General features: G+C 40.9%; 1 long non-coding RNA gene across 2 annotated transcripts; it reads right to left on the minus strand.

The window, feature by feature from the left end:
• Positions 1-14,383: 14,383 nt before the first annotated feature.
• Positions 14,384-60,142, minus strand: LOC129058917 (uncharacterized). 2 transcript variants are annotated; one of them, XR_008524360.2, is made up of 5 exons: positions 58,386-60,142; positions 51,035-51,155; positions 40,693-40,790; positions 15,582-15,664; positions 14,384-14,735 (listed from the first exon to the last, which is right to left on the minus strand). It is a non-coding gene; the product is annotated as an uncharacterized LOC129058917 (long non-coding RNA). The 2 variants fall into 2 exon arrangements; XR_010139605.1 differs by lacking the exon at positions 51,035-51,155.
• Positions 60,143-60,948: the final 806 nt, after the last annotated feature.

Consider the following 60,948-nt stretch of genomic DNA (forward strand, 5'->3'; position numbering starts at 1 on the left):
CGCAGACAGAACGCTTCTAGGGAGGAGCTGGTCATTACGTCCTGGAATCAGGTTTCCTGTGCTACATGTTTTGTGACATTAAACAAGTCACTTCCTTTCATCTGTATTTGAGATGGGCTCAACATCCAAATTAAGTAAAGAGTGACAATTTATAATTTAAAATGGAAGCAATGTGTTTAGCTCTTGAAAGGAAAAGGGATTTGGGAGGTAAAGGGGTCTTTTATGGTCACAGCAGCACTAATTTTGTTGCATTTTGAGTCATTTTGTAAATTGGCTAAGGCAATGGTTAAGCAGTTGGTCTCGTGCCAGATAATTATTCCACCTTGGAAACTTATGAGATGCTAGACAAAATAGACACTTTCAAAATTTCTTGGCTCAAATACATATTAGCTGCACAAACTTAGGCAAATGAACCTCAAAGTCTGAATCTCTTCATCTGAAATGTGATCTTTTAGATCTTCTATGCCTGAGAATTATATGGAGCCTAATGCAGTGCTTGGTATATATAAAGTTCACAAGAGAAGCTACTCCCATTTCAGTTCCCTGTGCAACTGAATTCTTTCTCTTCTGACTGGTATGAGGAAAGACATGCTCCTGATGACACTTCTCAACGTGCTGTGTGATGTTAACAAAATCAGCAACCTCTATGAACCTCATTTTCCTTCTCCATAATGAGGTGGTAGATCTGGGCAATCTCTGGGATTTCTCTAGGTTGTGCTATGTTTTTATTCTCCCCAGAAAAGTATTGTCTCCCATGGTGAGATCCTAAGCAGTTTCTATTTTTTCTTATTTTTATTCTTGTCTCTCCACATGTGAGGTATAGCAGTAGTTTTCCACTGCCTGTGGCCATGATGCTGCCTCTTTTGTCTAAAAGGCATAAGAAGGGACCATACTGTCATCTCCTCTTCACCATACAACCATGTAGGAATTCAGCTGAAATTGTGGGAGAGGGGCCTGGACTCTGGCTCTCATTTCAGTCAATCTTTAGTCCTAGGGTACACTGGGGGATAAGAAAGAAATTATATTACTAGCAAACAAAATGCAGCAGGCCACACACCCACCATTTCATTCACTATGACAATCATGACAAGCCTTTATTATCTGCAGACTGTCTGGGACCACAGATCAGATCTGCAACTTTCTAGCTGTGCAACCTCGAGCAGTTTGCTTAACCTCTCTGTGCCTCAGTATACTAGTCTGTAAAACAGGCATCATAAGAGAACTTGCCTCATACCGTTGTTATAAATATTATAAACTTTAATCAATGTAAAGTGTTTCCAGTAGCTCATGGCCCATAATAAATGTTCTCATTGTGTTCACTATTCTTTTTGACATTTTTTAGTTGTTCTGTGCCAGAGATTTTGCTGTGGATTAGGCATCAACTATAAAGGTTACAGCCCCTGATCCCAAAGAACTTGCAGCTTCACATGACAGACTTTCATGTGGCTCATGTCAGTCCGTGATCAGTCTGCCTGTCAGTTCTAGAGTTCTCGACATGGTCAAGCACTCTGCTTGCTGCCCAGGACACAGAGACAGAAACATCATGGTCCTGACTATATGGAGTCAGGGGAGTCCAGGGGAGAGCCATCTGGAGTTAGGCTGTCTTGATTGAATCTAAAGTGCCAGTTGCTAATAGCGTACCTTGAGTAAATTACTTACTGTCTGTGCTCTTCCATGTTCTCATCTGCAAATGGCACTAACCTTAGACCAATGGCACTAATCTTACTGGGTTGTTGTGAGCCTTGGATGAGATACTATGCATGAAGACCTGGCACAGGACACAACACAAGTGGACAGGCTGGCAGCTCCTGCCATGACAGAATAGACCCAAGGTGCCATTGAAGCACATAAAGAGAGGCAACCAACTCAGATAGGAGTGAGAAGAGGCATCAAGGATGCTTTCCAGAGGAGTAGATCCATGGAGTGACTGTTAAAGAACAAGCAATGCTGACTAGTTACAGCACTGGAGACTATTCTGGTGGAAGAAAACATGAGACTCAGAAAAGGTAGTGCAGACGCAGTTCTCTGCAGAGTTTTCTCACCACAGGCATACCTGCAAGATAAAACAGCTCTCCTGCCTAGTTCAGGTCAAAGGAAGTTGAATCTTAAAGTTTCAAATCTGGATGTGGAGTTAATTGCCCACAAGAGATCAATGTAGCTCCAAAGTCAGAGCCAAATCCCCTAGATTTGTTTATGACACAAAAACATAGAGGTGAGGATGGAAGATTTGTCCCTAGAGTGTCACCATCCCTTGCCACCTGCATTTGATGTGAAATTTGACATGAAATAGAGACCTATCTTGGCAGAGCTAGTCTCGAGTGGTCCAAAGTGGAGCTAGACCATACCCTCCATTCTGCTTCTCAGAAGAACAAAATTAGCACAGCTAGGACACACAGTATGAGGAAGGTCAGCACATTCTCCATCTAAGAAATCAGCAGATTTTAAATTTCTGGCAGCCTCTCTCCAAGCCCAGGAGAATCATAAGAACAGACTGCAACACTGAAATCTATTACATTTTGCATACATCCACTGTCGGTGTAAAGTCTGCTGTTCAACAAAGCTTAGGATATCTTTGAAAAGAGAAAGCAAACATTTTCTGCAACAAATTACCCCAGGAAACAAGACAACGCCCAGACTCCTAGCCTCTGCACCTTTAAACTAGAAGTTATGTGTATCTGGAAATATTTTACATCTCCCCACTTTGGGCAAGGCAATCAAGGATGCCAATGAAGACACAAGCCTGTGTCCTCCACAGGCTTACAGGATAAATTCAAGAAAACATGAAGAGGAAGATGAAAAAAGGACCAAAAGAATGCCTTGCTGCTGCTCTTTTTCTCAGCTTTAATTATGCCCCTGCTTTATATAAAAAGATACTATGATTTTGCAACTGCACAATAATTTTGTTTAGTTTGTTTGAGCATGAATCTGTACATCTCCCTGCTTCTTTGGTAAATTCAGCTGCAGGGTGTGAGGTAACCCAGGAAAATGGAAAGGTAGCAACTGCATCCATTGGCGTTAGCTCTGTACAGATGAAAACTATCAGTCCCTATCACATATAAATTTTAAAGAAAACTTTAGGATGTATACAGTGTTTACCCAAAGGCTAGTCTCTATCATGGCAGACTTTGCTAACTTCTCTCATCCACCACCTAATTTGTAAATGTTGGGATGACCCTACGCTCAGTCCTGGGTGCTCTTTTCTACTTTGTTTACCTTCTTTCTCCAGGTAAAATTATCCATCTCCATGCCTTCAACAGCTACCTGCATTTCATTTCCATATTAGTCACTGAGGGTTAGGATACAGTGCAATAACAAACAACCCCCCCAAACCACAGGGGCTTATCACAACAAAGGCTTATTTTTCACACAAATTGTGCTGGGTGTCTGAATGGCTCTCTGAGTCAGCTATCCTCTATGGGATGGTTCAACATTTCTCTTCTGTGTCAGAATGAGCTTCCATCATTGCTGTGATAGGAGAAAACTAGCTGGTTGAATCTCGCATGGGGAGTTAATTGATTTGCCTGGAAGCAACATGCATCACTTCCAATCACATGTGACTGTCCAAATCAAATCACAGGGTTCTACGTCATGCCTACCTTCACATCCTCACATCAGTCATCTGTTTCTGACTCCTCCCAAAGGGTCCCTTCCCACCCTGGGGATGTCCCAAAGCTGGGTTGACTGTTGCTGTAATTGACCCCAGTGATTCAAAAGTCCCCATTCTCCCTCCCTCGGTCCCTTGTTACATTGATTTTGAGCTTTGCCACATGATTTGCTTTGGCTGCAGAACAACAGAAAACGGGTTACAAGCAGATACCTGCTCACTGGGGCTTACTGGCTCTTGCTGCTCTTTGGAACCCTGACAAAACCATGAGAACAAGCATAGTAGAGGATGAGACAATGCAAACAGAGATAATGCATCCCATTTGGGGACCTTTACACTAAGTGTCCTGTCAACCACTAGGCATAAATGGAGCCACCCTACACCCTCCTGTGCCAGCAAAATGCCAGCTGACCACAAAGATTGGCCAAGATATCCTTGAGCAGAAAACCATTCAGCTAACCCTAAGAACTGTGAGGAATAATCTATGTTTGTCATTTATAGGTGTTTTGTTACTCAGCAAAAGCTAACCAATTGCATAATAACAGTTCTGTTGAGACGTTTTTCTTCTCTTAGCTCTTTACCCCATTGTCTTCCTTTTTATCCTTCAGGCTTTGGGTGAAATGTCAATATTTTTAGACTCTACTTATGAGAGCTTCCTTTTCACAAAATCCTCAGCAATTATACTTGGCTTATAGCTTCTGAATATGTTGGAGCTCTCACATGGTGTTCATTAAAACCTTCACATTGGTCTGTGTGACAATATCTATTATACTCATTGTACTGTTTACCTCCATTCCTTTTATGTAATAAATTCACTGTCATTCTTAGATTTTTACATTATGGCTTTACATTTTGCCACGTCAACAAATCTTCCTAAGATATTCAATTTGATTTAATAAAAATTACTGAGTATCTACCACATGACAGGCTAGGCACTGAGTATTTACAGATGAGCAGACCACAGTTCCTGTACTTGACAATCTACAGTCATAGAGCAAACAAGTGAGTAAGTGGAATGCAGAAAACAGGAGGCATATAATAGCAGAAGCATGAAGAGCAGTGACCTAGCAGAGAGACAGGAGAGGCTCGGGTGAGGGAAGGGGAAAGCAAAGCAGGATCCATTGAACAAGGCTTCCCAGAGGAAGGACAGAGCTGCATTTTAAAGGATGAGGGATTCACAAAGCAGGGAGAGGGCATTCCAGGCTGAGGAAAAAAGCATAAGTAAATCAAAGAAGCAAAGAACACAGGGATTGGGTAACAAGGTCAAGGGTAGACCACAGGCAGTTGTGTGTTACTGGCAGGGAACATGGAATAGGGAGTGGTAAGGAATGAGACAGGCTGAGGAGGCAGGGGGCCAGGGGATAGCAGACAGTGCAGCCATCTTAAGCAACCCAGATGCTTCTCCTATCCTTTTCCATCTCTTTTTATTGGCCTTAAAATGGTGGATCATCAGTATCTCACCCATCTCCACTCAACCTCTCCACCTTCTGGCATGAAGGTTTTCCAGGCTGGCTTTAGAATAACAATTTCCTGCTTCCTGAAGCTGTTCTTTCTCTTTCTTCTCAACTCCACCAGCTGCCCTTCCCTATCCTACCCACCCCCTCACCAGCATATCACACATAGACACAACGTTTTCTCTTCCATTACTGATTTCATCAATGACTCTCCTTTTCCCCTTCTCCCCTTATTGCAGGCCATATCACACATTGAATGACTTGCAGAGGAGAGAAGACATTCCAGGCAGAGGCCAACATGTGACCAAAAGCGAAAACCACTGACAAGGGCAGGAAGGAGGTTGGAGCCAGAGGTGATCCCAACAGAAATTTATTATCTGGGCTTGAGTCAAAGGTTTATATCCAGGGAGTAGTGGGTGTTTGGCGAGTTGTGAGTAGGAAAAGGAGGCTGCAGGTAGGCATGGTGGGTCTTGTATAACAGGCTGAGGAGTTTGTATTTCCAACCTGAAAGCAAGAGGGAGCCCCTGCAGACTTTTCACCAGATGATTCTGCATTATACTGAGCAACCTGGAGATGGGCCATACATCGCACTAACATAAACTGCATTACCCCAGGATACAGAAACTGTTACCAGGACCTTGTTACCAGAACAAGCACAGGATGAAAGAATCCAGAAAGAACATGCCAGTGCTTTGGGAGTTCTAGGTGGGAAGATCACTTGAGGCCAGGAGTTTGAGACCAGCATGGTCAACATAGCAAGACTGTCTCTACAAAAATAAAAATAATTATCCAGTCATGACAGCAGGCACCAGCAGCCATAGCTACTCGAGAGGGTGAGGCAGGAGGATCGCTGAGCCCAAGAGTTCAAGGTTACGGTGAGCTCTGATTGCAACACTGCATCCCAGCCCGGGCGACAGAGCGAGACCCTGTCTCTTTAAAAATAAGTTTTAAAAAGGGAAAGTGTGATTATATAAGAAAGAGTGGTCATGCTCTGATTATGTGTCAACTGTCCTGTGTTCTATGTAAAATAATGTGATAGGCTCTTTATGTATGTTCTCTCATTTAACCTAATTAATCCCCACAATAGCCATGTGAGTTAGAAATTATTATCCCCACTGTTCAGTCAAGAACTGAAGCTCTGAGAGATTTAATGCCTTGAGGAAGTTCACATAGCTGGTGAGTGATGAAACTGACAACCAGGTCCATCCCCAGTCTACAACACTTGGCTGCGCAGTTACTGTATGGCTGTTGTTCGTAATCAACACCCACACAGTAACAGTAATAGTAATGGGAAAAGCTTAAACTGACAACCTGGCCCTTTAAGGGGCTCCACACAGTCCTAATTTAGTGAAGCTCTTCCTCCCATATCTGTTAAGATAGAAATCTGTACTTGGTTAGCATTCCATCTGCAATTTCATGTCAAAATGAATTTTATTCCTGCACACTCTTCTTTTAAATTCCAATCTCTATTTCTATCATTAGTTTTCAGTTTTAAAGTGACCACAGAGACCTCCTTGGCCAAAGCCTTCTCTCCCCTTTTGCACTTTGGTTATTATGATTTACTGGTTGGGGCCTCCCTGATGAAGGCGAGTGGACAGACAACCCTCTTTTCTTGAAGGAGTCCATTAAAACCCTTCAAAAAACTGCATTGAGCCAAATGCAGTTATGTCCTTTCCCTGATACTCTCTCTCCCTCACACCTGCAACCACTTTCCCATTCCATCTGAGAAGGTTTGTCCTTCAGGAGTCCTGTGTCTTCTCCCCCATCCATCTCAAAGCAGTCCAGAGCTTTGGCCTCCAGCTTGGATTTCCCCACCCCACTCTAAACAGCTTTCTTACTTTGCTCTACTGACCCAGATCTGTCAATCACTTTACAGCCATGAATATCCAAACCCTCCATTTCTTTCAAGTCCAGCTGTCACTATTTCCTCTCACACCTGGATCTTTATCATTTCTTCTCAATTTCTCCTGGCAACTCATCAACACTTCATATGTTATCACTCAAGGAGTCAGGCAAAACAATGGTCCCCAAGGTTTCCACACTCCAATCCCCAATACTTAAGAATATGGAACTTTACATCGTAAAAGAGACTTTGCAGATGTGATTAAATTAAGGACCTTGAGATGGGAAGATGGATGATCCTGGATTTTCTGGATTGGCCCAATGTAATCACAAGGGTCCTTGGGAGTGATACAATGCAAAAACTCAAACAGTCGCAGCTGGCTTTGAAGATGGAGAAAAGAAACTGTTAGCTAAGGAAGGGAGATGACCTCAAGAATCTAGATAGGCAAGAAAATGAACGCCAAACCCCAAGCTTCCAGAATGAAATGCAGTTCTGCCAACACCTTGATTTTAGCCAAGTGGGACTTGTGTTGAACCATTAAACTGTAAAATATAGAATAACAAATTTATGTTGTTTAAGCCACTAAGTTTGTGAGAATTTGTTGAAGCAGCCATAGAAAACCAACACATTCCCTCAGTGAGTCCTCCCAGAGATTAAAATGGAACTTAGATTAACTGAACTTACTCCAGATATGGGAACTGGGAGTCTTGTTCGATTCACTGAAAGTTGACAAGAGAACACTTTTTGCTAGAATTCTTTCTGGAAACTTTCCTGAAACCATGGTTTCTTCATCTCAGCGAGCTGAGTGCTCTCTACCTTCTTGCTACCCAGGATGGTCCATGGACCCAGCAGCCGTAGCAGCATGCAGTAGCTCATTAGGAAACAAGAAATGACAAGAAGCCGGCTGACTTAGAACCTTAGAACCGGCCTGTTAAGCAGAGCTACAGATGATTCGGAAGCACATTCAAGTTTGAGATGTACAGTGCTCCAATTTGGAAGCACATTTAAGTTTGAGATGTACAGTGCTCCAATTCGGAAGCACATTCAAGTTTGAGATGTATGGTGCTCCAATTCGGAAGCACTTTCAAGTTTGAGATGTACAGTGCTCCACATCTAAAAATGATACCAAAAGTAGTTGCACTGGCTGATTACTTTCCTGCAGTTAGTATCTGTTTACACTGGTAGCAGAATTTCTCAAGCCAAGAGCTAGACAACAACTTGAAGATTATCTCATCCAATGGCATTCAAACATGTTCGCCAGAAATTTGTTTTTTTAATCATCTCAGAAGCACAGTATATAGCAAAAACATGAAAGTGGAGCTTCTCAATTAGGAAAATGATGTGGGACCCCAGAGCCCTACCTTGCCTCATCCCTCTACCATCAGTTCTAGAGTTAACTCTGAGGCATCTCTTTGAAACCTGAGGAGTCTGCCTTACAGTTTGAAAATCATCGATTTTAAACTAAATCCCTCTCAACAAGTGTGGGAAAACTAAGACTTGGTGAGAATAAGGAACTTGCCTGGGTTCACAGATACAATTATGAAGTTGGCAAAGTGAAACCTTCTCAACATGATAGATTTGTTAGTAAGCTCACCAGCTTTTGCACAACCATAAGTTTTTTCTCTTTCAAAATAGTCTCTCTAGGAGGCTGAACATCCCTACTAAGGAACGATTCTGCCATCCCTCAAAGCTTTATTAGAAATCTTCTGTGGCTACCTTCCCCAAAGTTCCACTACTTCTGCCTAGTCTGCATATTAACAGAGGGGATTGGAACTTGGTGGGAGAAGGGAGCACTTTGGTCTTTGGAAATAATGAAAGTGAGTCACTGTATTAGTCTGTTTTCACACGGCTATAAAGATAGAAGCTGAAACTGGGTAATTTACAAGAAAAAAGGCTTAATTGACTCAGTTTCACATGGCTGGGGAGGCCTCAGGAAACTTACAATCATGGTGGAAGGTGAATGGGAAGCAGGTACCTTCTTTACATGATGGCAGGAGAGAGAGAGAGTGCAGAGGAAACTGCCATTTTTAAAACCATCAGATCTCATAAGAGCTTCCTCACTATCATGAGAACAGCATGAAGGAAACTGCCCCATGATCTAATCATACCAGGTCTCTCCCTCTATACATGGGGATTACAATTTGAGATGAGATTTGGGTGGGGACACAGACCCAAACCATATCATTCTGCCCCGACTCCTCCCAAATCTCAAGTCCTATTCACATTCAAAATCAATCATGTCTTCCCAACAGTCCTCCAAAATCTTAACTCATTGTAGCATTAACCCAAAAGTCCAAGTCCAAAGTCTCATCTGAGACAAGGTAAGTCCCTTTCACCTATGAGCCCATAGAATCAAAAACAAGTTAGTTACTTCCAAGATAGAATGGGGATACAGGCATTGGGTGAATGTGTTCCCATTACAAATGGGAGAAATTGGCCAAAACAAAGGAGCCACAGGCCCCATGCAAGTCCAAAACCTGGCAGAAAAGTCATTAAACCTTAAAGTTCCAAAATGATCTCTTTTGACTCTATGTTGTACATTCAGGACACACTGATACAAGGAGTAGGATCCCAAGAAGTTGGGCAGCTCCACTTCTGTGGCTCGGCAGGGTACAGCTCCTGTGGCTGCTTTAATGCACTCATGTTGAGTGCCTGCAGTTTTTCCAAGTGTACAGCGCTAGCTGTTGGTGGATCTAGCATTCTGGGGTCTGGAGGACAGTGGCCTCTTCTCACAGCTCCACTAAGCAGTGCTCCCGTGGGGACTGTGTGTGAGGGCTTCCACCCCATATTTCCCCACTGCACTGCCCTAGTAGAGGTTCTCCCTGAGTTCTCCACCCCTGCAGCAGACTTCTGCCTAGACATTCAGGCATTTCCATACACACTCTGAAATCCAGGCAGAGGATGCCAACCCTCAACTCTTGTCTTCTGTGCACTTGCAGGCCCAACACCACATAAAAGTTGCCAAGGTTTTTGGCTTGCACCCTCTGAAGGAATGGCCCGAGCTGTACCCTGTCCCTTTTTAGCCATGGCTGGAGTTGGAGTGTCTGGGATGCAGGGTACAAAGTCCCCAGGCTGCAGGGAACAGGGGGGCCCTGGGCCTGGCCCATGAAAACATTTTCCCTCCTAAGCCTCTGTGCCTGTGATGGCAGGGGCTGCTGTGAAGATCTCTGACATGCCCTGGAGATATTTTCCCTACTGTCTTGGAGACTAACATTCAGCTTCTCATTACTTATGCAAATTTCTTCAGCTGACTTGAATTTCTCCCCAGAAAATGAGTTTTTCTTTTCTACTTCATGGTCAGGCTGCAGTTTTTTCAAACCTTTATGCTCTGCTTCCCTTTTACACATAAGCTCCAATTTCAAATCATCTCTTCATGAATGCATACAACTGAACACTTTCAGAGTAAGCAAGATCACATCTTGAGTGCTCTGCTGCTTAGAAATTTCCTCTGCCAGATATCCTAAATCATCTCTCTCAAGTTCAAATTCTACAGATCTCTAGGGCAGGACCAAAACGCTGCCAGTCTCTATGTTAAACTATAGGTGAGTGACCTTTACTCAGGTTCCCAATAAGTTCCTCTTCTCCATCTAAGACTACCTCAGCCTGGAATTCGATGTCCATATCACTATCAGCATTTTGGTCAAAACCTTTCAACAAGTCTCTAGGAAGTTCCAAACTTTCCCACATTTTCCTGTCTTCTTCTGAGCCCTCCAAACTCTACCAGCCTCTGTCTGTTACCAAGTTCCAAAGTTACCTCCACATTTTCAGGTTATCTTTAAAGCAGTGCCCCACTTCTCGTACCAGTTCTGTGTATTAGTCTATTTTCACACTGCTGTAAAGATACTACCTGAGACTGGGTAATTTATAAACAAAGGAGGCTTAATTGACTCACAGTTTTGCATGGCTGGGGAGGCCTCAGGAAACTTATAATCAGGCAGAAGGTGAAGGGGCAGCAGGCACTTTCTTCACATGGTATCAGGAGAGAGAGATAACGCACAGGGGAAACTGCCATTTTAAAACCATTAGCATCAGATCTCATGAGAACTTCCACACTATCAAGAGAACAGCATGGGGGAAACCACTCCCGTGATCCAATCACCTCCCATTGGGCCCCTCCCACAACATGTGGGGATTACAATTTGAGATGAAATTTGGGTAAGGACACAGAGCAAAACCATATCAGTCACAGCTAAATCTGGTGAATTCACCAGATGATATGGTTTGGCTGTGTCCCCACCAAACTTCAACTTGAATTGTATCTTCCAGAATTCCCATGAGTTGTGGGATGGACCTAGGTAATTGAATCATGGAGGCCATTCTTTCCTGTGCTATTCTTGTAATAGTGAATAAGTCTCATGATTTCTGAGGGGTTTTTCAGGTGTTTCTGCTTTTGCTCCTTCTTCTTATTTTCTCTTGCTGCTGCCATCTAAGAAATGCCTTTCGCCTCCCACCATGATTCTGAGGACTTCCCAGTCATGTGGAACTGTAAGTCCAATTAAACCTATTTTCCTTCCCAGTCTCAGGTATGTCTTGATTAACAGTGTGAAAAGAGACTAATACAATAAATCAGTACCAGTAGAGTGGGGCGTTGCTGGAAAGATACCCAAAAATGTGGAAGTAACTTCGGAATTGAGTAACAGGCAGAGACTGGAACAGTTTGAAGGGCTCAGAAGAAGACAGGAAAATGTGGGAAAGTTTGGAACTCTCTAGAGACTTGTTGAATGGCTTTGCGCATAATGCTAATGGCAATATGACAATATAATCCAGGCTGAGATGGTCTCAGAAGGAGATAAAGAACTTGTTGCGAACTGGAGCAAAGATGACTCTTGTTATGTTTTAGCAAAGAGACTGGCAGCATTTTGCCCCTGCCCTAGAGATTTGTGAAACTTTGAACTTGAGAAAGATGATTTAGGGTGTCTGGTGGAAGAAATTTCTAAGCAGCAAAGCATTCAAAAGATGACTTGGGTGCTGTTAAAAGTATTCGATTTTAAAAGGAAAACAGAGCATAAAGGTTCAGAAAATCTATGGCCTGATGATGCAGCAGAAAAGAAAACCCATTTTTTTGAAGAGAAATTTAAGCCAGCTGCAGAAATTTGCATAAGTAGCAAGAAGCCTAATGTTAATCCCCAAGACCATGGGGAAAATGTCTCTGGGCCATGTCAGAGGTCTTCATGGCAGACCCTCCCATCACAGGCCCAGAAGCCTGGGGGGAAAAAGTGGTTTTGTGGGCCAGACCCAAGGTCCCCATGCTGTGTGCAGCCTAGGGACTTGGTGCCCTGTGCCCCAGCTGCCCCAGCCATGGCTCAAAGGGCCAAGATAGATCTCAGGCTGTGTCTTCAGAGGGTGGAAGCCCCAAGCCTTGGCAGCTTCCACGTGGTGTTGAGCCTTCAGGTGCCCAGAAGTCAAGAGTTGAGGTTTGGGAACTTCCATCTAGATTTCAGAAGATGTGTGGAAATGCCTGGCTGTCCAGGCAAAAGTTTGCTGCAGGGGTGGGGCCCTCAGGGAGAACCTCTGCTAAGGCAGTGCAGAAGGGAAATGTGGGATCAGAGACCCCACACGGAGTTCCTACTGGGGTGCTGCTTAGTGGAGCTGTGAGAAGAGGGCCACCGTCCTCCAGACCCCAGAACAGTAGATCCACCAACAGCTTCCACCACGCACATGGAAATGCCACAGACATTTCACACCAGCCCATGAAAGCAGCCAGGAAGGAGGCTGTACCCTACAAAGGCAGAAGTTGGAGCTGCCCAAGACTATGGGAACCCACCTCTTGCATCAGTGTGGCCTGGATGTGAGACCTGGAGTAAAAGGAGATCATTTTGGAGTTTTAAAATTTGACTGCCCCACTGGATTTCATACTTGCATGGGGCCTGTAACCCCTTTGTTTTGGTCAATTTCTCCCATTTGGAATGGCTGTATTTACCTAATACCTGCATCCCCATTGTATCTAGGAAGTAACTAGCTTGCTTTTGATTTTACAGGCTCTCAGGTGGAAGGGACTTGCCTTGTCTCAGATGAGACTTTGCACTGTGGACTTTTGGGTTAATGCTCAAATGAGTTAAGACTTTGAGGGACTGTTGGGAAGGCATGAATGGTTTTGAAATATGAGGACATGAGATTTGGAGGGGCCAGGGGCAGAATGATATGGTTTGGCTGTGTCCCCACCCAAATCTCAACTTGAATTGTATCTCCTAGAATTCCCATGTATTGTGGGAGGGACCCACGGGGAGGTAATTAAATCATGGGGACTGGTCTTTCCTGTGCTATTCTCATGATAGTGAATAAGCCTCACGAGGTCTGATGGGTTTATCAAGGATTTCTGCTTTTGCTTCTTCTCATTTTCTCTTGCTGCCACCATTTAAGAAGTGCCTTTCACCTCCCACCATGATTCTGAGGCCTCCCAAGCCATGTGGAACTGTAAGTCCAATTAAACTTCGTTCTCTTCCCAGTCTCAGGTATGTCTTCATCAGCAGCATCAAAACAGACTAATACACAAGATTATTAGGGAACATACACTCTATTCTTTTAGACATTGTGTATGACCAAAGTCTCCTGAGACTAATTGATTAGTGATGAGTACACTGACAGGAGGGAGGTAACCTTTATTGAGCACCTACTGTAGGCCACAGTTCCCAAGGATATGTTTGCCTACTTTGTTCCATTTGATCTTGACAGTAACCCATTGAGGGAGGGTCTGTTGCCATCACTATAGTGATGATAGCTCCCATATCTGAGATGAAGAAACTGAGGCCAAAGATCACAGGAGCAATAAAGGACAAGCATAAACCTTTCTGGCTCCAAAGCCTGCATTCTTTCTATTAAATTATATATCTCTGGTAGACTTATTAGAAAACAAATGAGTCTACTGTTTCCTAGAAGTAAAAGGCCTTAAGTCTTCCAGATGCTCTTTGTTTAATGCAAGTGCCTCTTTTGTTGTACTTATCATTCTACTAGCAATAAGTTGTTTGTATGTCTGCCTCCCCAGCTCTGGGAGAATTTCTGAATCCCCAGGGCTTAGCACAGTAATCAGCAGTGCTCAGTAAATGTTCACCAAGTGTTTCCTAAAAATTCATGTGTTGAATGTTAATCCCCTAAGGTGATAGTATTAAGAGCAGGAGACTTTGGGGAAGTGATTAAGTTATGAGTATTTCACCCTCATGAATGGATTAGTGTCTTTATAAAAAAGATAGAAGGAAAAGTGCCTCTTTCCCCATGTGAGGGCACAATGTTCCTCATTTCCACCAGGATGGAAGGATGAGGATGCAGCAAAGAGTACCATCTATGGAACACAGAGTGAGCCTTCACCAGACACGGAATCTGCTGATGACTTGTTCTTGCATTTCTCAGCCTCCAGAACTGTGAGAAATAAATTTCTATTATTTATAAATTACTTAGTCTAAGGCATTTTGTTATAGCAGACCAAATAGACTAAGACAACAAATAAGTGAATAATAATAGTAATAGTAATAGCCAATGTTTATTGCATCTTCACTATATGACAAACATTGTTCATTTCACTTTTCCTGGCATCAGTCTCCTGCTTTATAAAATAATGGATGGATGAATGGATGTACGGACAGATGGGTGGAGAGATGGATGGATGGATAGATGGATGGATGGATGGATGGATGGATAGCTGTTTGAATGGATGGTTCAGACAGGGAAGAATATACCATACTCTCTGGAAGATATTTCACCAACATATTCAGTCTTGTTGCAATTCCTCTCTTTTGTGTAGTTGCAAGTACCATCAGCAGAGTTTTCTGAATTGGAAATGCTCTCGGGACAGCCTTGATCCAACGATTCTGATAATTAATGAGTTCTTGCCTATAAAGTACTTTAAAAGTACAGTGTTAGGAGGATATTTTATGAAGAAATACTCTAATTACTGAAATATGTAACAGTATATACAGTGTTTCTCCCATGATTTTTTAAATGGATTTATCCATATTTAAATTTTTTCCATTTTTTAAAATATGTTATTTAGCTAATATTTCCCCATAATGACTCTAAGCCAGTAGATTTTAAGGCTAATATTTTATTCATCTCTTTATTTCTACCATGAAACATAGACTTTGAAGTATAGTAGTGTTTCAGTAAATGCTGAATAAATTAATAAATGAATGAACTTGATTACTATCAGAATACATTTGAATATTGACAGTTTTTCAATTTGTCATTTTTTTCAGCAAATGCCAATTAAAAGCCTGCTGTTCCCAAGGTCAGTCCTGGTCACCATAAGGGATGCAAGGTTTAAGAAACACTTCCAAGGCATGTCTAAATTCACCTTGTCTGCATGTGGAGAAACAGAGAAATTAGTTGGTAAAATAGGTATATTTACTCAACAAATACCCATTGACCACTGACAACATGCCAGTGAGCTGTGGCTACTTTGTGAAGAGCCTTGAACACCATGATTAGGATTCCAGACATTATGCCAGGTGTCCTGTGTAGTCATTGAACGGATTTTCATAGGGCACTAAAATCAGAACTGAGCTACAACAATAAAAAGAAGAGAATAAGATGCTGTCAAATTAAAAAATAGCTAAGTATTTTCTCTCATAAATGCTTAGCTGTATTTGTCTCTGTTAACCTCTCTTTCGATTTCAGATTTCAAATATATGAACCTTATACAGCATTACTGTACAGTGATGGAAAACATAAACTTTGATATCAAACAGACCTGATTTTGAGTCCTGACTGTGTCTCTTATTAAGAGTGTGATCTTGGGTAAGTAAGAATCTTTCATGGTCTCAGTCTTCACATCTATGAAATGGAAGAAATAATTGTATGCTTGTACAGAATTACAGTGGGAATTAAATGAGTTAATAAATGTAAAACACTTGGTTTTATGCATGGTACATGGTGAACCACCCAATAAGCAAATAACCAAAGCATAATAGATATTAGGATGGATGAGGCTAGCCAATTATTTGCCATCTTATTTGAGACAGGCACTGTACTACATGTGTGAGCGTGCATTTATTCAATGAGCTTTATTAAACCTCTACTAGGTACCAAGCACTGTTCTAGGGATTGGGGCCACAACAGTGAAGAAAACAGAACATCAAGAAAAGTCCTTACCCTTAGAGAGCTTCCATTCTAGTGACACTACTTAATTTCCATACTGTGCCTCAGTTTCTCTATCTGTGAGATAGTGACAAGAGCTGAACAGCCCTCATAGGGCTGCAGAGGGAATTTGATTATTAAATACGAAGCACTTCAAACAGCACGTAGCATCGAGTAGGGGCCATATAAAGATTTGCTGTTAAAATACTAGTTGTTATTATTTGTATTATTATTGATATAGAGAATATTATCTACCTTTTGTACCTCAGGCACCAGCTGCAGAGCTAATAATATGGATTACTATCTATCTTTTACAAAGAGGCTGAGTAGTTTTATTAAAATCACACACTTTGTAAAGGCAGAGCCAGAATTGAAGCAAAATTTGTGTCCAAAACTGACACTCTTAACCCTCTACATTTTCCCAGCTCCCTCTCCAACTGCCCTTGAGAAAAATTTATTTCATATACACTGACTAGTATAAACAATTATATCACAGCCTACCTTTCCAAGAGTCATTTACACTCTTAATAAATGAGTTCTCCTGATTTTGCAGTGATGAATGAGTGAATTAGCAGTACCTTTGGAATTTTTACGCCCAGGCTGACCTCATTAGCCTTGTTTATAGACAAGGAAGGGCCAGACCATGTTACATTACGTAAAATAAAGAAGGAAGTTCTTATAGGATGGGCAGCTTGCTTTGATTACCCACTGTGGACCATGGAAGCACTTATAGTAGTGATTTTTATTAAGTGTTTTAATACAAACCAGCGAGACAACTTTGGAGTTCTGAAGTGTAGGCAGATTTTTTTTAAGTAACTTTTGGAAGTCTGTAAGTTTGGTGTTCTTTCTTTCTTCCAGTAATGAATATTCTGGACATTTTCTCTAAAGACAATTTGAAATCCTTTTTAATCTGCAGATTAACACCTAGTCAAAAATTACATTCTTTCTTTGATAAAAGGGACTAAAAAGACAAAGATCAATATTGTACATGGCGGTATTTCTCAAAAAGCTAAGTTTGAAGTTAAAGCCGAAAACTTCAGGAGGAAAATATGCAAAGTATATGAGAGAAACATTGAAAGATAAAGAAGAAAAAATAGATTAATAAAATCTGTCTCAGGGCAGGAAATCAGCCTAGACATATTTTATTTAAGCCCTTTGACTTTCTATTTGGGTTGAATTTCATCAGCTTTGAACTTTTTTTTTTTTTTTTTTTTTTTTTTTACGACATCTAAAGATGTTTCTTCCAGAAGGAGGAGGCTTGGGGTGAATACAGGAATTTAGTGAGCTCCATTAATTATTTCAGCTCCTGAAGTCCTTGTTAAAGTGTCTCATTCTTCTAATGAATTAGCCTCTCCTGCTGCTAAGAATGTACCTGAGCAGCTTATTAAACCTGGAGGATCCTGACCATATCTGAATCCCACTGAATTAGACACCCGGGTGCAGGTGGGATGGGGGGAAGCTCATATTTCCAATAAGACAATGAGCAACTCAGAAGCAGGCCAGACACTCCTAATCTTTCCCTGCTAATCTGACAGCCCAGCCATTCTCTCATCCCCCATTTTGATAAGATAACTGAAAATCAGAGAAGGGAAGTAATTCAGCACTGAATTTTAATTGTTTTTATTGTGGTAAAATACACCCAACATAAAATGTACTGATTTAATCATTTCTAAATGTACCATTCAGTGACAATAAGCATATTCATATTGCCATGCAACCATCATTACCATTCATCTCCAGAATGTTTTCCTCATCCCCAGATGAAACGCCGCACTCATTCAACAATAATTCCCCATTTCACCTTCCCCTCAGCTCCTGGCAACCACTATTCTACTTTCTGTCTCTATGAATTTGGCTATTCTAAGTATCGCATATGAGTGGAATCATACAGTATTTATCCTTTTGTGTCTGGCTTTTTTACTTAGCATAATATCTTCGGGGTTTATCCACTTTGTATCATGTTTCAAAATTTTATTCGTTTTGAAGGCTCAATAATATTTTATTGTATTATATACCACATGTTCTTTAGCCACTCATCCATCTATAGACATTGAGTTTTGATTTTTAACCATCTTGAACCAAGGGTATGACATTTCACCTGGAAATATTTGTTCTCCTATTCCCATTATATGTTGCCAAATCTAGAAGAAATGGATAAATTCCTCGACACATACACCCTCCCAAGACTAAACCAGGAAGAAGTTGAATCTCTGAATAGACCAATAACAGGCTCTGAAATTGTGGCAATAATCAATAGCTTAGTAACCAAAAAGAGTCCAGGACCAGATGGATTCACAGCTGAATTCTATCAGAGGTACAAGGAGGAACTGGTACCATTCCTTCTGAAACTATTCCAATCAATAGAAAAAGAAGGAATCCTCCCTAACTCATTTTATGAGGCCAGCATCATCCTGATACCAAAGCTGGGCAGAGACACAACCAAAAAAGAGAATTTTAGGCCAATATCCTTGATGAACATTGATGCAAAAATCCTCAATAAAATACTGGCAAACCGAATCCAGCAGCACATCAAAAAGCTTATCCACCATGATCAAGTGGGCTTCATTCCTGGGATGCAAGGCTGGTTCAACATACGCAAATCAATAAATGTAATTCAGCATATAAACAGAACCAAAGACAAAAACCACATGATTATCTCAATAGATGCAGAAAAGGCCTTTGACAAAATTCAACAACCCTTCATGCTAAAAACTCTCAATAAATTAGATATTGATGGGACGTATCTCAAAATAATAAATGCTATCTATGACAAACCCACAGCCAATATCATACTGAATGGGCAAAAACTGGAAGCATTCCCTTTGAAAACTGGCACAAGACAGGGATGCCCTCTCTCACCACTCCTATTCAACATAGTGTTGGAAGTTCTGGCCAGGGCAATTAGGCAGGAGAAGGAAATAAAGGGTATTCAATTAGGAAAAGAGGAAGTCAAATTGTCCCTGTTTGCAGATGACATGATTGTATATCTAGAAAACCCCATTGTCTCAGCCCAAAATCTCCTTAAGCTGATAAGCAATTTCAGCAAAGTCTCAGGATACAAAATCAATGTACAAAAATCACAAGCATTCTTATACACCAGTAACAGACAAACAGTGAGCCAAATCATGAGTGAACTCCCATTCACAATTGCTTCAAAGAGAATAAAATACCTAGGAATCCAATTTACAAGGGATGTGAAGGACCTCTTCAAGCAGAACTACAAACCACTGCTCAATGAAATAAAAGAGGATACAAACAAATGGAAGAACATTCCATGCTCATGGGTAGGAAGAATCAATATCGTGAAAATGGCCATACTGCCGAAGGTAATTTATAGATTCAATGCCATCCCCATCAAGCTACCAATAACTTTCTTCACAGAATTGGAAAAAACTACTTTAAAGTTCATATGGAACCAAAAAAGAGCCCGCATCGCCAAGTCAATCCAAAGCCAAAAGAACAAAGCTGGAGGCATCATGCTACCTGACTTCAAACTATACTACAAGGCTACAGTAGCCAAAACAGCATGGTACCGGTACCAAAACAGAGATTTAGATCAATGGAACAGAACAGAGCTCTCAGAAATAACACCACATATCTACAACTATCTGATCTTTGACAAACCTGAGAAAAACAAGCAATGGGGAAAGGATTCCCTATTTAATATATGGTGCTGGGAAAACTGGCTAGCCATATGTAGAAAGCTGAAACTGGATCCCTTCCTTACACCTTATATAAAAATTAATTCAAGGTGGATTCAAGATTTAAACATTAGACCTAAAACCATCAAAACCCTAGAAGAAAACCTAGGCATTACCATTCAGGACATAGGCATGGGCAAGGACTTCATGTCTAAAACACCAAAAGCAATGGCAACAAAAGCCAAAATTGACAAATGGGATCTAATTAAACTAAAGAGCTTCTGCACAGCAAAAGAAACTACCATCAGAGTTAACAGGCAACCCACAAAATGGGAGAAAATTTTCGCCACCTACTCATCTGACAAAGGGCTAATATCCAGAATCTAAAATGAACTCAAACAAATTTACAAGAAAAAAACAAACAACCCCATCAAAAAGTGGGCAAAGGACATGAACAGACACTTCTCAAAAGAAGACATTTATGCAGCCAAAAAACACATGAAAAAATGCTCACCATCACTGGCCATCAGAGAAATGCAAATCAAAACCACAATGAGATACCATCTCACACCAGTTAGAATGGCAATCATTAAAAAGTCAGGAAACAACAGGTGCTGGAGAGGATGTGGAGAAATAGGCACACTTTTACACTGTTGGTGGGACTGTAAACTAGTTCAACCATTGTGGAAGTCAGTGTGGTGATTCCGCAGGGATCTAGAACTAGAAATACCATTTGACCCAGCCATCCCATTACTGGGTATATACCCAAAGGATTATAAATCATGCTGCTATAAAGGCACATGCACACGTATGTTTATTGTGGCACTATTCACAATAGCAAAGACTTGGAACCAACCCAAATGTCCAACAATGATAGACTGGATTAAGAAAATGTGGCACATATACACCATGAAATACTATGCAGCCATAAAAAATGATGAGTTCATGTCTTTTGCAGGGACATGGATGAAATTGGAAATCATCATTCTCAGTAAACTATTGCAAGAACAAGAAACCAAACATCGCATATTCTCTCTCATAGGTGGGAACTGAACAATGAGAACACATGGACACAGGAAGGGGAACATCACACTCTGGGGACTGTCGTGGGGTGGGGGGAGGGAGGAGGGATAGCATTAGGAGATATACCTAATGCTAAATGACGAGTTAATGGGTGCAGCACACCAGCATGGCACATGTATACATATGTAACTAACCTGTACATTGTGCACATGTACCCTAAAACTTAAAGTATAATAATAATAAAATTTAAAAAAATATAAATAAAAAATAAAATAAAATAAAATAAAAGGTTTGTCTGACACATTGCATTCTCTCCTCAGTCCTACAATTGCCAGCTCTGTTTTCCAGATAAGGAAACTGAGGCTCACATGGACCATGTGGATTTCCCAAGCTCACAGAGCTGGAAGAAAGCAGGGGTTTAGCTCAAATCCCAAACTTCCAGATTTCAAAGCCAATTTTTTTTTTCTTTTAACTGCTTAAAGTATACTAAAATGATACAGAGAATTATAATTATCAAAGTAATTCAAATGCAATAAATTATTTTCATTAAGCAAATAACTGAGTCTCTGTCATTATGCACAGAATAGTTGCCCCAACTGCTCTACACACCTAACGGAATCAAGAAAAGATGTTTGGATTGTTGGACAATTTGGTGCCTGAGTGATTCAAACAATTGGCTGTGCTTCTCCACTTCACTCTGACAGTGAAGACAACCTACTGAAGGATAAAGAAGGCATCCGCACACCTGTGTACTGACTCCTTTCACTTGCACCATCTTGTTTACTTCCTCAAGCCTTATTACAAACTGGCATTTTTTCTTACTTATTTGCCATATTTTATCAAGTCCAAGATTCTGTAGCTTGTAAAAGACATCATTATGTTCTGTAATGGTAAAATGCCACCAATTAAATTATGACAGCATAAATATTGCTTTCCATTTTCAAGATGTTAAAAATGTTTAAAAAGTTCATCTAACAACTAACACAAAGAGATATAAAAATGGCCCTAAATGTATAAAATGATGTCCAATTGCATTCCACCAGCATGGCACATGTATACATATGTAACAAACCTGCACGTTGTGCACATGTATCCTAAAACGTAAAGTATAATAATAATAAAAAAAAGATGTCCAATTTCATTCATTAAAAATGCAAATTAAAGCCACACTGAAATAGCATTTCTCAACCCTGATATGGACAGGCATTCCAAAGCTCAACGATATGAGTATGTGGTGAAGCAGATACTCTTAGCCATTGCCAGTGGGAATGTAAAATGACACAATCCCTATACTGGGGAATTTGGCAATCTCTAACATATAAAGCATTTATCCATTGGCTCAGCAATCTCACATCTAAGAAATTACCCTAAATATACACTTTCAACAAGATGAAAATACACATGCACATGGTTATTTATTGGTTTATTGATAACTGAAAATATTAGAAATGACTTTAATGTTCAAATACTGGACATTGGTTAAATAAATTATAGTGCACACACCCAGTGGAGTATTGTGCAGCTGGATAAAAAGACGAGAAAGAGTCTGTGAAGTGATATGGAGGGATTTCCAGAAGCTACTTAGTGATAAAAGCAAAGAGGAAAACAAAAAAGTCTGTAGAGTGCATTATTTTGTGTAAAAAATGAAAAGGAAGTAAGAAAATAAACATATATCTTTTTTTTTTTAGGCAGAGTCTCACTGTGTGGCCCAGGCTGGAGTGCAATGGCATCATCTCCGCTCACTGCAACCTCTGCGTCATGGATTCAAGCGAGTCTCCTGCCTCACCTTCTGAGTAGCTGGGATTACAGGCACTTGCCACCATGCCCGGCACCATGCCCAGCTAATTATTTTGTATTTTTTTTTTTTTTAGTAGAGACAGGGTTTCAGTATGTTGGCCAGGTTGATTTTGAACTCCTTGCCTCAACTGATCCACCCGCCTTGGCCTCCCAAAGTGCTGGAATTACAGGTGTGAGCCACCACACCCGGCCCACATATCTATTATCTTTACAAAAAGAAGCACAGGAAGGATAAGGCAGAGAATACTGAAGTTGAGGGAGGACAATAGAATGGAAGGAATGCAGGAGTGAGTGGCATTGTTCTGAGTACGCCTTTTTGTATGGATTTGATTTTCAGAAGCATGTTTATGTTCTACTTGTTTAAAATAAAACAAAATAAACAAAGGATGAGAAAGAGGAAAGAAAACCTAAAATAAAAAACAAACTAAAATAAATAAACCCAGTTATATTTAAAATGAATGTAAAAACCACACAAATGGGGGTTGATTACTAATTCAAGTAACGGGCACAGTATTCCACTGTGGACTCTCGGTCTTCAGTGAGATTGAGGATTAGGGGAAAAATGCATTCCATTTAGTAGGTTTGTTTCTCCCAGTGGCCTGGGGGAAGTGTTTCAGATGTGTGATAGGACTGAGCAAATGAACAATGTGTCGCTGATTTTGTTGAGATCCAGGGTTCTCACTAAGGAAGAAGGAATGCTCAAATATGGAGTGAGGGAAGGAAAGAAACAACTGTCTAGATTAAAATTGGAGGTTACAATCAGTGTAAGCTCATAATTTCCATAATGTGTACATGTGTGTCCATGCATGTATAGGCGTGCTTGCATACATACATACGTGTGCCCATGGTGCGCTAGAAACAGCCATTCTGATTCAAGAGAGCAGATTTTTAATTTCCCAGCATTTTGTGCACCAGATGTTCAACATCACCTTATTAAAATTAAATTATATAAATGTAAAATTAAATAAATGATATTAAAAATAAAGTAAAAAATACTCAAAACTCAAAGCTTCCTAATTAGTTTACATTTTACCATTATTATTCTACAGATGAAATATAGCAGCACCTGTCTCCTGGGCAGTGGGAAGCATCATTTGAAAGAAGATTGAAGTTAATTCCCTCCCAAGTCATCTGGGTTCAAATTCTGGAAATTAGTAAATACTGTAAAGTAAGACCATTTTTGTTTTGAAGATCTGGTTGTTAAGCACGTACCAGGATACATTCTGTGTATGTATATGTGTAAGTATCCATGCATACATTTTCTAGTTCTATTATTATTGCAACTTTTCTGTAAGTTTAAAATTATTTCCAAATTAAAAGTTTTCAAGATGCACATCAAAGAATTAGTGGAATATGGTCTTTGTTCACTTCTGCTTTATGTTCTGCCTCCGTCCTCTGGAACACTCACTCCAGGTGAACAGAAGCTTGTTTACTTTGTGCATCACTATATCCCAAGCCCAGAAGAGACTTTGCTACAAGGTGGGTGGTTGGTAACCGTTTGCCCAATAGCAAAAAGACAAACAAATGATGAATCTTTTTCATTTAAAAGCTCAGAGAGGTTCCTGATTTATCATAGTTATGTTAGAATCTCAAACTTCTAGCCAAATTTGAATTTAACAGACTGCTGTCTTTGGTATGTAAATAGAATGCCACAGGCATTCATGGGCTTCAACATGCAGGCTGGGTCTCCCAATCCTTTCATCACTTCCAGGAAGACTAAGGCACAAGAGCTGTTTTAATCCCTGCCAGATCCCCAGCTCCTAGAACAGTGCCTGGCACACAGCAGTTTCTCAGTTAATGAAAATGGAATTTCATAGGGCCTTTCCCTTTGGGATCAACACCCCATTCCCTCCATCAGGATTTACATGCACAGCCAGCCTCCCTTAATCAACATTCACATGATTTCATACAATGCAGAGAAGTTATTCTCAAGGGGAAAAAGTTGATAACCTAAATACACAAACCCAGTTAATAATACTTTTGAAATCAAATAGATTATTCACTGAAAGAAAAAATTGGCCAAAGAATAAGTTCCCTTGGAGAGACAGCCAGGTCAAGTGACACACGGTGCCCACCCTGTGATGCTATGGTCCATAATCTGCTTAGGAATACAGAATTTAGCCTTCTCTGGACAAGAGTTTCACTGCAAACCTGTAGAAATGTGAACAGCTAGTCATTCATACGGGCTCCCTCTGTTTGAGGAGAGCTCTGACCTCTGATTTGCTCTGCTGCTTCTTTTGCAAATTCCCCAAACATTCATATCCTCCCCTAGGAACCTAACTATTTGGATCCTGAACTGCTTCCTTTTTGAGAGATGCCCCAGATATCATGCTCCCTAATGCTTTCATTGCACTGGGAGAGGACTTTGGGGCATAGTAAAGTGAAGGTTTCATTCCAGTTAGCTCCAGCGCCCCATATCAGGACCACAGACCCCAAAGAAGCAACACTAGGCTCGACTCTTCGACCATGCCTTAGCACAACCAGCCCAGCGCCTGTCTTTTGTGGCCCACAGGGGTGTCCTCTGGGAAGGAGTTTATTTAATAAATACTGTTGAGCACTTACTCTGTGTCAGGCACTACTCTAAAGTGTTACAGGTATTGCCTCATTTCATCCTCACAACCGTCCTATAAACTAGTCATTAATTATTCTCGCCAAATATTGTCAAGTCTCCGCCTTCCAGGCACTGTCTGAACCCTGGGGCTGAGCAAAGTCATGTGACTAGTGCTGACCAACGAGCTGCCTCAAAAGTGATGCCGGTGGCTTCCAAGCTGAGCTGTTGATTGCCGGCCCTTCTGAGCTCTCTTTTCCCTCTACCATGGTTACCAGCAATGCTCAGATGTTCCGTGAAGAAGCCGTTTCTCACATGTTTTTTCCTGGCCTCAATCAAGCAATATAATTTCCTTTTTCATGATGAGGAAACTGAGGCTCAGAGAGACCAAGTGTGTTTCTCAGGTCATGTGGATGATAACAGGTAGAGGCTGGACTCTAATCCAGTTTTGCTTCAAAGTTTAAAGGAAACTTTAATCTACCTCTGTATAAACAAGGTAGGCAATTGTAATAACAAGCTTCTGACAATAGAAAGCAGAACTCCCGGCCAATCCACAATAAAGACAGAGCATCAGAGAGATATAACCCTCTGCTGTTGGAAACCACTGAGATCTGGGGGTATCTGTTACAGCAGTGTAACTTTCCCTCTCCTGACCATTCTATGAGGCACGTCCTACTGTTGTCCCCCTTTTGTAGATAAGGAAACTGGGGCACAGTGATATTAAATAACTTGCCCAAGGTCACACAACTAGTAAGCACTGGAGCCAGAATTTGAACCCAGAGAGCTTCGGAGGGAATTAACCTTAATCTTCTTTCAACTTGCTTGTCACCCAGTAGATGATGATTCCCACTGCCTGGGAGAGAGGTGCTGAAGCCTGAGATGACTATGGAGGAGGTAGATTAATTTCTCAGGGCCACCACAGCAAATCACCACAAACTTGGTGGCTTAAAACAACCAAAATGTATTCTCTCACCGTTCTGGAGGCTAAAAGTCCAAAATCGATGTGTCGTTGGGGCCAGTGCCAACTCTGAAGTCTCCAGAGCACAATCCATTCCTTGTCTTTTTTTTAGCTTCTGGGGGCTCCAGGCATTCCTCGGCTCATGGCTACATTACTCCAATCTCTGTTTCCATCATCACATGACCATCTCCTCTTCTCTATGTCTCCTTCTGTGTGTCTTTCTTTTTTTGTGTGTATCTTTTTTTTTTTTTTTTTTGGGGGGGGGACATGGTCATGCTCTGTCACCCAGAATGGAGTGCAGTGGCATGCTCACAGCTCACTGAAGCCTGACCGCCCGGGCTCCAGCGATCTTCCCACCTCAGCCTCCTGAGTAGCTGGGACTACAGGCATGCACCAACACGCCTGGCTAATTTTTTTATTTTCTGTAGAGACAGGGTTTCACCATGTTTCCCAGGCTGGTCTCAAACTCCTGGACTCAAGGGATCCACCCGCCTTGGCCTCCCAAAGTGCTGGGATTACAGGCATGAGCCACCACACCCAGCTACTTCTGTGTGTCTTTTATAAGAACACATTGAATTTAGGACCCACCTGGATAATCCAGGATGATCTCCTCATCTCAAGACCCATTACATAATTACATTTGCAGAGACTCTATTTCCAAAAAAGGTCACGTTCTGAGGTTCTCAGCAAATATGGAATTTCAACAGACGCTATTCAATCCATTATAGGGGGGACTGTCAGACCTACCTAGGACACTGCCTCTACTGCCTTTCCCATAGCTGAATACACACTTGCAATGGGTTGAATGTTTGCGTCCCCGCAAAATTCACGTTGAAATCCTAATCCCTAATGTAACAATATTAGGAAATGGCGTCTTTGGGAGGTAATTAGGTCATGAGATTAAAGCCCTTGTAAATGGAATTAGTGCCCTTAGAAAAAAGACCCCAGAGAACTCTCTCACCCTCTTTCCACCATATGAGAATGCGACAGGCAGTCAGCAGTCTGCAACTCAGAAGAGAGCCCCTCACCAGAACTCAACCATGCTAGCACCCTGATCTCCAACTTGCAGCTTCCAGAACTATAAGAAATAAATTCATGTTATGTATAATCCACCCAATGTATGATACTGTGCTACAGCACCCCAAAGACAACACTGGAGCCAAGAAAGTTTTAAATTCCAAAATAGTTTGAAAAATTGTTTCAAAGCTATACAAAGTTGGAGATCAAAAGTAGCGAGGTGATGAGTAGAAATGGAGGAGAAAGAATGAAGAGCCGAGCCCTCTGCTTGGTTAAGCCACTTCACTCTTTGGTACCATTATAGCAACCAGCACCTCCTCAATGTCATAGGCTTGTCTCCTTCCCACTTAGAGGGGAGAGCTGGGCTCAGCGCATGCTCTCCCAATTTCCCCAGGGAAAGGGAACATGAACTCTTGCCTTCTGACTGGGGAGGATGGAACTGTTTGGTCCTAGAGGTAAAGACAGGAAGCTAGTAGCCTCAAGAACTTGGCCTATAGATGTCTTGTTGGGACAGACTTCCCAATTCTGCAGAGTGGCCTTGACTCTCCACTGTCCTCTACAGAGCCAACTCACTCAACTGTCTTTCTTTCCTGGTCCCCCAAAACATCAGTGTTTGAGCATCTTCAGGAAGTGTTAATGTGCCTTACCACTAAGAGAATTTCTTCCTGAAAATTTTTGTCTGTTCTATCTACATTAAAAATTCATAACCCTCCTCTTAACATAACTGATCTCATTTCTTGAGCACTAATAACCTTAGCCTTATTGTGCATTCGCCAGTTCCCATCCTCCTTGACAACTCTCACCCCCTCCTTCCTGCCTGAGTCATATATAATGCCTCTATCATCGAAGAGCTCTGTGTCCTAAGAGTTTCCCCATAATCACTAAGTTTCTCCACTGAACCCAGGAGGCAAGATTGAAGAAGAATTTCTGCTATCTCTGAATGCTGGTGACTTTGGTAGCCTCCTGGAATGTAATGATAGCATAGCAAGATGCCTATTGCAGAGGAAAAAGGGCTGTCCCTAAAACCAGGCAGTCCTGGGCTCAATCTCGGGTCTGTGTTTGGCTTGCTGAGTAAACTTGCTCAGAAAAGCCCAAAGTCTTGGTGCCTCAATGCCTTCATGTATAAACAAAGATAGCAATATTCTCCTTGTAAAAGTTAGATGAGATAATGAAAGTAAAATCACCCCTTACTCTGCAAACACTACACAAGTACACAAGATTGCTGCTATTTTTCAATCTGTGCACTCTCGGTTTCCTCTTACCTAATGTAATTCTCCTATCCATGTCCAGAACTGCCAACAACCCTTGGTTTCTTCGGATTCCAACACTGTTCACAAGCCCATTGGAAGGCAGATGTGGACAATCAGAAACAATGACTTGAAGGGGAGGCATCAGTATCATTCCCATTGTAACACCTGGTATTATTTCAGAAGTACTTCCTTGCTGCCCATCCTCCCCCTACAACTACTTTCATGTTCCCTTCACAGGGATATTATAACATGATCCCTAACTTGGCTGCTTATGTCAAAGATAATCATCTCCATAGTCTGTAATTCTTGAATACTGCAAAATCTACATCACCAAATAGCCCTTTAAATCGGGAAATGAATTAAGCACCTCACCAACAGATGTGACCAAATAAGGGGCATGAAATACAGGAATCCACAATAGACACTTCCTGTCATACATTCCTTCATCTATTTTACTGAAACATGGAGTGATACTAATTACAAATAATAATGAGCATTCATTAATATCTCCAGTATGCTATTACGCCTTTTAACTTCTGTGTATCAGTCAGGGTTCTCTACAGAAACAAAACCAAAGGTATAGATGAAGATAGAGTAGATAAAGATAGAGAAAATAGATAGATATAAGATAGATAGATAGATAGCTATTGATGCTATTTTTCAATCTGTGCATTCCCGGTTTCCTCTTACCTAAAGTAATTCTTCTGTCCATGTCCAGAACTGGCAAAAACCCTTGGTTTCTTTGGTTTGCAACACTGTTCACTCTTGTATCAATTAGATAGATAGGTGATAGACAGATAGCTAGATAGCTAGCTAGACAGATAGATAGATAGATAGATAGATAGATAGATAGACAGACAGATTTAAGGAAGTGGTTCATATGATTGTGGGGCTGGCAAGTTTGAAATTTGTAGGGCAGGCCAGCAGGCTAGAATCTCAGGCAGGATTGCCATGTCAGTCTTGAGGCAGAATTCCTTATTTCCCAGGAAATCTTGGTTTTGCCTTCAAGGCCTTCAACTGATTGGATCAAGGCCACCGATATTATTCAAGGCTAATCTGCTTTACTTGAAGTCAAACCATTGTAGATATTAATCCTCTCTATAAAATACCTTCCCAGCAACATCTAGACTGATGTTTGACCAAACAACTGGGCACCAATTGCCTAGCCAAGCTGACATATAAAATTGACAATCAAATCCTGTGATGAAGGCTTTTTTATAGGCCTCTTTTATAGGGGGAACTGAAGCCCCTTGACTTTAGATAATGTATCCCAGGGGAGATGAACTATGCTCCCTAATGAAGGGCAGCAAAGACCTTCTCTCTCCACTGCGCCACATTATGCTCTGGAGAGACAATTCCAGAGTTAATAGAAAAATAGAAAAAATAAGAAAAACACAAAAAATGGTCCTAGGAAAAGGCTGTCAGGAAATAGGCAGGAAAGATAACTAATAATAAGAATTCACATTATTCCATGATTCCCTATTTTCCAAATAATAAGAATCCCACTATTTCCTAAATGGGATATTATTGGTGAAAAAAAGATTTGACTGATTGTGTTGTAATGCTGTGTTCTTTAGAGTCTTGCTTCTTAAAATTTAATCCCAGCATTGGTATCACCTTGGAACACCTTAGAAACACGGACTCTCAGGCTCCATCCCAGACCCACTGAATCAGAATGAGTCATCATTATAGCCAGAGCTGCAGGTAGATTCATTTTCTTTTCTGAGTAACAAATGGCCATAAACATAGTGACTGAAAACAACACCCATTTATTAGCTCAAAGTTCTCTAGGTCAGAAGTGGGAGTAGAGTGTGGGACAGGGTTGGCTGGATTCTCTACTCAGAGTTTTAACGTGCCTGAAATCAGGGAGTTGGGAGGGCTGGGCTCTTATCTGAAGGCACCGAGGAAGAATCTGCTTCAAACTCATTGAGGTTGTTGGCAGAATTCCTTTTCTTTACAACTGTAGGACTGAGATCCATGCTTCCTCATAGGCTGTGAGCTGTCACTCTTGGCTCCTACAGGCTGCCTGCACTCCTTCTCATGTGATCTCCTCCAGGTTCCAAACAGCAACACATACTGAGTGTGTCGGCTTCAAATTTTCTCATACTTCAAATCTCTCCGAAATCCTATGTTGCGATCAGTGGGAGGAGGCTTTCTGCCTTTTAGGGCACGTGGGATCAGATCGGGCCCACCCCAGATCTTAAGGTCAACTGTATCATATAATGAAACTTCATCAGTGGAGCGATATTTCATCACATTCACACATTTTCAGGATTACGGTGGGACATCTTTGAGAGACCAGGAGCTCATCTTTGAATTCTGCCTATCACACCAGTGAGTTCCATGTACAATATTAGAGCTTGAAAATCACTATTTTACAACATTTAGAATTATGGATTCATCCACATGCTTCATTCTAAAAATGTATGTCACAGGAGATTCTCACAATGTGGTTAACAAATATAGCTCATTTGAGATTGTGCTTGCACATGCATTATCTCATTTCATTCTCCAAACAGCATGGGTATGAAGAAGACACTTCCCTTCTCAGGGAGCCTCAGTCTCCTGCTGTGGACTTGCTATGTTACCTAAGGCAGGTAACTCAGTGTCCTCAGTTACCTGCCCTATGTGCACAGAACAGCTAGCGTTTGAACCCAAACTCCCACTTAAAAGTCAACCATGCTTTCTCCTTCTCTCCTTCCTCCAAATAACATCCCTGTACACTTACCCCCATAGATATGCTGGTGTTAGTAGATTGTTATAAAAGCAACTCTGGTATTAAGCACATTTTTACCAAAGCACAAAAGACTGATAGATTGACTCATTAATTGGTCCAGCAATTATATAGTGAGTGACTGGCTGCTATGTGACAGGCTTGCTCATTTGTGACCAAGACCAACTCAAATCCTTATCTTCACTGGAATGGCATGCCAGCAGCTAGACAACAGCTGAGCATTCCAGGACTAATGGCACAGGATGACTATGAGGGGTTCAAACCTGGTCTAGGAGGCTCAGGAAAACCTACCATTGTGGTTTGCAATTTATGACAGTAAATCCAAAGGGAGAGCATTTAAATAGCATTTTTGAGGATATATTTTTGGATTGGTGTCTTTTCTCTAAAATGCCTCAAACCACACCACACCCTGAGGGTAATGTAGGCATATTTGAAGGCAGGAAACATGGTCTCTAGACCTGGCATCAGCAGCTGTCATTGGGAACATCATGTCCTAGCTCTGAGCCTCTGCTTTTGAAAAACCGTGTTTGGAGAAAAATAACTCTGTGGTCTTTCTGCTAAAAGATGCTGCTCTAGAGACAGCGGTGAGATGTAAGGAGGAGTTCATAGAACGAGAGGGCCAAACACCTGGAAACCATCTCTTGGAAACCACCCCAGCCCTGGTGACCCCAGGTTCTGCTGTCAGTCCACTGAGCAGAGTGGAGAGTTGGATCTAATCACTAAGCGAAACCCAGAAAAGCTGGTGGCATCAGAGTGGGCCAAAAAGAGATGCCCTGGAAGAACTCTGCTGTTGACAACTTTCTGCATAGTGCTCCCTCATGCCTGAAGCAAACAACTGGCTTCAGTAATGTCATGGATCCCTTCCAGCTATGGGACTAGATTCTTGTTGAAAACACCAAACGATATCCCTCAGCATCCACCATCAGCCACTTTCTCTTTTGACGTTTTAATAGTTCAAATGGAAAACTGTTGGGAACCCAGTTTCTGATGCCTAGTGAGTCATATCATCAAGTTAAGTGATACCACCTGCATACTTTGTTTCATCTGGAAGGCTTTTAAAGTATTTTTTAAGGAGTTGAAACAGCTGGCCACCAGATGCCAGTCTCCACTTCTTAAGTTGTGTTGGTGGCTCATAGTTGGGATAACCTGACCAATCCTTAATCAAGTTGGTGCCTAGTTACCTCTAGGCTGGATTTTTGTTGTTATGTGGCATTTAAATCCAGGACAATGGAAGGCTTAATGAAAAGAAGGTAAAGATGAGCCAGAAGTATTGTCCTAAGAATCCAGTGGCTGTAGCCAATAAAAGTTTTCGAATTTTAGTTTAGAACATTGTGCCTAGATAAGTAAATAAATTAAAATAAATATATAAAAATAAGACCAGTTTATAGGTAATAATTCAAAACAACTACCAAATCGCTGTACATTTCAATATTTTCTAACATTTATCAGACATATATCTGTGAAACGATAATATGAGGACAACTCACAGCATGTCTGAAGATCAATAAATCATCATAATTTTTGCCAAATACTATAGCATTTGCTTTTCTGAACACAACATGCAAGCTGAAGGGAAGAGTCAGAATTCTCAAGATAATTGAGGAAATTATTTTCAGGGGTTTTTTTTATCTAAATCAATTTTGTAATAAAATGCAACTGTTTTATATGTACAGTTCAGTGAGTTGTGACCACTGTCTACCATTGTAACCAACACCACAACCAAGACATAGGAAATTCCCGTCACCCTCTGACGCTTTGCTGGAGCCCCTTTGCTTTCAGTCTTACTCCTACCCCCAGTCCAGGCAACCAGTGATCGGCTTTGTCACTATTGATTGGTTTCGCCTGTTCTAGAATTTCATGAAATCACACAGTATCTTCTCTTTTGTATCTGGTTTCTTTGGCTCAGCATAGTGTTTATGAGATTTGCCCATGTTACATATATCAGATAGGATTTACACAATTTATTTATTTATTCACCTACTGATAGACATTTGGATTGTTTCCAGTTTTATTGCTGATATGGTTTGATTGTGTTCCCATTCAAATCTCATCTTGACTTGTAATAATCCCACCGTGTCAAGGGCAGGACCAGGTGAACATAATTGAATCACGGGGGTAGTTTCCCCCATACTGTTCTCATGTCAGTGAGTAAGTCTCACAAGATCTGATAGTTTTACAAATGAGGCTCTCCTGCACAAGCTCTCTTTGCCTGTTGCCATGTGAGATGTGACTTGGCTTCTCATTCACCTTCCGCCATGATTGCGAGGCTTCCGCAGCCATGTGGAACTGTGAGTTAATTAAACCTCTTTCCTTTACAAATTACCCAGTCTCAGACATGTCTTTATTAGCAGCATGAGAACAGACTAATACAATTGCTGAGTAGTGTCTTATCATATGGATGTAATATAGATATACTACAAATTGTTCATTTATTCACTTACAGATGGATATTGTATTTCCATTTTTTTGCTATCATAAACTAGGCTGCTATGAATATTTTTTATTAACTTCTTGTTGGCTGGGTGTGGTGGCTTACATCTGTAATCTGAACACTTTGGGAGGCCAAGGTGGGAGGATTACCTGAGCTCACAAATTTGAGATTAGCCTGGGCAACAAAGTGAGACCCTGTATCTACCAAAAAAAAAAAAATTGTTTAAATTAGCCTCTACAAAAAAAAAAAAAAAAATTGTTTAAATTAGCCAGGTGTAGTGGCATGCTCCTGTGGTCCCAGCTACATAGGAGGCTGAAGCAGGAGGATCGCTTGGGCCCAGGAGGTGGAGTCTGCAATGAGCCATGTTCGTACCACTGCACTCCAGCCTGGGTGACACAGCGAGACCCTGTCTAAAACAAACAAACAAACAAACAAAAACTATTGTAGACATATTCTTTCATTTATCTTGGGTAAATAACCTAAGAATGGAATTGCTAGGTTTCATGATAAGAGCATATTTAAGTTTTTATGAAAGTGCCAAACAGTGGTTGTCCCATTTTATACTCTCATCAGCACTGCACCAGAGTTCTAGTTGCTCCATATACTTGTCAGCTTTTGGCACTGTTAATCTTCCATTTTAGCCATGATAGTAGGTATGTAGTGTTGCATTACTATATTTTAAACTTGCATTTCCCTAATGAGATGGACATTTACAATATGTTTTAAGGTCAGAAGAAATGACAACTGGACTCAGGAGCAAAGAAGGAAGGTTAATGGGTAGAGTTACCATATATTCTGGTGTGTCAAGGACAGTCTTGGTTTACACTTAGTATTCTGGTGCAATACTGCATTAGTCAGCTCAGGCTGCCATAACACAACACCATAGTCTAGGTGGCTTAAACAACAGAAATTTATTTCTCTTGGCTCCGGAATTGGCCAAGTTCAAGATCAAGGTGCCAGCCAATTCAGTTCCCCAATAAAAATTTTCTTTCTTGTTTGGAGACAGCTGCCTCCTCTCTGTGTCCTCACATATCAGAAAGTGAAGAAGCAAGCTCTCTCATGTTTCTTCTTATTAGGGCAATCATCCCATCATGAGGGCCACCCTCATGACCTCATCCAAACTTAATTACCTTACAAAGGTCCCACCTCCAAATACCATCACATTGGAAGATAGGGCTTCAACATGTGAATTTGGAGGACACAGCTCAGCTCATAGCCTTGTAATGGCAAGGCTTTGAACTAAGTTTTGCTGTTCAATGTGTGATGTAATCCATCTCTTCCCAAAGCCTTTAGTAAATCTACATCTCTCATCAACTTTTAAGGTCGGATTTGTGTATATAAGTCTGGTCCCAAGAGCAGCTTGCCCAATAAGACCCCTTCATATTCATGCTGCAATTATTGTAGGTTTCAATTATATTAAAAAGTATGCCCTAGTATTAAGAATGATATAATGAACTTTGTGGACTAAGAGGAGGAAGGTTGGGAGTGGGTGAAGGATAAAAGACTACAAATTGGGTACAGTGTACACTGCTTGGGTGACGATGCACTAAAATCTCAGAAATCACCACTAAAGAACTTATCCATGTAACCAAAAACTACATGTACCCCAAAAATCATCGAAATAAAAAGTATGCACTACTCTTTGCTTCATATTTTTGAACCATTAGCTTTATTCTAGATACAGTCTGGTATTTTGGTTTGAAGCATGAATCTTACAGCATAAATTGTGATGCAAATTTCAAAAAACAATATTATCAATGAAAACATATAATATCAAGTTTGAGCTAATTTGAAAATAAATTTGAACATTTATCCTCTCATAGATTTCTATAACATTTTCTTTTGACCCTTTGTGAATTAAAAGAATCATACTCCATAATCAGGTATGAGTTTATTCATGAAAGCAAAATAAAAGTTGAGCCAAGGATTCTGTCCATTCCTGAGACCAAATCCAAGTAAACATGTTTTTGGTTTTTTTTTTTTTTTACTTTCTTCCCATTCCTCTTTCATTCTGGCAATAATCTATCATCAGAATGTAATCATTTCAATTTCGTATTATCTCTTCCTCATTAGGGTTCACAAGATAATGCCCAGACCCAAGCATTGTATCTGATAGCACTTAATGATTGTTTGAAAATGGGTGAAAGCATGCATGCACACCCGAAATTTACTTCCTAAGTCTAACCACCTTTTCACTATATAACCTTTCAAATGGTTTCAGTCTTGTGTGGCTTCCTTTGGCGTTTTTTAAAATATGTACATAAACACAAGTTTTGTGTGAAGCACCATGGATAACAGAAAGTTACAAAAGTTCAAGACATAATCCCAGTCCTTGAGAAACTTAGACTTTAGTATAGGAAAATAAAAACCACACATGCACACAAAGGCACATACATGAAGAGCTATGACATGAAGCAGAAAGTGGTAAGTACCCTGTGAGTGAGATAAACTACTGCAGCTTGACAGCATTGAGACTCCTTGTAAGCAGGGCTTTACTCTGCCAAGAGAACTATGCATGCAAGAATTAATAGCCAAGTGAGAGATAAAGTCATGCTTTTATTAACAGCTGAGCCAGTGCCCATTAATACCATCCTCTGGTCGGGGAGAAGAAAAACTGATCTCTGGGAGTGGTGCTGAAAAGCACAAGGCTTATGCTTCGAAGTTGAAGAAAACCTTGCTACTCTCAGCCTCTAACCCCTTAATCTTCAAAGCCAGTGCTAAATCCAGGGGTTTTTTTTTAATCAACTGTACAGACCCAAGATCTAAAACACACTAAAATAATGGTGGATTCACTCTGTAGGGAGATGACTTGCCTGTAACTACATGAAAACAGAAAACTGAAAATCATCCACCTCACCTGAGTACAGGAAAAAAAAATATGTAGACAAGAGAATTGCCCACCCTAAGAAGACAGATAATTCCTTGTTCTACCACAGAATAGGAAGAGAATTCAGCCAAAGAAGCCCTAAACATTCAAGGTTGCGTCTCCACAAATAGTGAATCATGGCCAGTGAATTTCATTCTTGGACCAAGAAGATAATAATGCCTTTTCTGTTGGAGGGAAACTAGACAAGGGAAAGAAGATTATGGAAAGGAAAGGCAAGTATCATTACATGAATGTGCTTTGCACAATATTTGTACCATAATGTGCTCCTCAAGTTAGCATTCTTTGAATCAAGTGTTTTGTTGTAAAAACATAGAATATTTTACCCCTTAGTAGAAGACCAAATGCACCAATGGTACCAGTATTTTCCACCTTCGTGTATCCATGTCATTTGGTGGACTCTTTCACTGACTCTCTGGTCTTGAGCATGACATTTGCGTTAGCCAATGGGTCAATAGCAAACTTGATGCAAACAAAGACTTGAAAAAGTACTTGAATATTTCCAGCTTTTCCCTCGGGCTCTCTCAACTGCCTGAGAACATGTCCAGACTATCCTGCTGGAGGATGAGACACACGGAGCAGAGCCAGTTACCCAGCCAAAGCCATCCTAGACCAACCAACAGCCAGAAGACCACTAGACATGTGATAGTCAGCCTCAGCCAAGACCATAACTGCACAGCCAAGCACATCCAAGATCAGCAAAACTCCCCAGGCAACCCACAGATTTATGAGGAATAATAAATGGTTACTGTTTCAAGTCACTAAGTTTCGGGGGTTTTGTAATATGGAAATAGTTAATTGACATACCCCTCTTGGAGATTCCCATATTAACTATGATCTTCCAAACTTCTTTTATCATGGAACATTTTAGGAGTATAATTCCACAGACAATACTCTAGGGCAACACTAGGTTTTTTAAAAATGTAATAATAGAAGTGCTACAGGGTGCCAATTTTAGAGATATAATAAAGAAAAGACAATGTGGATTTGATGACTGAATGTTTTGGGGAAGAAGAGGAAGTAAAACCAATAACATGTGTTTAAAATCCTGAACACTTGAGAGGACTGTGGTATTAATGACAGAATTAAGCAACTCAGGAAGAGTGGGTTTAAGGGGAAAAAGTTATGATACAGTTTGAGATATTAAACCTGAAGGAAATGCACTACCTCCAGGAAGTGAGATCCTGCAAGTGTTAGAAAAGCACAAACGATGCCGAAGGAGACGTTGGATTGTCCTGTAGATTCTAAATGGTGAACACCTGACCCATGAAAGGAGACCAGGCAGAGGATGAGAGTCAAGGGCTAATTAAGAAACCTCAGATAGGTGTAATATAGGTGGCCACAATATGCAGAGGCCAAGAGTGGGAAAATGACTTCTCAAGGCCAATAGCAGAGTTAAGTCTCTAACACAGACTTTTGATTTCTTGGTCACCTTACCACACTGCTCATGAGTCATTTAGCCACTAATTAGATATTGGCTCACTGGAGGGCATCCAACCAAGATGGTAACCTAATTGAAGTCATACTGCATGAAGAACACTTAAAATCATTGAACTTGAAGAAAGGGAGGTAAAGTTGTTGGGTGCGGGGGGGGATGGCTGAAAATTACCTTTGGATATCTGAAAGGCTCTTGCATGTGGAAAACAGAGGAGAAATAGTCACTGTTGCTCAGAGAATTATTCTAATGCCATGTGAAGCCATGGCCCCCTTCCCTAGGAGCAGTCCAGCAGAAGTGGTATGGCCATCTGCCAAGGACGTGCAGATGGGTCAGGAATAGAGTGAGAGAGTGAATTAAAACACTCTCAAGTCTTATTCCAAATCTCTGATCCTGCAGTCTACAAACAGATCTTTTCTAGTCTCCTTTTCCAGTTTTGACTATCTACAATAAGTTGACCTGCTACCCTAAATCATGAACAAAGTAAAAAGAAGCCTTCAGATTTGCTCACCATGACCAAAACCTATGAAAAGTGACTCAGAGACTACAAACTCAAAGACATGACTTCTGTGTCTCCAGTACTCCACAGTGACAAGCACATGGTGGGCATCTGTGTGCCATCTGACAATTGGGAAGAAGCTCAGCACCTCCTGAGTGGCTTCCCTTTGAAGTTGGGTTAGATCATTTTCTACCACTGTGAATAAAAGCATTTCGGTTGAGTTCCAATCTCCAAACATTAGTAATGTATACCAAAGGGAATATGGGGTTTTCAAGCAAGGCTCATTTTTCCTTGACCTCTTCCTCAATGTCTTCACATGTTTGATAGAACTCAGCAAAGACTGTATTATAAAATCTAGATGAAGCTACCTGGGTTTCAGGATATAATTTGAAACTTGGATGCTGCATGCAAGCAAAGGAATAGAAATAAAGTTAACATACAAAGCCTAATATATGAAAAACATGAAAAATCCTCAAGCCTTATAATTGCATTCAGATAGGAAAGTGTTTGCTGCCTCTAGCAGTTTAGAACATCTTTCAGAAGTAATCTGTACTCATCTCAAATACCCATCTTAGCAATGAATACTAAGGAAAATACATGGTTTAAGCATATTTTCATTTGACATGAATGTGTTTTCACCAACACTTGAGAGCTTGGATTGCTGGAAACAAACAGCCTAGGTTCAAATCCCAGATTTGTTTCTTACCTTCTGTGTGACGTTGAGCTTGTCACTTAACCCCTCTGTATTTCACATTCTTCATTGGTAAAATAAGGACAATGTTGGTATCTACTTCATAGGCTTGTTGGCAGCATACGATGAGTTTGTATATTTATAGAGCACTAAAATACTGCCTAGTACAGAGTTAATGCTCAATGAATGTTTGCAATTATTGTTACTGTTGCTTTGAAATCATAGAAGGAAAAAAGGGTCTGGCCATTTTTAAAAGGTCTGTGGAATGAAGGAAGCTGCATTTCTAGTGGAAATGCTCCAAATACCTGAGGAGGAAATAAAGTGTATGAACTAGGACCTTCTGTACCTCTGTTCAGAGCAGTTCAAAGCCAGTAGGAAAAGCATGTGGCCTCAGTGAATGGCAGTTTGTAGGAAAATTAGCTCTTGGTCAGCATTAATAAGACATTTACTCTATTTCCACTGAGAAGCAGCCTGGAACAGTCAATGTCAGAACACACAGTAAAGCAAACATTTAGGCAAGTGGAGTTTATAGCAGTAAATGTTATGGAGAGTATTTAACTTGTATTAATAACTTGGAGTTTATAATTTCCTTTACGCTCTGCTTTGAAGGTTGTTCATGAAAATCTAATAGTAAGTCATTGGATAATTTTCTTAATAAATGCATATATTTTTAAAATATGTAGAGTAAATTTTGTTTTCAACATCTATTTCTCTCACTACTCTTTCCATGATTTTCAATTTACTTAGCCTATTAGCACACAATTTATAAAGCTCAAATTTGTACAAGTACTCACAACTGGCATTTAACTGGATTATCTTTGCAAGGGCAAGAAAGTAGGGATTTACAGTTAACATAAAAATAGCTATCAAAGGGCAGAAAGTTTCAGTTATATATGATGAATAAATCCTAGATATTTATCATACAGCATAGTATCTACAGCTAACAATACTTATTGTATGCTTAAACATTTGCTAAGAGAAAAGATATTATATGAAGTGTTCTCATGACAAAATAACAAATATAAATAAGGAGGGAGAAAAAAATTTTGGGGGGAGATGGATATATAGGTGGCACTGATTGTGGTTTCACTGGTGTATATTTATCTCCAAACTCATCAAGTTGTAAACATTAAATAGGTATAGCATATTGTATACCATTACACCTTAATATGGTGTTCTATAAAATAGCTCTCATCTGTTGAGCATTTACTATTGGGTTGGAACATTTTCTCCATTCTTTAAATATAATATTTTACTTAATACTCCAAGAAGCTTTCAAAGTGCTTGTATTAGAGCAACTGACACTAGCTAACTATGACAAATATATCCCAAAAATCCATGGAGAGACACAATGTAAGTGTGTATACTATTCAGGAAGATTCAATGCAGGCTAAACAACTCTCCTAGGCAGCAGACCACTGAGGGATCCCGCAGGGTTCAGCCTTCCTTCTATTACTGGGCTCCACCTCCTCTGAGTCATTTGCTTCCAGCCACATGGAGAAAAGAAGGAGAAAGAATGTGGAGTAGGCACATCAGCTCTTGATTACCTCAGCCCAGAAGTACCCGCCCCATGACTTCTGCTCACATCCCATTGACCAAAAATTAATCATACAGTCAACCACACTGCAAAGGAGGCTGGGAAATGTAGAAGAATACATAAGCATCAGTAAGCACCAAAAGTATCTGCCATAGTTTACTCCCTGGTTACCAAGAATCAACGTCCTCTCCTCTTTCCAAACGCAGAACATCCCTACTGCCCCTCCCACCGCCCCCACTCCAACCCCCAACAGTAAGCAACCTCTAATCCCACCACTCACTGCATTCAGCACCTCCGAGGTGATCGGGACTTCTGGGGCATGTGGAGTTCTCTGCGTAACTCTGGGTGTGGCTGTCTCTTGATCCAGTGACCTATGAACTAGAAAGGAAGTGATCTATGAATGAAACGTACAAGTTCTCTCTCTCTGTCTCTCTCTCTCACACATACACACACACAGGTACACACTGTGTTAGTCTGTTTTCATGCTGCTGATAAAGACATACCCAAGGCTGGGTGATTTATAAGGAAAAAGAGGTTTAATGGATCCAAGGTTCCACGTGACTGGGGAGGCCTCACAATCATGGTGGAAGGCAAAAGGCATGTCTTACATGCAGCAGACAAGAGAGAATGAGAATCAAGTGAAAGAGAGAAAAAAAAGAAGGAAAAAAAACAGAAACGAAAATAAAAAGAGAATCAAGCGAAAGGGATTTCCCCTTACAAAACCATCAGATCTCATGAGATTTACTCACTACCATGAGAACAGTATGGGAGAACCACCCCCACGATTCAATTATCTCCCACCTGGTCCCTTTCACAACACATGGAAATTATGGGAACTACAATTCAAGATGAGATTTGGGTGGGGACACAGCCAAACCATATCTCATACACACATACACACACACACACACACACACACACACAATGTAATAGCAATAAGAGAACCGTAATATAAAATCCAATTTGGAAAAGGGAAGAATGGGAAACAGAGCAGCCACTGATGCCCAGGCTGGCCAGGCCAACATAGTAAAGGCTCACTCCCTTATAGGTGGAGTTGATTCTTGGCTGTGGCTCTGCTCTCCAGGGAATATTACTTTGTCCACCAAAGGAGTATTTCTCTGTGGCCACCAGTTCTTCCTTCTGAGAGGCTCCCCTTGCCCATTCTCCTTGGCCACCTCAGAGGTGGGTTTCGGGGAGCTTTCCCTCCATGCAGGCCTACAGCCAGCCTCCTGCCAGTGGGAGAAGTTGTTCCCAGCCTTGAGAGATATTTGTAGTACAGGATTACAGGTTTTTTTGTTTTTAGCAATATACGTCCCTCAAAAAATTGGAAGGCTACTACAAGCCATCAAATGTAGGTACTCTTTTCCAATTCCCTCCTATTTCTGTTTATAAATTAGCTATTTCTTTCCTGAGCTCATCTCATTCTTGAAACACTTTGCCAAATGCACTCAAAAGTACCCAACACACACAACTAACATTCTCTCCCCATCCTTTTCCCTTAGAGCTACACAGTTACTTAGCACATATTGCCTTACAAACTGTCATAGGTGTCAGTTTCACCAAATGTTTAGCTACTGCAAAACATGGGACTTCATCTTTTCAGCCTTTGATATCAGTTCCCTTGACACACAATGAGGCCAATGCCACCGTGTTTAGGTTTTTGTCAGAGCAGCATCCCATGCCCATTATCAGTTTTGAAATAGGTCAGGAAAAGCTAAGCTAGCTGCTATCATGAACATCCCTAAATCTCAGTGACTCCTCAATAGGTCTTGATAAGTACCTGATGGGCAGCAAAGTGCTTAATTCATATTTGTTGTATACAATTATGTGAATAGATTGTTTTTACTTATTGGCATTTAATCTTTCTCAACTAAGGAAACCAAAGTTCAAAGAAAGTAATACATCCAAGGTCATTTAACTGGAATGTAGTAAATCCAGGATCTGAGTTCAGGTCTATGACACTACACGTGCTGGTGCCTGCAAATCTCTCCTCAGTGGAAATTAGAGTGAAAATAGACTCCATATTTTCTCTGCATTCACAGCAAATAAAACCTAAAACTTGAACATTTCCTTGTAGTTTTAAATCCTTTCTTTCTTTGCACAATTAAACTCAGAGGTATTATCCTCTGCCCATTGCATAATAGTTATTTTAGGTGACTCAGAAAACACAGTGGAAAGGAAGCTATAGTTTTTGAAATAATAAATGAGGTTTGTTTCCTGAAACTTGTTTGCATAACTTTGCACAGTGAATATACTTAATAGATTATGCCCATGTCAATATTTCTATTATCTACCAATTGGTCTGTTTATTTAACTGATGTTTTCTATTCATTTAGGAAACTTTTATACATCATAACTATTCATTAATGTATGCCTGGCAAAGGTATGTATTGTCCTATGTTTACTTCTATACAAGCTTTGACATATTAACCATCTCTAATGGGAACATATACACAAATCAAAATTTTCAAAACTGTTGGTTGGTGTGAACATATGCAATACTTTATTTATTCAGTATTTTTTGAGCACCTATTATCTATCAGGTACTAAGCAAGATCTGTTTTGAGATATACTATCAAATATTTTTCAAATCACCATTTTCAGTTGATCACACTGTAAGTTGGCTATAATTTGAATTCACAAATGCTCGTGTGTGTGTGTGTGTGTGTGTGTGTGTGTATGTGGTTTAGTGGCAGTTGATGGAAAGTAGTAAAAATAATAACATTTGTAACATTGGTTACAGATCAAATGTTAGAAGATTTATTCAGCCACAGACACGGCAAAGTAAGCATCTTCTCTAGTTTATGATTCGTATGTAAGATAAAGTTTAAAATAAGACCAATGCAAACATCATTTTAGGTAGTTCCCCTTTTGTGAAAAAAATCGCATATAATAATTCCGATTTTTCATGTAGATAAATTAGGCACAAATTGCATGGAAATAATTCTGTTAGCAAAAGTGATGTTTAAACATAATTTCACTAGCATCACTTTTCCATAAGTTGGGGCATAAACTTTCCTATGTACTCCTTTTGCTTCCAGTGAAATGATACCATTTAGTCTTTAGGCATCACTTTAAAAGGCAAAGCAACTAGAAGTAACATGGTAAGAAGAGCAATGGATAAAAGAGAGAAAGAGAACTGTTTAGATACCTGAGACCCCTGCTTTTCATTTGCCTCAGTCTGGGGTTTGCAGAAGAATACTACCCACTCCTACTTGTTCTTAACTAGTGTATATATTAAGCTCTTTGAAATGTGAGTATTATGGGAAGGATCGCAGTTGCTTTAAATTATAGAAGTTGGCAAGTCCCTGGGAGAAGGAGTGGGAGGTTGTTTAAACTGAGAAAGACAGTTGCAAAACTTCGTACAACAGCATGAGCTCCAAGCTTCAAACGCATTCTCACGCTCAGATGAGCACTTTATTTTTCATCAAGTTATTTTTTGCATTGTTTTGGAGCAGCTTTGAATAATAAACACATATTTCTGCTTTAAATTTTTAATGGTTACTATATTCATGGGACAACCAAAGCAAGAAAGCCTCATGTTTTGGGGGAAAGTTTGATATCAGCAATGTCCAGACAAGGTAAGCTACCATTTTCACTGCAGTTTTTCTCCTTTTCCCTCCTATTTGGCCTTCATCAAAATATTTCCTGGGAGAACTTAAGAAAGCTCCTTGTAAAGACATGGGGGAACTTGTAAAAAGTATGTCAACAAATGATAAATCAGAGGTTAGAAAACCTCCGCAGGAGAGCGTTCTCCTACTTTCTATTCTGCTTGACGCATGAACATCTGTAAATATCTTTCACTATATAAAAAATGCCATTTGTTTCAGAAAATGTAAGCGGAGTCTTCAAAATCTCCAATCTGATGAACTTAGCATTTGTCAGTGTGGTGACAGGCTAACTTATTGCCAAGGTCAGCTTATCTATGTTTTCTTATCCCTTTATATGCAACTCAACTTCCGGAGCTGTGATTCTTCTATTAACTTGGAAATGTTTCCCAAGGAAGATTTTAATATCATTCCAAAAATCCTCCTAAGTGCAGTTACTATGGCTTCTTATTAACTTGTTTTGCAGAATATATTTTTAAAAGTTAAATAAATCATTTGTCTTTTCCTTTGTAACTGACACGGGAGGATGTTACAGATATTATATATCCTGGGAGAAGGAAACAGTTCAACTCAACATTCATTAATTCAAGTCACAGTCAGCTGACAATGTTATCTAAATAGGGTGACTTTGCCTTCTCGATTGTGCCTCATACACAGGTAGGGAGCAGCGAGGATAAGATATTTTCTTGTTTTTCTGTGCATTGGTCACTTGAGAAGTATCTTGTGGGTTGAGGTGGAGGGGCATATAAATATGTGATGTGTTGTTCTCTTTTTTCCTGAGAATGTCTCTGTTATCAGTGTTACCATCTGTCTGAGGCACAATTCCAGGTGCAAAAAACTAGATTGTCACAGAAATCTGCACATTCTTCCAGCAGGCTGAGATTTTATCACAGCTCCACATTCATTCCTTCACGCACACATGCGTGCTCACAGGGAAAGATGATAAAACCCTGTGGATTTGACAGAGCTTGAGTGGTTTGGGACATTTAGGTGACCTCAGGCTGCAAAACCCGCTGGTACAGAAACACTAGCAAGGCGAATTTCTCAGCCATTAGGCCTGGGTGAGCAATGTGAGGGCCGCCTAGGACCCTGCTCTTGGGCTGAGAGGGCTCTGCCTTCTTGCTACACCAGTTCTTTCTCTGTTTCTGGAATATTTTTTCCTTCTGTGTCAAATTCTAGTTGCATAAAGTGGATTGTCGTGGCTTCCTCTGCCTCATGGTCTCAATGATAAGAAAGGGATTGAGGTAAGAAGGACACTACTTATAGAAAACCAAGACATCAGCTTGATTGGCTCATTGCAAAGTGATCAGGAAACACCATTAGTTGCCTCTCTCCACCCATAGTTAGTTCAGCAAATGACCGGCGACTGCCAATTCCTTATTCTTCTCTTTCCCAAATCTTCTATTCTCCCTTTCCCCTCCACTTCTATCTACACCAGCCTATAGAACATTAAGAGAGGGAGCAGTGGGTCGGACACACAATATTACTGTCTCTTTCCCGGTCCTCTCGGCCCATCCCCAGGCCGGTTGGCGAAGCCCCCACCCTATTAGGAGTGGGGTCTCCGGGGCCCCACCCATGACCTCATCGCAGGCAGCCCGAGAGCTGGGATGGCCAGTGTTTGCATGGCGCCTGAGTGCACCCTGGGGACGGGTGCGGCAGAGAAATGCACAGTGTGGCATGACGTGACTGCTGAGAAGCCGGAGCGCGAACTTCCTCACGGGCTCCAATGGAGGCTGGCGGCATCTCTGGAAGTCAGGCCCGCCAGGCCCCACCCCAGGGCCCCAGAAGGCCCCAAAGAGGACAAAAACAAAAAGGCTATTAGGGTTGCTAATGAAGCCCAAGCCAGCTGACTCATCTAAGGCGCAGTCACTGGGGGGCTTTGTAATGAAACCTGGACAGAGCCCTGGAAAGGACAGGTCAGGGTTATCCCATAAAGGGCGCTGATAAGAGAGGCCCACAGTGACCTAATCGCACCTCCTCGCCTCCGAGAGGCTGGGAGAGAAAGGCAGCGTCTGCAAGCGACAAGAGTGTTAACCAATGAACTGCCAGGAGTGTGGCAGCCATGCTGTATTAGCTTTGGGTGTGAGCCAGGCTTAGTCCACGTTTCGGGCCACAGGTTTGTGAACCTGGACCTGAAATGCCCCAAGGTTAGGGATCAATGGCTGATGGGCTAGAAAAAGAGACCATGGTAATTCAATAAACCTTAACAGAGTGTCCACTCTGTGCCAGATACTTTATCAATGCTCTTTGAACGTGTCCTTGACAAAGACAGACCAAACATTAAAAACAGCATAGGAAAGATGGCAGGAACACAGAGGGGCTTTGCAAATCAGCCTGCTGAAATCAAAGAAAGCGCCCCACAAAGCTGTCCTTGAACTACACCTTGAAAGATGAGTAAAATATCATGAGAGAGCCAAGAGGGCCAGGGGTCCCCAGGCAGAGGCCGGCAGGCAAAGGCACAGAGGTGCTAAGAGCATGGATTGGATGAGCCCATAAGACAAGTAGCTTGGGCCTGGCGGGTCTCTATTCCCCCAAGTGTCTTGCAATGAACAGCACTTTCATGGGTTATTATTAAAATAAGAGGATAACCAAAAGTATTTCCTGGTCAGGCAAGTTTTGGAATGTTGAAAACTGTGCACCATGGTGGATCAGCGCTCTGGCTTAGGGGTCACAAACATCTGGCTTCAAATCCCAGCTCTGCTCCTTCAATGATGTGTGAACTTGGGCCCATTCAAACAATTAGTTTCTCTATCTGTTAAATGAAGATAGTAATCACATCTATCTTCTATGGGCATTCTGAGGATTAAATTAGAGAGTCTGTGTAAGGGTCTGCTATCAAAATGCCTGACATATAATGAGAGCTTAGAGAATGTTAGCTATTCTTATTAGCTATTAAATGCTGATTTCTTTACCTCAGTAAGTGTCACATGTTTTAGTTGGCTAATGTGTGCACTGACTCCCGTGATAGGGTTATTAATTAAAATCTAATGTTTTCCAAACTCATTTGACCATGAAACCACTTTTTCTGAAGTATCACATAGACCAATGCATGCTGGAAAATGGTGAGGTTGAGTTGTCCTGGTGAGTTGAGGCCACATGTCCTTTGAGCATTAAATCAATGTTTCCCGAGATTTAATGGAAATGTACTAATCCCCACTAGTCACTTCACAAATTCTCTTCTGTATTTCTATGAAACAGAAGCCCAACAATTGGGATTCTCATCTCTAAGAGAATTGACTTTTTTTTTTTAACTATGTTCAACTTTTAGGAGGAAAAGTGTCAGCAAAGCAAATTCTTTTCAGGATTTTCACACTTGGAAAGTCAGCCTTTGCCTAAGTTTGAGGACCTACTGTGGTAAAGGACAATGCAATAGGGACAGTCTAGAAGAAAATATCATCCTACCTTCAAGGAGCTACCAATTGAATGGGGAAATAAAATGTGCATTCCAATATCTAAAATGCAAAATTAGATATTGCAATTTAGAATATAAGAGAATTCACAGTGAGTGGGAATTCAAAGAAGACAAGACCACAGGTCCCTGGAGTAATACCAGTAATTAGTCACATTCTTGGACACTTACCAGATACAAAGAATTGTGCCGAGTACAATAGAATTAACCCACTTATATCTTACAACCAGGTCACAAGGTGGGTGTAGACTTACCCATTTGGCAGATGAGAAAACTAAGCCCCAGAGAAATTAAGTAACCTGCCTGCAGTGTTTCAGGACCTAAGTGGCAGAGTAAGGTTTCAAACTCAGGTCCACATGATTCTCTGTATCCCTTACCCAGGGAAGACTCCTCAGAGAAAGTAACATGCAATCTGGCCTTGAAGAATAGATAAGGATTGGTGAGAAGGGCCTTCCAGGCAGAGAGGAGAATATGAGCAAAAGCACAGGAGACTGAGAGAACAGCGTGGAAAGTAGCAGGAAGGCTTCCCTGCAGACAAAGTGCATGCATATGGTGCAGAAGGAGATAAGCTTAGAATACTTGGTTGGAATCAGATCACAGAAAGCCTTGAATGCCAAACCACAAAGTTTAGATTTTCTTTAAATGAAGTAATCATTTAGGTTTGTAAACAAGAAAGTAACGTGATGAAAACAATGAATTGGATGAGTAACCAGTGCACAGCTGTGGCAAAGACTAAACTTCCCATTAGGAATCTAGATATGTCCAGGCAAGAGACAGCAGCAGTGGTTGCTCACACAGCTGTTAAGGAGTGGAGGTGCACATTTGACCCAATTAACACCAAGACTTTGACCATCTCAACAGTCTTTCAAAATGATAACCCTCAGGCCTCAGTAAATCCAGATTCTACATGGACCTCAGTTTAACCCCTGTAAAACGGGAAGGGTAGGAGGGGCTGGTTGACCTCTGAGGTCTCTCTGGCTTCTCATACTCTATGAAGATAACACTCTAAGCACTTTTATAGAAATCATAAACTATACAGTTCCCTATTCGATCAGCAGCTTCCAAACTTCTCTTTCATATCAAGCAGGCATATTTCCAAAAGAACGTTAGGGTCTACAAAACTTTATGCATTTACTGCTATAGCAATTACATAATAATAGTATTGGCACACAATGATTAGGGGAGGGTGCATTTTTATATATTCCTTCAGGAGAAACTTTTTTCCATCCTCCTGGCTATCCGCCTTTTGCAAAATTCTGTCTACCTCTCATGACTGAGAACTTTTTCTGCAGTTTGTGACATATCACGATCTCACAGTGCTGTGAATGATAGTTATTTGTTAGGTGTCTTATGATCTTCTGCAGTTCCCAAATAGGTGGTAAGCTTTTAGAGAGCAGAGATAAATTTGTCTTTAGATTTTCCAATGCCTTACAACTATAGCAGGTCTTAATCTTATCAACACAAGTCTGCAAGAAATGTTCTATTTCTTTATTTTCTTGAAATCAACATAAATCTGATTCCAAGAGTCTACGCCAACAGGAGCTTTAGTTTCTTACATTATTTAGGCTCCTACCTCCACCACCTTTAACACTAAGGTCAGGCAAAAATCCTGGGAGGTATTTCTTCACACCAATTATGCCCAGTCTTGTCTTGTAAATGACCTCTCCCTTTGGAATCTGTGTATTCTGCTTTCAAGCCCTGCTTGGGGACTAGAAGTCACTGTCAAGGCCAAGAACCTGGTGTCTGAGCAGGACCAGGCAGCCCTCCCTTCTGAGGTCTAGCCAGGCAGGGTGACGATTTCTACTTCTCACAGATGCACCGACCCCCAGTCTTTCCAGGTGTGAGAAAACCTCCCATCAAGAGTGTCTCATTCCCCTCTCCCCAGCATATACTCTTGGGCTTGGACTTTCTGAAAAGAAAGCAAGTGTTGTTTTCAATAAAACTCTTCCTGTTCTGCAAAATCCTTGAAGCAAGGAAATACAGAAGGCTGGGCCACACTCATGAAATGATAAGGCAGAGGTGAAAAACAACACATAAATTAATATTTAAATAAGGTATTCTGTCACTCAGCAAACAGGTGTTCAATAATCATCAGCAAAATAGGTGGGCAACAGATGATAAAACAGCTTCTTCAAAGTTACTCAGTTTGCCAGCAGAGGAGGCATATATTATAATCAGATTAATAGTGTCTTTTTATTAAGTGCCTACTGTGTGCCATGACTTTATATATACTGTCTCTTTGTCCCTATTGTTTAGATGAGGAGAGGTAAGTAGCTCACCTAACGTCCTATATATACTAAGAGATGGAGCAGTTGTTTAAACTTATATAATGCCTGTCTTTAAAACCTGCAACCCTTCCACACTGTCACAGGGACTCTCAGAAAGGATTTTTCTATTTTCTATTTAGCAATCTGGAGTTCTACTTTTGACTAATCCTTCAGTCATTATTTCCAACTAAAATGTATTTTAAATAGAGAATTTCTTAATGAAATGTATTTTGCCATAAACTTAGTATGGCTTTGTTAGATATAGTAATTAACCCAAAGAATGGTTTATTATCCCATCTCGCTGCTCATCTGCAAGGTTGTGGGGTGAGAAAGCACTTTGCCTAAGGTCAGAGGGTTAGAAGACAGCTCAAACTTCAATACGTGTTTGTCTGTCTTCTGTCTCCAAGTAGAGGAGAGAAAATTTATTCTAATTAATGAATTATTAATTGGTTCTAATTAATTAAGACTAATTATAGATTAGTATTAAATATTGGCAGTTTTAGGACCTTCATGTGCTACCAATGATATAAAGCCATGGCTAATGTAGTTGCCTCAAAACACATCCTACCATATATACTATGACAGTATTTTGAGAGCTGTCATGAAAACATTCATTGGTGGCCTTTCCAACAGCTAACATGCCCCAAACAGCTTACTCTCTTAAATTGGTACTTTTTTCCATTTTCTTTCTTGCACCATTAATTTATGTAGAAAGACTTTTTATGAAGTCATTTCAATCCCATTCCACTCTAAAAATCTAATTTGACCACAGCGGAATCTTATTAAGGGATTCTTTGAATGTATCAGAATTACCAACCCATTTCATCACAGGTGTATCTATCAATTTCCCAGATCATTATTCACATTCCCTCCTTTCCTTCATAATAAAGACCATATTCCTCAACATGGCCCCAGGGGCCTTTGAAGGATCTGCTTCTTGACTGCCTTCCTTGTGCATCTCTGTTCCTAACACTCTCCTCCATATTCCCAATACCAACACGCAGTGAACTCTTCACTGTTTCTTGGGCATCCTTCTTCCTTATGCAGCAGGGGTCTAAGGAATCTGAGTCCATTCTCTTGACTTTATGTGAATGATGTTGAACCACATAAAATTTCTAACCTTCAACCACTTTATCACCTACAAAAACATGGCAACTTTATATGATCCCAATATAATCTAGAGATGTAAGGAAAGACTCTCATTTCTTGAAGACAATTTATGTGCCAGGCTCTTAAATATAATAAAAATGTGTTCATTGTCCTCCTATTTGTCCTTGGGGCTGAGATGGAATGGTGCCCAAATAGACTTTTAGAATTTATCCAAGCTACCAATCTCACCTTCAGCTTAAATGCCAGCAGCAGCAAAACACTCATACTTCATAAGGCCTCTCCTTCCATTAATACACCACTGGTCACCAGAATCTCATCCTTCTTAATGTCTTGCATTCTCTTCTTTGCTCTGCTTTTAGAAGTAGCAAGAAAAAGTTATCTTTCCTCTGGCATTTTAAATGCTTGAAGACTCTCATCATCTGCCTTCTTGGCCTTCTCTCAGGGTCTTCCTGTGCTTATAGGGAGGACTTTCCCCCGATGCCCTGTGGTTCACCTAGGACATGCATGCCCTCTTGAAACAGGTATCCAGACTTGCTCACCAAATTTCAGATGATTTTTCACAACTTGTGCCAACTCCATATGGACATTCTGGGATGGATAGTGGCTGCCTGAAGCCCCGTACTGAGAATCTGAACCCTATCTGGAGTTAGCGAGAAGGTGTACAGAGTTCACTTAGTGATATCTAAAGGAGAATCAGATATTTTCCAGGGCCACTCTACCCTGGATATTGCCTGACAGCCCAGAGTACATGGAACTATTACCCTCTCTGATTTAAAGACACTATTTTCCTTAACGCTAAATTTGCATCAGCTTTGCTAGTAAGCCCATCTCATAAAAAGACCAAGTAAAACATTGAGATCATTTCTTAAACTTGCAGTAAGGCCTGTTTTAGTTCATAGTTAACTAAAAAGTGCCAGTTCCAGCCCTAGCCCTTCCTGGTTGTGTGATCACGGTTAAGTTACTCTAGTTCTCTGAGCTCTGTTTGCTCATCATTGATAATGGTAATAATATATCTGCTCCACTGGACTCATTGGAAGTATTAAATGAGATATATTTGCAAGCTAGAAGATAGTTACTTTAAGAGCCCGATATATTTGGTGGGCCAGCGAATCTTTCTCTTTGCCTCTTTGCTATGGGGGATTTCCTCTCCCTGGACAAATGATATCCAGTGGGGGATTAAAAAGAGAAGTACAAGCAAAAGGAATAAAAACACACTAAGTACTTAGTGAATGGAGTTGCATGTGGGTGTAAACATGTCAAAGGAGACAATTTCAGCGGATATGAAAGTATTTCCACAATGCTGTCAAAGCAGAGTGACAAGCAAAGTCCAAACTGCCTCTCCCTGGCTTGTTTTGATTATTCAAGGCCTGGGATGTTTGGTTTGGAATGATTTGTACTTGCCATTTGCTCACACAATTCTACGTTGCTGCCTTCATGCCTTTGCTAACATTCCTCAGGGATATGTTATCAGCAAGACATTAGTGTAGCTCCAGGCAATACACTAAGTCAGGGGCTGTCATCTAAACCATCTGCAGGACCAAGCAGGAAATGCCCCTCAGTAAATAGGCAGGGAAGAGACCCCAGAGACTTAGGTTGTATGCCTTTCCTAAAGTGGACAGTCACTGCAATGCATGGTGTCCACGGGGCAATATGGCCCACTGGTGCCAGGTCTTCAGATTTTTCAAGAAAACTCATACATCTGGACATTTTTATGTGAAATGTTTCTATTTTTAAAATCCTTGCTGTTTTTGACCTATAGAAATGGCAATGTCATGTAGTTCAACCTAATATAATCTAGAGACATAAAAGGAATTCCCATTTTCTTGCTGTGTGGGAAACCTCAAGAGCCTTTGTCATTCAACACCTATGTCCTAAATCAACATGAACAGGCATGCACAGTGCTCTACAGTAAAACTAGACAGCAGAGCACACTCACTACACAGAAGACACAGTTGCAGGTAAACCTTCATTCCATCCTCCCAACACCCCTAGAAGGTGGTGCTAGGTTTATTCCTATTTTACACATGAGACCCAAAGCCCACCATCAGTTAGAAGTGACACATACGTAAAAGAATATGTAATCTCCTTGCCAAAAGAGCCAGTCTCCTTAAGCCTCTTGCCACACAGGACTTGAGGAGGAAATGTAAAATGTAAATTTCTGCACATTTCCCCAGAGTGGGGAAAACTGGGGTGACAATGATTCTCCAAGCTCTTCTTGGAAACTTTAAATCTTCATTCCCCTTTGGCCCCTTCTATGGAGAATCCACACTCCTTCCTCTCTCTTCATCTTTTTTGTACACTCACCTCCCGCTCACTCTAAATTCTTTTTTTCTTTGCATTTACGCTGTATTTTCTGCAGTATATATGACCCCAGATAACCGAAGGGCCTAGCACAGTGCCCGGGATATAGTAGAAACTGCATAAATTTCAGTTGGCTCTTTCTACACAGGATTTGAGGCAAAATGAAAGAAATGTGCAAAATAAAGCAGTTTAAATGGAAACAGAAAAGCAAAGCCATGACATGAGGAGGAGGAGGAGGAACAAAATATGTGAACCACAAGGACCAATCTGGTTATAATGATTGAGTGTGAAATTTCACTTCCTGGCAGCCAGACTCAGAGCCTTTGCAGACTTAAAGTGACCCGTGTATTCTCTCTTGTGCTCTGGGTGAAGGACCAAAGGAGAGAAAATGAATTCCTTTTCTTTTCCTTGACCCAGGTCTTGCCTTGGAACCAATGTTTTTCCTCATATCTGTTTGATTTTCAGCATCCATTAATCTCTCACTGAAAATCCACTGCTGTATTGTGCTCAGACTTCACTCAAATCCTATTTAGAAAGATGTTTTGTGTAGTAAAGAATACAAGTCTCATAAGGAAGGCAATTTATAGTTGAAGCTGTTGCTAGGGTGTTGCTAAAGGAAATCTGTAACTCTTAGTTAATCAGAAAGCTCACTGAATACAGACAGAATCAAGCTACAGCTGGATGGTTTATAGGAGAAAAGTATTAGATAAAAGAAAGGGAGGAAGGGAGGGAGGAAGGAAGGAAGAAGGGAGGAAGGGAGGAAGGAAGGGAGAGAGGAAGGGAGGGAGGGAGAGAGGAAGGAAGGAAGGCAGGCAGGCAGGCAAGCAGGAAAGAAGGAAGGGAGGGCAGGAGGAAAGAAGGGAGGGAGGGAGCAAAGGAGGGAGGCAGGAAGGAAGGAAGGGAGGAAGGAAGGGAAGAAGGAACGAAGGGAGGGAAGGAAGGAGGAAAGAAGGGAGGGAGGGAAGGAAGGAGGAAAGAAAGGAGGGAGGGAGGGAAGGAGGGAGGGAGGAAGGAAGGAAAGAAGGAAGGAAAGAAGGAAGGGAAGAAGGAAGGAAAGAAGGAAGGGAAGAAGGAAGGAAAGGAGGGAAGGAAGGAGGAAAGAAGGGAGGGAGCGAGGGAAGGAGGGAGGAAGGAAGGGAGGGAAGGAAGGAGGAAAGAAAGGAGGGAGGGAGGGAGGAAGGAAGGAAGGAAGGAAAAAAAATTCTGAATTTTTCTTCACTTCTTCCTAAAGTTACTCATTTTCTTTCCCCTGTAAAGTTACTCATTTTCTTCCCCCCATCACCATTGCCTGACCTCTGAGATCTGCAGATGAATTCCTCTCTCCATCTCTGGCCACTCCCTCTCAGTGGAAATCTAGTCCTTTTCTTCTAACACTTTCTCCTGAACATAGAAATTTAACCATCATCACAAATTCTCTATTTTGTTTCGACCCAGCCCTTTTCCTTAGTTGGTTAATGACTAAGACTGCCATTGCTATATTGGACTAGGGACACCACATATTAATAGGGCGATTATCAAGCTGAACCAGAGAGACTGTGAGTGTCCAAGCAGATGAAACCTATTAAAATCAAAGCACATAAAGAACAGTTGCAGGACCCCAGGATAGCTGCCCCAGAGAAAGAAAAACTAATGGGAAATAGGAGACTGATTTCAGGTATTTGAATATCTCCTTTGGGTAAGATTTTTGAAGTAATTTCTCAAGATTTGATGTTAATTACTTAGGATTCTAATCCAAAGAGGCAGCAAAATGTAGGCTGACTCTGAAGTCCTGTCAACTTGGATTAAAATCCCAGCCTTCAGTTTCCAGGCTCATGCCCTTGGGCAACTTCTCAACTCCATTTGCTTGCTATAAAAAATGAAGATAATAGTATCCATCTCATTGGAGTTTTTGTGAGGATTAAGTGAGATAATATGGTGCTCTACAAATCATAGCTAATATTAAAATTGCTGTTTCTTTTATGGAGATTAAACAGAAAAGAAAGCATTAGGTATGCAGAGTATTGTTAAAATCATAAAATATAAGATTTTCTTTTCTGTCTTCTTCCCTCCTTTTCATCCTTCCTTCTTTCCTCCCTTTTCTCCTCCTCCGTAGCCATCTAGCATGAACATACATTAGGTAAGCTTCCTAATTAAACACAAATTTTAGCTTTTCTTTAACAACACCATAGTAACAACTAAAACTATACGTTGCCTTAATTATAAGATTTGCATCTTTTACTACTCAAAACAGCATCCTAAACAAGGTTTGACTGAGATCCTGAAAAAGATTCAAAAGAAGCATTTGGCAAGTAGGAGAAACAGAGCATTGCAATATTACATAAATAAAGGAGAGTAGGAATTTTAGCTGTTTCTCAACCATGGCTGCACCTTAATGATCAACCAGGGATAAGTCCCAAAGCCCAAGCGGCGCCCGAGACTATTACATCAGAATCTCTGGGGGTGGAACCCAGGTGTGAATAATTTTTTAAAGCTCCTCAGGTGATTCTAATATGCAGCCGATGTAGAGAACCACAGTTTTAGGGGAAGCAGTGGCCAATGGTGTGGAAAGCTGCAGAGCTGATGAGGCTGCATGCTGTGTGCATGACATGAGGATGTCTGTAACTTTCTAGACTTTACAGAGGCTTTTCAGGAGAGTTGAAGAAATAGAAGTCAGGCTGTGAAAGGAAGGAGTTAGGGGCTAGGGAGAGTCTACACTAATTGTCACTTCGCCCTTCAACAAACATAGAGAGGAATCTGGAAGGAGAGAGGGAGATAGCTTGAGGAGTTAGCAAAGGCAATATAATTTATTTTTAGAGTATGGGAGGCCTAAGCGTATTTGAACCAAAAGTGCATCTACTGTAGCTTGAAAGTTTGCAATTTAAATTTTGGAGAATGATGAGAAAATTTTGCCTCTACCCAGTAGATTTCATCTTGATGAGTTCAGATTCATCAGAGAATCTTGACCAACTATGCCCAAGCTGCAGCTTTACACCTCACTATTTATTTCATTTTAACTGCTATTGATTAAATTTCCCATTGTGTGTCAAATATGTCATTTAAATACATCTCTTCATCCTCACAAAAATTCTATAAAATGGCTGCTTCCCATTTTAGAACAAGGAAATTTTTCAGATGAGAAAATGAGATTCAGAGAGGTTTGGCAGTTTGTCCAAAGTCATTAAGAGGCAAAACCAGGATTCAAGCCTGGGTCTATATGACCCCAAGGCCCACGGTCTTTTCACTCTGCCACCATGGATGCAACACAAAAATTTAATCCTTGCAGAGCTGCATGCTCCCTCCAAAACCTGTAAAATGACAAAAGCTGTGTGCTGAAAGATAATGTCCTAACACCACGGCCTCTGAATAAAATGAATGAAAAGTGAAAATGTATCAGAGGCTGCAGCCAAAACCTCAGGTTGCAGAAGGGCTTGAGCAAGGTTCAGATTGTTTCACAGAGTGCTGGGTGGGCAAAACAAGGCATAACAGCCAGAACCAGGATTACTCATAACTGACATGAATCAGAGAATGCAGCATCTTGCACTAAGGGCTGTTGGGTTTTGGATAGGAATGGCCATTCTCAGCACTGTTCATCTCCACCATCTGCCTAACTCCTTCCTCCTTCCCTGGACACGTAGTCCTTGCCGACTGTTGCCTGCCAAATCATCTCACACACGCCAGCTCATCTGGCCATCTTTGCTGAAATCAAATCTCTACATCCTTGATTACTCCTAAAAACTGATTAGTGTCCATTTGCAAGCAATATTTTCCTCCTAATATATCCAGGTATGTATGACCCAGAGGGCTGCTTTGATTTTGGAATATTAGCTTAGAAAAGAATGACATCTAATAAAAATATCATATTAGCTCCAAAAAGCTGCATAATCTGTGTCAATGAGATGATTTCCATTTGGTCTGCAGACTGTAGTTATTAGAACTAGTTATCCTTTGTACTGAGATGGGGGAGTGAGCAAAATATTGTTTTCTCTCCCAATAAAAAGGTCTCAAATCTTGGAAATTGCTGGTGCAATCCCCACTTTAAAAAGCCAGTGACATTTTGTGTTGCCTTTTAAAAAAAATTAGTATTATATTTTAAAAGAAACTGGCCTTCAAGTTCATTCCAGGACAAGTTTTAGATTCTTTACGATCACGTTGGGTAAGCCCATAACAGAGACTGTTTAGTTTGGACAGACAAATTTCCAGCATACCCATAAAAGGGAGGATTGGCTGAGCATTTTTCTTTCAGCTCGTATTTTCAGATTTTCTTCAAAAGCTAGTCTAACAAAAATTTGAGAGGAGCCATGTGACACACCCATAAAATACAAATACCTCAAATAGAGCTTGTGTCTCAGACCAAATCGGTCCGGGGAGCCTGTGGAGACGTGGGCAAGGTTGCCATCTGTGATGTCTCTAATTGGTTATAAAAGTCATCAGAAGAAAGGAAAGAGGGGCATTTTCTGAGTGTGCACTGTGTTACTGGCTTGTGCCCTGGGTCCTAACCGGGAGCGGGACAACTAACTCATTTGGTCATTCTTCCAATTACCCCTCAAGGTTGGTATTATTTCCATTTCACCCAGAAAGAAAGAGAGGCTGAGGAAGATTAAAAAAAAAAAAAAATCTGGACAATACGGTAAGCATGTAGGGCAAGATATGAGGTGGAAAATGAGGCTGAAACTCTTGTTTAAAATGTGTTTAAATTAATGAACTTATGAATCTTAAAAGATTTTTTAAACAGAAATACATCATACAATGACTCTAGAGGCCCTGATCTATTTTAACCCTTGAAAATTGGAAGCGAATGTGTTGTGGGAATCTAAAACTTCAGTCAAGGTGCACTGCAGTATTCATGGATCTCAGGGAAGAGGCACCACCTTCTGCCCCAAGGCTGCTGTGTGGAAGGCTGGCTATGAGCACTTTGTCCTCACCCAAACCCGTTCTCCAACTAGGGTACATGAGGCTCAGAGGTCTCACACCTCATGGGACAGAAGGATGAACAGGGTCTGAAGGAATGGGAGGACCTGCGTAAATTTGGGAACAGGAAAGGAAAGACTCACACAGAGTCTTTGGTGAATGCCAAGTAGCCCTGTTTGGTCAGTGAAGAATGTTCTAGAAGGAAAGTAGTTAGGTAAGGGTTGGATAAGAGAATACAGGAGAAATAACTTTGACCTTATTCTGAAGGAAATGGGATGCCCTCAAAGGTTTTTGATTGAGACAGACACGTGGAAAGCAGAGTTTTAGGAAGACGAAGCTGACCATGTGTGGGGGAGGGACTGGACGTGGGGAGACCAGATGGGGAACTCACCTCAGAAGTATCCCATGACATCTGAGGGTCATGGCTGTTCCGAGGCTCTGCGTGTCATTTGAGCTTGGCAGCGCTCTGTCCTGGGTTCCGGAAAGCCATTTAGAGGAAGCAGCACATCCAGGCTGCCTGTGCTCTGCCCAATGTGGTTCACATTGGATGGTCTAAATCCCTGGCCTCTGATGTGGAAATGTCACGAGAACATTGAGTGAATTCCAGAAAATCTTCCAGGGAAGAACACACGATAAAAGAGGCCCCACACTACACACATGTTGACCTCAGGAAGCAAAGACACAGTGATCAGAGGGAAAAAGTAAGATTTTTTTTTCCTAGTGCTAAAAGACATAAATTTACATTATGGGCTCCCAGACAAAAACAACAGAATGGGAAGGGTTCACTTGACCTTGACCAATACTTTAAGGACAATTTTCTTTAGACATGTTGCCTCCCCCTATTCCTGCTTACAGATGCATGTGTTTCACCACAGGATTTTTGCATTGGGAATATCCTAGCCAGGACGCTCTTTGGGGGATTAATGGGTCCATGCTGTTTACCAGTTGTAAAAATTCAAGAGGGCTGTGCCAGGGAACTAGGATTCAACCTCAGTGCACTCATTAGCCACGTGACCTTGGACAAGTTTGCTCAGTTGCAGAATAGTAATAGAAACATGAGGATCTCAGGAAATAGCACATGACAGCATCTTACCCAAAGTAAAGAGTTGACACAGCAGTGAGCAGGACCGTAAATCAATGCCGGCAGAGCCAGGCGGGAGATGGAAATGAATGCTGTGGGCTGGGTGAAGACCTAAGGAAGTAAACTTCATGTGACTCACACGAAGAGGGCACCAGCTACTGCCCCCTCATCTGCTGCCACAGAAATCAGAAATAGAGATTTCTATGTGAAATCGCCCAATTTTTAAATAATAGCAACTAATATGGATCACGTGTTAAACCTCAAACTAAGCAGCGGATCAATTTTGCTGCAAGTCTGCAAACAAGGACTAGCAATTTGTAAGTTGTCATAGATATTGAGATCGTGCACCGTGAAACCACTGGAGAGGTGGCTCAGACCACCATTCAGGCGCTTGCTAGTTGTGTATGTTCTCCAAAGCTCACTTTTCTCATTAAAAAAAAAAAAATGTGGATTATAAAGACAACTCTTAACGGGATGGTAGGAATTAACTGAGATCACATGCACAGGAGCCCACCAATCAGAAAGAGGCTGAAGCTTGTGAGGAAAGTCCCCTGCCATGCAAGGCATTAACCCTGTGGTTGCTGGTCTTTGGGGAGATCTGGTGGGTTGGACTCGTGGGTAGAAAGTTGGAGCAGCAGCTTTAACAAAAGCCCTTTGCCCAGTTCCAAGCCCTCTGTAATGCTCAATAAATAGCAACAGCATTTTGTTTGTTTGTTTGTTTTTAAAAGACAGGGTATCACCACATTGTCCAAGCTGGAGCGCAGTGGCCCACTCATAGCTCACTGCAGCCTCTAACTCCTGGGCTCAAACAATCCTCAGCCTCCCAAGTAACTAGGAATACAGGCCCATGCCACCATGCCTGGCTAATATTTTTATTCTTTTGTAGAGACAGGGTCTTACCAAGTTGCCCAGGCTTGGTAATTGGTTTTTGTTTTTTTCTTCAGTTTCTTTATTATTATATTTTAAGTTCTAGAATACATGTGCAGAACCTGCAGGTTTGTTACATAGGTATACACGTGCCATGGTGGTTTGCTGCACCCATCAACCTGTCATCTACATTAGGTATTTCTCCTAATGCTATCCCTCCCCTAGCCCCCAACCCCCTGATGGGCCCAGGTGTGTGAAATTCCCCTCCCTGTGTCCCTGTGTTCTCATTGTTCAACTCCCACTTATGAGTGAGAACATGCAGTGTTTGGTTTTCTGTTCCTGTGTTAGTTTGCTGAGAATGATGGTTTCCAGCTTCATCCATGTCCCTGCAAAGGACATGAATTCATCCTTTTTTATGGCTGCCTAGTATTCCACGGTGTATATGTGCCACATTTTCTTTATCCAGTCAATCATTGATGGGCATTTGGGTTGGTTCCAAGTCTTTGCTATTGTGAATAGTGCTGTAATAAACATACATGTGCATGTGTCTTTATAGTAGAATGATTTATAATCATTTGGGTCTATACCCAGTAGTGGGATTGCTGCATCAAATGGTATTTCTGGTTCTAGATCCTTGAGGAATCACCACACTGTCTTCCACAATAGCTAAACTAATTTACACTCCCACCAACAGTGTAAAAGCGTTCCTATTTCTCTACATCCTCTCCAGCATCTGTTGTTTCCTTTCTTTTTAACGATTGCCATTCTAACTGGCGTGAAATGGTACTCATTGTGGTTTTGAATTGCATTTCTCTAATAACCAGTGATGATGAGCTTTTTTTCATGTTTGTTGGCCGCATAAATGTCTCTTTTGAGAAGTGTCTGTTCATATCCTTCACCCACTTTTTGATAAGGTTGTTATTTTTTTTTTTGTAAATTTGTTTAAGTTCCTTGTATATTCTGGATATTAGCCCTTTGTCAGATGGATAGATTGCAAAAATTTCTC

This window comes from Pongo abelii, chromosome 3, assembly GCF_028885655.2.
Source record: "Pongo abelii isolate AG06213 chromosome 3, NHGRI_mPonAbe1-v2.0_pri, whole genome shotgun sequence".
In the NCBI taxonomy this organism is placed as follows: domain Eukaryota; kingdom Metazoa; phylum Chordata; class Mammalia; order Primates; family Hominidae; genus Pongo; species Pongo abelii.